At 40.3% G+C, this 72,089-nt stretch overlaps 2 protein-coding genes and 1 long non-coding RNA gene across 4 annotated transcripts; 2 read left to right on the top strand and 1 right to left on the bottom strand.

Moving 5' to 3' along the window:
• Nucleotides 1-16,053: 16,053 nt before the first annotated feature.
• sgta (small glutamine rich tetratricopeptide repeat co-chaperone alpha) lies at nt 16,054-41,721 on the top strand. Of its 2 annotated transcripts, none has more exons than XM_056252655.1 (11): nt 16,054-16,199; nt 16,293-16,396; nt 16,497-16,584; nt 16,661-16,760; nt 17,191-17,295; nt 19,858-19,999; nt 20,091-20,153; nt 23,514-23,551; nt 34,758-34,922; nt 40,978-41,100; nt 41,194-41,721. In XM_056252655.1, the coding sequence occupies exons 1-10, from the start codon at nt 16,100-16,102 to the stop codon at nt 41,087-41,089; spliced, it is 1,017 nt and encodes a 338-aa protein (XP_056108630.1). In that variant the 5' UTR covers nt 16,054-16,099; the 3' UTR covers nt 41,090-41,100; nt 41,194-41,721. The 2 variants fall into 2 exon arrangements, with proteins under 2 accessions (XP_056108630.1, XP_056108629.1); XM_056252654.1 differs by having other exon boundaries at nt 16,494-16,584.
• A 232-nt stretch (nt 41,722-41,953) lies between these two features.
• Nucleotides 41,954-44,334, top strand: LOC130086588 (zinc transporter ZIP3-like). The gene is made up of 3 exons (XM_056252657.1): nt 41,954-42,052; nt 42,540-42,870; nt 43,443-44,334. The coding sequence occupies exons 2-3, from the start codon at nt 42,664-42,666 to the stop codon at nt 44,187-44,189; spliced, it is 954 nt and encodes a 317-aa protein (XP_056108632.1). The 5' UTR covers nt 41,954-42,052; nt 42,540-42,663; the 3' UTR covers nt 44,190-44,334.
• Nucleotides 44,335-56,953: 12,619 nt separating this feature from the next.
• On the bottom strand, nt 56,954-57,253 carry LOC130086592 (uncharacterized). Its single transcript, XR_008807234.1, has 2 exons — nt 57,106-57,253; nt 56,954-57,021 (listed from the first exon to the last, which is right to left on the bottom strand). It is a non-coding gene; the product is annotated as an uncharacterized LOC130086592 (long non-coding RNA).
• Between the last annotated feature and the right edge of the window lie 14,836 nt (nt 57,254-72,089).

Here is a 72,089-nt window from a genome sequence, read left to right as displayed (position 1 = left end):
AACTTTCAATGCATAAACTCACTCGTTTATTTCCGGAACCCACACAAACAACAGCGCACCTACGGTGGCCTCACAGTGTCAGAATGTGCAACGTAAAACAGGCATCCTGAATAGCAGAACTAGAACTGTATATATGTATACTGTATGTTTTACGTGAACACAACATTTCCCCCCCCCCCTCTGAATGTTCAAACGTGAAAGGTAGCAACAAAGTCTTCGAAGTGCCCAGGGCGCGTACGAACCCTGACAGGCCGGGGCTCAGGAACAAGGGGGCCCGGCAGCGGGGCTGAAGCAGGAGCGGTGCCCTGAGCGGCCGGAACAGCTTGGGCGAGAGGTGCCGCCACGGGATCCGGCACATGAGGGGCCGACTCAGTTGCTGGGTTGCTCTGCTCCACCCCTGCCAGGTGAGGTTGGTGAAAAGGGGAGGGCACTCTGCGCAGGCAGCTAGCGTGCCACCGGGAACCATCAGTCAGCTGAAATGAAGCTGGGCCGAGCTGCCGACTGACCTGGTACGGAGCCGACCAGAATGATGACAGCTTGTTAGCTCTGTGGGGCCGGCGGGCTCTGACCCAGTCTGACACTCTGATAGCAGGCCACTTAGCCTTGTGCTTCTCATCGAACCTCCGCTTCATGGAACTCTGTTGTCTTTTGACGTGAGCCTTTACTGCTGCTGGGCATGGCCGTGGGCCCGCGGCCATTGGTGGACGGAGTCTTGACAGGGGAAGCACAAGCTCCCTTTTCAGCATGAGTGCGGCAGGGGAGACCCCTGTTGTAGAGTGGGCAGTTGCTCTGTAGTGAAGGAGGGTCTGTGACAGTGCGGCCATCAGGGAGTATCCCTCAGACATGTGAGCACGCAGTCCATTTTTCAGGGATTGGTTGAATCGTTCCACCCCTCCGTTGGCTTGGGGGTGATAGACGGAGGTTCGGATATGGGTGACACCCTTGTTGGCAAGGAAGGTGGTGAACTCCAAGGACAGGAACTGAGGACCATTGTCCGTGGTAATTGCACGAGGCAAGCCCCAGCGGGAAAACAGCTGGTCGAGAAAGTTGACCACAGCAGCAGAGGTAACCGTACCCATGGGAGCCACCTCAGGCCACTTAGAGTGCAGGTCATAGACCACCACGAGGAACCTCTGATGGTGTGGCACGTTGTACAGCTCACCACAGATATCAAGCTGCAAGTGGTCCCATGGTGCAGACGGCCAGTCTGGGCCGTTTTTTTTGTAAAAATAGGCTAACGATTGCATCATAACCACAGGACTCTCTCAAAAGTGGATTTTGAGGGGTATATCTCCATAGACCTCCATTCATTCTGCACTCGTCCTGTGAGCGCCCTCATATGGAACCAGAGTGGAACTGCAGCCAGTTCAGAACCCGGAAGTTTACTGAGAGTGGAAGTTCTCCCCATGGACTTCCAGCGAAGATGGCGAACTGAGCACACGGTAACCCAGAGCTCCGTTTGTTTGTCCCCAAAACTCTAGGACTAGTCCTTCTTTTGATAATAAAAAAATACACCAACACAACTACGTGGATACGTGACCCATTTGACTTACTCAGCGCGAGTTCCACACTCTGAAATGCCGCTATCTAACAAGATGAAGAAAGCTAATCCAGCAACAGCATTTCTCCCTCATGATTACTGCGCTGATGCCGATGGTAACAACATGGAAACCTCCTCCACGAAGGTGAGCCGTCCTCTTCCCAACTCCCCTACTAAAATACCTGTCTCATTTAAGAAATCTAAAAACGAAGCAGAGGTATCCAATGCTACAATAGTCGAAGCTGTTAACAACCTCTCTACCATGTTACAAGAACTCAATGTGCAACTGAAAAAAACAACAGTGCCATGATTGCACAAGTGGCCAAAAGCTTAATGCCAAAGAAATAAAAGACTGCCAATCCAAAACTCAAACTTTGGAAAAGGAGACGAAAAGGATCGGGACAGAGAACGTCGCTTTACAAGAAAGAGTGCTTGAACTAGAGCGTTACAAACGGTGCTGGAATCTGAAACTGCGTGGGATGAAAGAGCAAGAAAATGAAAACACGAGAGAGAGGGTGTTACAGATCCTACTTAAAATCGCTCCGCATTGGGCTGACAAGATGGACAGTGTAGTCGACTCCGTGCACCGCCTGGGCAAAAGAGAGTAAGCTAAACATCGCCAAGTGATAATGCAGTTCACCATGAGGCACTACCGAGATGAGCTCTGGCGTCTGACCAAGAGATCTGCAGTGTGCAAGGAGCTTAATGTAAGTTTCGCCGAGCACATCCTACCAGCCGACCGGGAGGCGAGAGCAGCAGTGTGGCCTCAGATTAAGCAGGCCAGAGAAGCAGGTCAGCGGGCCTACTTCAGGGGCCCAACTGGACATATAAATGGGAAAATAATTGTGGTTCCTTAACCACTCTCTCACATCGGTTCACCTACATCTCACTGTCTAACGTGAAGGAATTTGTTTACATTTCTATGAAGGACATCTAAGTTGACTGTTCTTAAGGGGACGTTGCCTTATGTTCACATTCCAAAGCAGTTTTCTCCTGCTGATATACCTCGGGTTGTTTTTCTTAATTGGTAAGTTACTGTTTTATGTTCAATGTTGATTCTAATTTCTGTTTCATTTCATTCAATGCAAGGGGCCTTAGAGACAGCATCAAACGAAAGGCAATTTTCCTTTTCTGTAAAAGCAAGAAACCACACTGTGTCCTGCTGCAAAAGACTCACTCGACTGATACGGATGAAAAATTTTGGTCCAATCAGTGGGGTGATAAAATCTTATTTTGTCACGGAACTAATCGTTCTGCAGGTACTGCTGTGCTTCTGAACAACTTTCCTGGGAAAATTGTGACATCCAAAAAGAGCACAGATGGTCACTGGATCTTATGCGTTCTTTCAATCAAAGACTCTTTTATTATCCTGGGAAATGTCTATGGTTATTATAACAACATAAACCAAAACAAAAATCTACTCTCTGAAATTGATGATCTAGTTAAAACTTTGAAATTACGTTATCCAACAACTAATATTATCTTTGGAAGAGAATTCAATATGGTTTTTAATGAATGGTTAGACCGCTCACCCACCAAGTTTTATAACCATCACTATAACCCTCATTTAGTCAGTTTCTGTAGCACTCATAATCTGTCTGACCCATGGCGCTTTACACACCCCAACTTAAAAAACTTTTCTTGGTTTAAGCAGGATGGTTCAATCAAATCAAGGATTGACTTTTGGTAAATCTCTGACAGTGTAAAAGACTTAGTATCTGACTGCTCTATATCTTCTGCTCCCCTATCTGACCACTGCTATATTAATCTCACCCTGAAACCCAGTTGTTACGTTGATAAAAATAACGACTAGTTTCAACTTTCAATGCATAAACTCACTCGTTTATTTCCGGAACCCACACAAACAACAGCGCACCTACGGTGGCCTCACAGTGTCAGAATGTGCAACGTAAAACAGGCATCCTGAATAGCAGAACTAGAACTGTATATATGTATACTGTATGTTTTACGTGAACACAACATTTCCCCCCCCCCCTCTGAATGTTCAAACGTGAAAGGTAGCAACAAAGTCTTCGAAGTGCCCAGGGCGCGTACGAACCCTGACAGGCCGGGGCTCAGGAACAAGGGGGCCCGGCAGCGGGGCTGAAGCAGGAGCGGTGCCCTGAGCGGCCGGAACAGCTTGGGCGAGAGGTGCCGCCACGGGATCCGGCACATGAGGGGCCGACTCAGTTGCTGGGTTGCTCTGCTCCACCCCTGCCAGGTGAGGTTGGTGAAAAGGGGAGGGCACTCTGCGCAGGCAGCTAGCGTGCCACCGGGAACCATCAGTCAGCTGAAATGAAGCTGGGCCGAGCTGCCGACTGACCTGGTACGGAGCCGACCAGAATGATGACAGCTTGTTAGCTCTGTGGGGCCGGCGGGCTCTGACCCAGTCTGACACTCTGATAGCAGGCCACTTAGCCTTGTGCTTCTCATCGAACCTCCGCTTCATGGAACTCTGTTGTCTTTTGACGTGAGCCTTTACTGCTGCTGGGCATGGCCGTGGGCCCGCGGCCATTGGTGGACGGAGTCTTGACAGGGGAAGCACAAGCTCCCTTTTCAGCATGAGTGCGGCAGGGGAGACCCCTGTTGTAGAGTGGGCAGTTGCTCTGTAGTGAAGGAGGGTCTGTGACAGTGCGGCCATCAGGGAGTATCCCTCAGACATGTGAGCACGCAGTCCATTTTTCAGGGATTGGTTGAATCGTTCCACCCCTCCGTTGGCTTGGGGGTGATAGACGGAGGTTCGGATATGGGTGACACCCTTGTTGGCAAGGAAGGTGGTGAACTCCAAGGACAGGAACTGAGGACCATTGTCCGTGGTAATTGCACGAGGCAAGCCCCAGCGGGAAAACAGCTGGTCGAGAAAGTTGACCACAGCAGCAGAGGTAACCGTACCCATGGGAGCCACCTCAGGCCACTTAGAGTGCAGGTCATAGACCACCACGAGGAACCTCTGATGGTGTGGCACGTTGTACAGCTCACCACAGATATCAAGCTGCAAGTGGTCCCATGGTGCAGACGGCCAGTCTACTGGCTGTAATGGAGTTGAAGAGGGTGGCCCAGTCTTCCCACTGGTGAGGCACGCTGCACAGGAGCGGATAAATCCCTCCAGGTCACGGTCCATGGCGGGCCACCACACGACGTCACGGCACCGTTGTTTGGCTTTGACAATGCCGAGGTGTCCCTGATGTGCCATTTGCAAGACACACCCTCTGAGGGCCACTGGGATGACAGCACAGAGGCCACGAGCGATGCAGGCCTCACCCCAGCATGACAGTTCATGCTTCACTCGATAGTATGGCTCCAGTTCTGGTGGGACGCGGACAGGCCAACCATGTCTGATATAGTCACGAAGCATGTTGAAGACTGGCTCGGCTGCTGAGGCGGACTCCAGGTCGCGGAGGGAGACCGTGTCCTTCAGTGGTGAGTGGACCAGGTGTACTACCTCCTCCTCATCCTCTGGAGAGACAGCAGAGCACTGGATGGCGGCAGGGCGGGACAGAAAATCTGCTACAACATTAGTCTTGCCAGGCGTGAATTGTAACTGAAAGTCATATTGCTGCAGGCGGTCTGACCATCTGTAGAGGCGAAGGGGCCTGTGTCCTCCGCCCGAAGTGGACATCAGGGCTGTTAGGGCCTGGTGGTCCGTCCGTAGGGTAAAAGACCGTCCATACAGGTACAAATGCCACCTTTCACACGCCCAAATGCAGGCGAGGGCCTCCCTCTCGCCCACTGAGTATTTCTGCTCAGTGGGGGTGAGCGCCCGGGAGGCGAAGGCTACGGGCCTCTCCGTGCCGTCATGGAGCTGTGACAGAACGGCGCCCAGAGCCACAGCAGACGCATCACAGGTCACGAATGTGGGGCAGTCCAGCTGGAAGTGTGCCAGGATCGGAGATGTGGTGAGGAGACGCTTCAGTTCGTCAAACCCTGCCTGGCATTCAGAAGTCCAGGTCCAGGGAGCATCCTGCTTGAGCAGCAACCTCAGCGGGGCCGTGACAGAGGAGTACTGCGGCAGGAAACGCATGTAGTAGGCTGTCATCCTCAAGAACGAAGCCAGCTGCGAGGCTGTCGTGGGGTTGGGGACTGCGCTGATGGCTGCCACATTCGACTGGAGAGGGGAGATGCCATCTGCCGACACACGGAACCCGACAAAATCAATGGCTGGAGCGGAGAACGTACACTTCTCCATGTTCAAGGTGACATGATGGTGGCTGAGGGAGTCAAAGACCTGTTCCAGGCAGGCGTTGTGTGTGTCAACATCTGGCCCGTGTACCACAATGTCGTCCAAATAGGCCACGGTGCCGGGACAGCTGGCGAGGATTGTGGACATGATCTTCTGGAAACAGCTTGGTGCTGAACTGAGCCCAAAAGGCATCCTCGTATAGCGGTACAGGCCAGTATGGGTGATAAAAGCCGTCAGGTTCCGACTCTCCGGGTGCAGAGGAATTTGTAAGTAGCCCTGACGTAAGTCCAACTTAGAAAAGACCCGGGAGCCGTAGAAGTGGGTTGTCAGTTCTTCTGTCGTCGGAAGAGGGTACTTATCAGGCACCACTGCCTTGTTGACCTGACGAAGGTCGACGCAGACTCTCAGTCCACCTGACTTCTTCCTGGCGATGACGAGGTTGGACACCCACGGAGAGGCATCAATGGGTTCTATGATGCCATCAGCCTGGAGGCGTTGGAGCTCCTGTGTAACGCCGTCCCGCAGAGCCAGGGGAACACGCCGAAGGGGCTGGACCACGGGAGGCACACTGTGGTCCAGGAGTGGTTTGTGTGTGAATGAGGTGAGACACCCAAGGCCATTGAACAGTTCAGGCCGGCTTTGTTGCCAAGGGGAACCCACTTGTAGTATTCGTGTTCCGTTGTTGTCCTGTAGGGTAAAACCAAGGCTGAGAAAGAGGTCAAGGCCCATGATGTTCTCACCGTGGCGTGTGATGTGGAATGGGAAGCGGTCCACTGTTGTAGAGGTGTAGCGAACTGGGAGGTAAAGTAAGCCAACAACGTTGATTTTGCTGCGGCCGTAGCCACAGAGAGCAGTGGATGGGGGCTGCATCTGTCTGTTTGGGAAGAGTAGATTACAGGTATCAACATTCAGCAGTGACACCTTGGCCCCAGTGTCGAGAAGAAGAGGGACACAGCGGCCATCCAGGTATACGGGGCACCTGGAAAAGGTCCCTGGGTGGGGCCTATGGTGCGCACTGGCACCACCGGGTCATGTGACTGTTCAGAGTAGTCAGCCGGAGCAGACCGGCACCATTTAGCAAAGTGGTTAGGTTTCTGACAGCGTCTGCATGTTTGGCCCCTAGCAGGGCAGTCCTGAGCCCTTGTGGCATGACGGGTGGAGCCACAATTCCCACAGCGTCTCTGCTGGTGTGTTTGCTGGGGCCGCGCGACCTGTATAGCAGCAGGGTCAGCCAGGTTGTCTGAGCTTGATAGCTGTTGCACTGGCTGTTCAATAACGGCAGTATGAGACTTGTTTTCTGCTATTTTAGCAGCACATTGAGTTGCCGCCTCCACTTGTAAGGCGAGTGTTAATGCATCCTCAAGTGACAGTGTTGCATCTTTGAGTAACAACTCCTCCTGGACTCTGGGATTAGACGTTTTTTCAATGAGCTGGTCTCGAATAAGTTCATCCCTCATGACGCCGAAATTACAGCACTGTGCTAAGGCTTTTAAATCTGCTACAAACTGCCTAGCAGACTCACCAGGGCGTTGACATCTTTGTCTGAACTCCAGCCGCTTAAAGAGGATGTTCTGTGACTTCACAAAATGTCCTGTCAAAGCCGTGATTACAGCATCGTAAGTGTCCAGAGTACCATCGAGCGTGTTGAAAATCCTGTTCCCCTCCGCTCCCAGCAAGTGCAGTAGGATAGCGCGCTTCCTCGCGCTAGTAGCGGTATCCAATCCAATGGCTAAAAGGTACAGTTCAAAAGACGTTCTCCACTGATTCCAAGGAACGACAGGTTCGCCAGGGAGGGGCAGAAAATAGTCCGGAGGTGGCAGAGAAAAAACCGGTGCATCAGCCATCCTTGTCGCCAATGTTACGTTGATAAAAATAACGACTAGTTTCAACTTTCAATGCATAAACTCACTCGTTTATTTCCGGAACCCACACAAACAACAGCGCACCTACGGTGGCCTCACAGTGTCAGAATGTGCAACGTGAAGCAGGCATCCTGAATAGCAGAACTAGAACTGTATATATGTATACTGTATGTTTTACGTGAACACAACACCAGTAATAATCACAAACGAAACAAGGGTTATTGGAAACTCAATGCCAGCCTGTTACAATCCGAAACGTATAGCCAAGGGGTTAAAGACATCATTTATGAAATTACTCAAGACTCCAACTTATAGCTCCAAATGGGAATTTTTAAAATTCAGAATAAGAAACTTTTCAATCTCTTTCAGTAAACAATTGCAACAATCTGCCCTTTTAGAGGTGACCAATTTGGCAAGAGAGATAAGTTTCTGTTGTAATAAACCCACGCTTACGGATGCTGTCAAAAGAAAACTACTTACACTACAAACCAAATTAGATAATATTTATACAATAAAAGCAAATGGAGCCTTCATCAGATCCAGAGCAAAATGGATCGAAGAAGGAGAAAGAAACTCTTCTTATTTCTGTAGATTAGAAAAAACTCGCCAGGAAAGAAATAACATAGGAACTCTGGTCATTAATGAAAATGAATGCTCTTATCCTAAAACTATAATTAATGAAGTTTATTCCTTTTACAGCAACTTATATTCTTCTAGTTTCTCAGCTGATGCAACAGAGGCCTTCTTTAATAAAATCAGAGGTTTTATTCCCCAAATAAATGAGGACTTCCAAATGTGAGGCAGAAATTACGTATAATGAGCTTGAAAAGGCGTTGCAATGTCTGACTTCTGACCGCTCCCCTGGCCCAGATGGCCTCACAGCCAACTTTTATAAACATTTCTGGGAGCATATCAAAGCACTTTTATTTGAAACACTTAAAGAAGCTTTAAACAACCAATCTCTTCCACAGACGTTGAGGCAAGGTGTAATTGTTCTCATTCCAAAACCAAACAAAGATCCCAAAATTTTGGACAATTGGAGACCGATAACTATTAAACAATGATTATAAATTGCTAACACACATATTTTCAAATCGTCAATAACGTTCAAATACACAATAACGTTCGCCTTGTCCTTGATTTACTTGAATATAATGAGCATATAAAGGACGATGGCTTTATTCTCTTTTTGGATTTTTATAAGGCGTTTGACATGCTAGAACACCCCTTTAGCTTTAAGGCTCTGGAACTCTATGGTTTTGGGGAAAAATTTAGAAACACTATAAAATGTTTTTATAACGACACCAACAGCTCAATATCTCTCTTAGGTGGCACTACGCCCCGCTTCACCATCAACAGATGTATAAAACAAGGCTGTCCCATCTCATCCTCACTTTTCATTATTGCAGCTGAAATGTTATCAATCCTTGTCAAAAATTCAGATATTGAACAGTTAATGTCTATAACCAAATAGTTATAAGTCAGCTGGCTGATGACACCACTCTATTTCCTAAAAATGTTGAGCAGGTCCCAAAGGCTACTGAAACTATAGACTCATTCTCAAAAGCATCTCGGTTACAACAGAACCTGAAAAAAATGTGAGTTGTTATCTATGACTGCCACCTTGAGGCAGCATATGGTATCCCTATTAAAACTGCAGTTAAATACTTAGGTATACATATAACCAAAGATACTAATTTGAGTGAAACATTAAATGTATGGAACAAAATGGATGAATGTAAATCAAGATTAGACAGATGGTTAAATAGAGACCTTTCTCTGTTTGGTCGCATCTACAGGTCCTTCTCAAAAAATTAGCATATTGTGATAAAGTTCATTATTTTCCATAATGTAATGATACAAATTAAACTTTCATATATTTTAGATTCATTGCACACCAACTGAAATATTTCAGGTCTTTTATTGTTTTAATACTGATGATTTTGGCATACAGCTCATGAAAACCCAAAATTCCTGTCTCAAAAAATTAGCATATCATGAAAAGGGTCTCTAAACGAGCTATTGACCTAATCATCTGAATCAACTAATTAACTCTAAACACCTGCAAAAGATTCCTGAGGCTTTTAAAAACTCCCAGCCTGTTTCATTACTCAAAACCGCAATCATGGGTAAGACTGCCGACCTGACTGCTGTCCAGAAGGCCATCATTGACACCCTCAAGCAAGAGGGTAAGACAGAAAGAAATTTCTGAACAAATAGGCTGTTCCCAGAGTGCTGTATCAAGGCACCTCAGTGGGAAGTCTGTGGGAAGGAAAAAGTGTGGCAAAAAACGCTGCACAACGAGAAGAGGTGACCGGACCCTGAGGAAGATTGTGGAGAAGGACCGATTCCAGACCTTGGGGGACCTGCGGAAGCAGTGGACTGAGTCTGGAGTAGAAACATCCAGAGCCACCGTGCACAGGCGTGTGCAGGAAATGGGCTACAGGTGCCGCATTCCCCAGGTCAAGCCACTTTTGAACCAGAAACAGCGGCAGAAGCGCCTGACCTGGGCTACAGAGAAGCAGCACTGGACTGTTGCTCAGTTTTGCATGTCATTCGGAAATCAAGGTGCCAGAGTCTGGAGGAAGACTGGGGAGAAGGAAATGCCAAAATGCCTGAAGTCCAGTGTCAAGTACCCACAGTCAGTGATGGTCTGGGGTGCCATGTCAGCTGCTGGTGTTGGTCCACTGTGTTTTATCAAGGGCAGGGTCAATGCAGCTAGCTATCAGGAGATTTTGGAGCACTTCATGCTTCCATCTGCTGAAAAGCTTTATGGAGATGAAGATTTCATTTTTCAGCACGACCTGGCACCTGCTCACAGTGCCAAAACCACTGGTAAATGGTTTACTGACCATGGTATTACTGTGCTCAATTGGCCTGCCAGCTCTCCTGACCTGAACCCCATAGAGAATCTGTGGGATATTGTGAAGAGAAAGTTGAGAGACGCAAGACCCAACACTCTGGATGAGCTTAAGGCCGCTATCGAAGCATCCTGGGCCTCCATAACACCTCAGCAGTGCCACAGGCTGATTGCCTCCATGCCACGCCGCATTGAAGCAGTCATTTCTGCAAAAGGATTCCCGACCAAGTATTGACTATTGAGTGCATAACTGAACATAATTATTTGAAGGTTGACTTTTTTTTTGTATTAAAAACACTTCTTTTATTGGTCGGATGAAATATGCTAATTTTTTGAGACAGGAATTTGGGGTTTTCATGAGCTGTATGCCAAAATCATCAGTATTAAAACAATAAAAGACCTGAAATATTTCAGTTGGTGTGCAATGAATCTAAAATATATGAAAGTTTAATTTTTATCATTACATTATGGAAAATAATGAACTTTATCACAATATGCTAATTTTTTGAGAAGGACCTGTATATAACCAAAATGGAAAGCCTTTCAAGGTGCATTTACCCAGCCTTTTCTTTATCTATCCCCAAAAAAGCGGCTAAAACCATCAATACTTTAAACTTTGATTACATCTGGAAAAGAAAACCCAATTGCCTGAAAAAAGCCACTATAGTGAAAGACTAGATGGTGGGCTACAAGCCATAGACTTTGATTGTATAAATGGAACCTTAAAGACTAAATGGTTAAGATGCTTTCTAGCAAACAGTAGTAGTTTCTGGTATTGTGTTTCTAGGGAACTGTTTAAAAAAATGGAGGTATTGATTTTCTTTTACACTGTGATTTTGAGGTTCCAACACTTTCTGTAAAACTGTCTGCATTTCATTCACAAGTTCTGTTATATTGGAAACTACTGTACAAACACAATTTTACTCCCCATGATGTACCCATCTGGAATTGCAGATTCATTCTCTTTAGAAATAAGTCCCTGTATTTCAGTGAATGGATGGATAACAACATTTGGTCTGTCACACATTTACTGGACAATTATGGCAATGTTTTATTATTTGAAGATTTTGGTGCAAAATGTAATTTTCAGTGCAATCGTAAACATTATAATATGGTTATCCAAAGCATCCCTTCTGCCTTCCTTTTGATGGCAAAAAATGCACTACCTCATTTGTTCAACCCCCCTCTTCTCCCTTCATTGATGATTGCTGGTCACCAGTTCTGTAGTAAGACTTTGTAGAACAAATTGTTCCGTGATCTCTTTATGACTTTATACCCAATACAATACAGCCGAAATGCGGCTTCTCTTATCTTCAATCATTCTTCTCTGAAGAAACTACGCACAGATTTCTTAAAGCTATTATCACCTAGCCTCGTGAGACCATCCTGATCTCGCAAGCTTTCAAGGTTTCACTCGCAGATCAGTCTGGATACTTTCCGTTAAAGAAAATTTGGGAGCAGTTCACCAAACGAACGTCCAATCAGCGTTGGCTTTGAGGCGGGTTGAGGTGTGACGCAACGAGAAGCGCGTCAGTTCAGTCTAAAGAACATGTCGGCTTCAGCGGATGAAACTAGCATCAGCGTGGCTATCGAGCAAGTTTTATCGGAATTACAGAGTATTTCTTCACTGAAAGAAGAGCAAAACACTGCTCTGGAGGCTTTTCTCAGAGGAAAAGATACGCTCTGTTAGTACGTCATATGCTTCGTTGATCTGATTGGTTGATTTGGCCCGTCTATCACCAACATAGGCCAATCAGCTAACCAGTATTTTCGCCCCTTACCAAAACTACTTCAACGGAAGGTTTCCAGATGGATATGCGGAGCAAATCCATCTGGCGGAGTCAGGTTAATTATCACCAAAAGCTAAAGAGCTCCATTTCAAAATATTTAATGATATATATCCTTCAAGAGACCTCCTCTCACTTAGATTTAACTGCTACTAACTGTATATTCTGTGATGAGGACATAGAGACCACGGATCATTTGTTTTTCTTCTGCCCGTACAGCAACACATTCTGGTGTGACATGTATGATTGGCTGGAGCCTTATCTCCAGTCTCTCTCCAGTTTCACTAGAGATAACATCACATTTGGAATTATAATGAAAGACAAAAACTATGAAATGCTTTTAAACACTTTAATTATCTTGGGTAAATTTTTCATCCACAAATGTAAATGTATAAAAACACAGCCTCTATTTACTGTCTTCAAGACAGAATTTGCATTGTACTAGAAGTCCCTGTAGTTCATGAAGAAGAAAACAGCAAAAAACTTCTAAATTTTATTGATGCCTTAAAATTAATTGAAGCCCCTTAACTATTGTTTCATAACTGTTTCTTTATCTTCTGTTTTTTTTATTTTTTTATTATTATTATTATTTTTATTATTATTATTTTACTTTAATTTACTCTTCTTTTCCTAAAGTTGTTTGTAATTTTACGTGCTCCGTTTCCTGTTAGCACTGATATTCTTGTGAATTCTGACTAAGCCAGACATTGTTGTAAATTTTACACTTCAATAAAAATAAATAAACAAATTAATTAATTTAAAAAAGTTCTCCCCATATTAGACATTCTCTGGTTGAACGATAACTTAACCCTTAAGAACCCGCTGTGACGTGGGTGTAACAAACACTGGTGATCATCTGGAAAGGTTTTTTTAAAGCATTAAACCTCACTTTCAACCCAGGAAGTCCCTAAGGGACATTTAAGGAACACCCAGGTTCAGTCATGTGACAATGTGTGCATTTTTGTTGCCATGGTAACATTTCCAAAATGGTGGCCTGTCTGGTGCAAGGGGGTAATCCATCGACCGGAAGTTGAAGCCGGACGGGTGCCGCCATGTTGTAGCAGAACTTCACTTGCGTTAGCATTTCCATTGACTCCCATTCATTTTTGCGTCACTTTGACAGCGAATAACTTTACATCTGAGGCGTTTAAAGACTCCATTTGTCCATTATTTATTTCTAAAGAAACACGACAATGTATAAAGGGCTCCATTACCTTCTATGTTACACTATGGCCCCGTAGAAACAGATTTAGTAAAAATAGGCTAACGATTGCGTCATAACCACTCGACTCTCTGTCGCGCTGTACAGAAATGACCGTACAGACAGGAGGAGAAGCTCGCAGGCAATCGGGGTAACGTCCCGTCAAGGGAGAAGCCCATAGATAATGAGTCCATAAAAGCAACGGAATTCTTACTCCTGCTCACTCACGCCAAAGAACTCTTTGCTCAAGTTCCCCGTCTCTGCAAGATTAACGTTGGCAGTTTTCACGCACAGCTACTAGAAGATTAACGTCTGTCAGACAGGTTGCTCACGTCATCAAGCTTAGTTTGAGTCGGTCTGAGTCTGCGCGTCAGGAACGGAAGTTCTCAAAAATCGCTAAAAGTGGGCTTCAACTGTCTCAACTGAGTTCCAATGAGATCGCTCTGTCCATTTCTTTTACTGTCTATGGTCTGGTGTGCACATGTTGCAGTGTCAGCAATTTTTAAAAACACTTGTTTTTGTTTTTAAATGTATGTTTCAACCCATGCAACAATTCTAATGTTTTAATAACATATCCTAGATTACACTTGACCTGATTTTAAAACATGTCTTGTACAAATTGATATAGACATATGTGTCACATCGGGCTTTTAACCTTAAAACAGTAGGTAGAATTTTGATGTGACGTATGTGTCACATTAAGAAAAATGGTAATGAGCTGCTCAAATAATTTAGCTGATTCAATTATTTTAGTGTTATATATATTTTGCTGCTCAATTCAAAGCATATTTTAACATATGTAAACAAAAAAATGTCAAATTAATAACATTGTTAAAGGGTAACTAAACCCCTGGTCAGAGCCTGACTCCACCCACTGGCAATATTTGAAAAATGCTGTAAAAGTGGGCAGAGGCCAGCGCAGCGGAGGGGGGTCGTGCACCTGAGACAGGTCTCTCTGTAGGCAGGGGTGTGGTTAGCTTGTGCCTGCTTACATTACAGGGCACCACAACGTCCAATAGGAACATTCAACTGCAGTAGCCCACAGTTCAACCTGAAGAGGGCAGCACTCAGATGTTTTTACACCAAATATTGTAGAATTAAAACACTTTATACCCAAATGTCAAAAAAATTACTTGAATCAATGAACAGCAATAATAAAGACCCAGTCTTACAGATCATAAACTAAAAAAAGTTGGTTTAGAGTTTACCCTTTAATGAAATGTATTTTGAAATTATTTTGCATAACTGTAACTAAAACAGGTATGCAACATATGGTATAAAACACCATATTTATTTTTATTCAGTTTGCACATTTTTGAGTTGTGAAAAAATAATCCAAAAATGTATTTCTGGTTAAACCGTATACCTGAAAAGGTAGAATTTTGCAATGTTATTGCACTACATGCATGTTCAACATGTTGACCTCCAGTGTGAGGTAGTTATTTATTTTTATTCAGTTTGCACATTTTCGAGTTGTGAAAAAATAATCTAAAAATGTATTTCTGATTAAACCGTATACCTGAAAAGGTCACAGTTATGGTCACAGTTATGTGGTTTTGAAATATGTGGCAAAGCAAATAAAATGCTAAAACTATTACTTCTGAAAAAGTTTTTTTTTTTTATCTTCCCAGAAAAGTTATAATTTTGAAAATGTTGTGGAAAAGAAAATAAACAGAAAAAACTGTTATTTAGCAAGAAAATTGACAACATTTTTTTTTTTTTTCCAAATGAGAACTAAAAGCCCAATGTGACATATATGTAACATAAAAAAATTATCATAAACGCCCAATGTGACATATATGTAACATTACAGATCTTTGACAAGGAGTGGTTGTATTTAAAAAACAAGGGCAGAAACATGTTTTAAGTGGTCCATTTAGTCTGTTTTATATGCCCCATAATTTTCCTATAAGGGAAAATTGGTCCGGGTTCTTAAGGGTTAAGGCGACGTCACGAGCGTTACGGAAGCCTTGCGGGCTCACACACATGAATCGTCACTACTGGGTCTAGCTAGCTAGAGATCCTTGAGAAGAGACAACTGGTGAGTTTGAGTTATAGACGCATTCAAAATAATGCACAAACAAAAAATATCTTTAAAAACAGTAGAGTAAAACTCACAGGCATCTAGCTTGCTTTCAATCCTCATTAAATCCTCTCTTGTTTTGATTTTAAATCACATGAGCGAACTGAAGCTAATGCTAACAGAATTAGCACACACGTTGTAAACCTATATAAACTGTTAGCATGAGCTAATAGCTATTGTGTGCTAGAATATTCCGTCAATAACTTTGTTTTGATTCAGTGAGCATATCCAATGTTTAGCACGTTCACATCAATGGTTACAGATCTGAAGCTATTTAGTTTGTAAGTGTCTTACATTGGCTACTATTTATCATTTGAATCAAGTGTACAGAGTTGATAACTGAGGACGTTTAGTCAAAGGATTAAACCTAGAAAATGAAATTTTAACTTGAAAACTTGAATATATATCTTGCAACATTAGAATGATCTCACAATCAACTAAACCTCCATCATTCTTGTCAAACTGATTTGCAAACAATAGTCATACTTTCTGTCTATAATGTTGTATTCAGTAATTATAACACTTAACTTTGTCTCTTAGGTTTGCTTCACAAATTTATTTGGTGAGGTTCAAGCCTCAAGACAGAATGGCAGACACAAAGCGTCTTGCGTTTTCCATTATCCAATTTCTCCATGATCAGCTGTCCTCTGGGGGACTGTCATCAGATGCTCAAGAAAGCTTAGAAGGTAAAACCTTAGTGCTAGAATCAGCGCTGGACTGTGGACACTGTTATGTTATTGCTTCATAATTAACAGGTCCTAATTTGCCCGTTTATCTAGTTGCCATCCAGTGCCTGGAGACAGCATTTGGCATCTCTGTAGAGGACCAGAGCTTAGCAGTCAGTCAGTCTCTGCCAGAGGTATTTGCCTCAGCAACTAAACAGGTAAAAGGCAAGCTGTTCTTGGATGTCATCTAAACCATGTTGTTTTGAAATGTTTATGTATAGTGCTGAATGCACTCTCGTTAATTGTTGTATATAGCAGACTGGTGCAACACCAGATAAGACCAGTTCATCCACTGATTCACCTTCAGAGGAGCAGTTAACAGAGGCAGAGCATCTTAAAACAGACGGTAAGAACATCACACCTTTACCATTTCAGGGTGCTTCAGGTCTTCACACTCAAAGTGTGCATGTATGTTCCTTCAGGCAACAATCAGATGAAGGTAGAGAACTTCAGTGCAGCCATTGAGTTCTATTCTAAAGCCATCCAGCTTAATCCTCAAAATGCTGTCTACTATTGCAACAGGTACTTGCACAATTTCATTAAACAAATTTTTTTTTTATGCTGTAGTATTTTGATTATTTTATAGGGGTGTAACGAGACACGTCATGATTTGTTTGTTCATTTGTTTGTTCATTACACAATACTGATCTCACAATACAGTACTCTCACAATACTGTAAAAATATTTGAAAATTATTAATTTAAATTATTACTTCTAAAACGTGATAAATGGTTTAGCAGGAAACATAGAATTGTTAGAAACATGCTTGCATATTACTACATACAGTACTTTTAAAAAGTTTTAAATATTGGTTTTATTAAATTAATTTAATTTTATATTTTTAAAAAACATGGAAATTCAAATTTATGGAAATTCAGTTTACCGGATTTGCTGCTAAATTAACATTTGATAGTATTTATAACTTTTTTGATTGATTTTTATGATTTTCTAGAGCTGCGGCTTATAGCAAACTGGGGAACTATGCTGGAGCTGTTCAAGACTGTGAACGTGCCATTGGAATCGATCCAAACTACAGTAAAGCATATGGACGGATGGGGTAATTTAAAAACAAAATCCTGTTAAAATGTACAGCACAGTTTTTACACTTTCAGAGAAATTATTTAAGGCCAATTGATTTAGTTTTTTATTAAGGTTTAAGGTCATAAAAAGTCTAAAATATGTTAAATGGTATAAGAACAGTAATCATGATATGGTCTAATGTGATTATTAAACTTCAGAAGCTTATGGTTTAATTAAATGTGAACCCTGCACATTTTGAAGTCACCATGATATCAAAATTGAAAATTCTTATTTTTTTTATTGGAATATTGCAGTATTATAAATGATTTATCCATGCACATTATTATTTTTTTCTAATTCATGTCCCCTTGTAATATTTAATCAAACTATTTTGATTCAATATTTTTAGAGTGCATATTTTATCTCTTTGAATCAGCACTATTTCAGGCTAGTTTACAACTAAAACATTCTGCATAAAATATTTTTCTCGTTATAATTGGTATTTTGGTTACAAAACTAACTGTATCTACATACTGTATCTTCGGGCCACACCGTCACAGGATGGAAAGACTAAAAACATTATTAAATACATTCTGTTAATTTAATACTCTTGGCGCAATAGTATGTCATTGCCTTTCTATAAATACATCATTATTAGGGGTGTAACGATACACAAACCTGACGGTTCGGTTCGTCCCACGGTTTTGAGGTCTCGGTTCGGTTCATTTCGGTGGGGTGGGGGTTTAGAAAGCTAAAATTGCTTTTATTTTTTATTAAACAGTGCTTTAATGAACAAATTGTGTCCTTGTCTTTAAATTAATTCAATTACAAGTAAACATTTCTCAAGGATAACAAAATTATCTGCTAATGCTGTAAACTACAGCCCTTACTTGCACATTAGGCTACTATAACATTAAAGCTTAACAACAGAGCCTACTTTTAGCCTAAATGATATAATAATAATCAACACTCAAATAACAAATTGTATGAAAACATGTAAACTGCACATAAGGCAATTTTTGCATTAACATGTTTTTACTCTAATTTGTTATTGTTATATAATAATTTACACAGTTGCTGTTATTTTCATGACAACTATTTTAAACATACATTAAATAATCAAGATATCATAAACAGGTTAAGTAAAATATAATATATAGGCTAATATATAGCATTTATTTAGTGAAAGAGTTAACCAGCAAGCTGTGGACACTGAATGACTTGCCTGAGGTAACGTTAAATATAAAGCTATGTGGAAAACTAAGCGTTTTATTGACGTATTTCCGCGGTTGAAACACTGATTGAGTGTTTACACGAGTTATGATGCCTTTCAGTAATATACTGTATCTTTCAACATACCTTCGGGTGTCCATTCATGTTTATTCTGTAACTGAGGAAGAGATGATCGCGCTCCGCGCTGCCGCATGCATACAGTGATATCTGTCACGCCACATCTAAGAGCGCCAAAACGGCATTTATTGTTTGCATTTCGTGATCAAATAGACATAATTTGAAATATTACACCTTGCTTATTATCAAAAGTAACAAAACACTGAGCTTATTGCGATTATATGTGGTTAATGGTGGTTAGGCAACAGCCCTGTATTCGTTGTGTACACATAACACGAGGTGCAATGAGCCGGTTCTGGGCGGGGCAGCAGGGGGCGGGGCGTGTTCGGTTCGCCATGAGAGTATCGCGATACGTATCATGGGTGGTGTATCGCGGTTTTTCGGTTTGGTTCAAATATCGTTACACCCCTAATCATTATTGTATCAGTGAAATCTAATATCGCTCAAACTCTAATTCGGATGTATTAAAGCTGCCGTCGGCAACATTTTTTTGATCATATTCAGTGAAATCGACACTATAATCCGACAGAACAACATAAATAAAGTGGTTTTAGAAAAAAACCCGAGCTTCTAACTCCACCTGGAGCGTGTTATTTGTTTTGCAAAAATCCACAGCTCCCGGTTCATCATGTCCAATCAGCGCAGGGGGGTGTGAGATCTGACTGTCAATCACAGATCGGGCACACGCCACCCCTCACGCACGTTACAATCACATGCACACGCCGGAAGTTCGCGCAGTAACGAAGAGTGATGGCGGAAAATCAAGTAAGCTCATTTAGAGTATGACGTTAGCAATTGTAATCTATTGGTAGATTAGCCAGGACAGCATACCTCCAAATACTCCATGGTGTTGAAGGATGCTGATGAGACGGGCGCGTTCACTGAAAATCTGGTGCACACGCACTGACGAGCACGAACTCGGTCACGGTGGGAGGGTATTAGTTGATAGTGGGGGAGGGCCATGAGAGTTGTAAACATTCAAAATTGTGTAAATCCACTCAATCTGCCAGACTTGCCGACTTCAGCTTTAATATACCAATTTTAATACATATTGTATAAAACGTGTCTTGAGGGTATTTAAAACTTGTAGTTTGTGATTGAATTGGTTTGTTCTGAATGATATTAATTTTATGTGTGCAGGTTTTAAAAAAGATATTAAAAAGCCTTAAATAATAAAAAAAAACTAAAGATACCCTGATTTAAATTACTCCGCCTTTTATTTTTATTTTATGTTTTGCCTAAAAACAAGGCTTGCTCTTGCAAGTTTGAACAAATACTCTGACGCTGTGTGCTACTACAAGAAAGCACTGGAGCTGGACCCTGACAATGACACCTACAAAGTCAACCTGCAAATAGCAGAACAGAAGATGAAGGAAACGCAGTCCAGCCCAGTGAGTCCACAGAACCCCCCCAGATAACAGGCAGTTTTTGTCACTTTGTGTAATATAGAGAATCTTACGGTCATGTGTTTATCTTTGATAGGCAGGGGGTTTGGGTGGAGTCGACCTGGCTGGTTTGCTGAGTAACCCTGGCTTCATGAACATGGTGAGTAGAAATACAGTGAGGAAAATAAGTATTTGAACACCCTGCTATTTTGCAAGTTCTCCCACTTGGAAATCATGGAGGGGTCTGAAATTGTCATCGTAGGTGCATGTCCACTGTGAGAAACATAATCAAAAAAAAAAAAAAATCCAGAAATCACAATGTATGATTTTTTTTAACTATTTATTTGTATGATACAGCTGCAAATAAGTATTTGAACACCTGAGAAAATCAATGTTAATATTTGGTACAGTAGCCTTTGTTTGCAATTACAGAGGTCAAACGTTTCCTGTAGTTTTTCACCAGGTTTGCACACACTGCAGGAGGGATTTTGGCCCACTCCTCCACACAGATCTTCTCTAGATCAGTCAGGTTTCTGGGCTGTCGCTGAGAAACACGGAGTTTGAGCTCCCTCCAAAGATTCTCTATTGGGTTTAGGTCTGGAGACTGGCTACTAGGCCACGCCAGAACCTTGATATGCTTCTTACAGAGTAGTGTTGTTTTTGGCGGCCTGTTTTAATTTTAGTTTTAGTCTAGTGTTTGTCAAGCTGTCATTTTAGTTTTTATTAGTTTTAGTCACGTTCATACTCTTTTTAGTCTAGTCTAGTTTTAGTCATTGAAAACTGATGACATTTGAGTCTAGTTTTAGTCGACGAAAGCTGATGACATTTTAGTCTAGTTTTAGTCGACGAAAGCTGATGACATTTTAGTCTAGTTTTAGTCAAAGAAAGTTTTATTTTAGTCTCTTTTTAGTAATCCAATTCTATTTAACCCAGTCAATATAGTATATGTACCTAGTAGTATAGACGAAACCAAAATTTTCTTTTAGCCAAACCCATTTCAAACAATCTTATCTTCTTATAGTTCTTATTATATTATTGTTACCTTATAGACTCAAGAATACATCCATTCCAGACACGGAAGACGCTCTGATTTGAATTTACAACATATTTAATTTACCAACCAAACATGTTAGAAGTAGCCTATACACATGATGAAATGAAAGTTTTTCCAAATGTCATTTCTTCTTTTTCTCCCAAAGACGAATCCCTTTCTCTGTGTCAGACTTAACTTTGTTTGTTGTCGTTTATGGTAACGCCTGTTTCACACATACTCCGTTTGCAGTGCGTATGTGGTGTGTATTTTTCCCGCACCCATGTTAACAGGTTAGAGCCTATGGTTAGAGCGCTCACACCGCACGCGGATGCGGTCCGGCAATGCGCTCCAGGAGCGGAGCGTTAATAACAGCAGAGCAGAGATCTACACAGTACCTCAACAACGCGACATAATGGATGTAGGCTAAAAATATTGATTTAATAAAAAATAGAGAATAAATGTTGTGATTGTGGTACAGCCGTAGATCAGTTGCGCACTGCAAACGCAGCACATGTGAAAGCACAATATAGCGCGTGCTGCTCCTGCATACACACCGCAACACGCACCGCATACGCACTACACACGGAGTATGTGCGTAACTCACGCAGCTGCATCTTCTAATCTAAATAATGCCGCGAGTGGTGCTTGAGGATGTGAAGTCGCCTGCGTCTGCGCAGTGCGATCTGATGCAGCCCCTGAAGTGACACAGGTAAACGAGACGAAATAACGTATAACATTTCGTCTCGTCTCGTTTTGGTCAACAAAAATAAAGAGACATTTTAGCATAGTTTTTATTTTGTAAACCACATTTAGTCTCGTTTTTATTCGTCAACAATATTGCATTATACATTTAATTATAGTCATCGTCACATGACCAGCATTTACGTTGCGTCTCGTTTTCGTCACGTGATAAAGGTTCGTTGACGACGATATTTAGTCATAATATTTGTTGACGAAAGCAACACTATTACAGAGCCACTCCTTGGTTATCCTGGCTGTGTGCTTCGGGTCATTGTCATGTTGGAAGACTCAGCCTCAACCCATCTTCAATGCTCTAACTGAGGGAAGGAGGTTGTTCCCCAAAATCTCGCAATACATGGCATCCTCTCCTTAATACAGTGCAGTCGCCCTGTCCCATGTGCAGAAAAACACTCCCAAAGCATGATGCTACCACCCCCATGCTTCACAGTAGGGATGGTGTTGTTGGGATGGTACTCATCATTCTACTTCCTCCAAACACGGCGAGTGGAATTATGACCAAAAAGTTCTATTTTGGTCTCATCTGACCACATGACTTTCTCCCATGACTCCTCTGGATCATCCAAATGGTCATTGGCAAGCTTAAGACGGGACTTGACATGTGCTGGTTTAAGCAGGGGAACCTTCCGTGCCATGCATGATTTCAAACCATGACGTCTTAGTGTATTACCAACAGTAACCTTGGAAACGGTAGTCCCAGCTCTTTTCAGGTCATTGTCCAGCTCCTCCCGTGTAGTTCTGGGCTGATTTCTCACCTTTCTTAGGATCATTGAGACCCCACGAGGTGAGATCTTGCATGGAGCCCCAGTCCGAGGGAGATTGACAGTCATGTTTAGCTTCTTCCATTTTCTAATGATTGCTCCAACAGTGGACCTTTTTTCACCAAGCTGCTTGGCAATTTCCCCGTAGCCCTTTCCAGCCTTGTGGAGGTGTACAATTTTGTCTCTAGTGTCTTTGGACAGCTCTTTGGTCTTGGCCATGTTAGTAGTTGGATTCTTACTGATTGTATGGGGTGGACAGGTGTCTTTATGCAGTTAACGACCTCAAACAGGTGCATCTAATTTAGGATAATAAATGGAGTGGAGGTGGACATTTTAAAGGCAGACGAAGGCCAGATTCACATATAGCGCCTAAAAACGCATAGAAAACTCTGGGCGCGCCGCATTCTCCTTTTTCCAAAGCGCTAGGGCGGTTGCGCTCCGGTTGGTTCTTGTCACATGACCTACTGTGCGCTTATGGTGCGCTTGCGGCATTCTGAAAAGTTGAGATGTTTTTATCTCGATGCGGCGCGGACGCGCATGGAAAAAACGAGCACGTCGCACCGCGACCGCGTCGCTTCCATTATGAGCGCGCATACCGCGCGCCTACATTTGAAATAACGAACTTGAGCGCGCAAAAGACGCGATATGTGAGCGTACCCTAACAGGTCTTTGAGGGTCAGAATTCTAGCTGATAGACAGGTGTTCAAATACTTATTTGCAGCTGTATCATACAAATAAATAGTTAAAAAATCATATATTGTGATTTCTGGATTTTTTTTTTTAGATTATGTCTCTCACAGTGGACATGCACCTACGATGACAATTTCAGACCCCTCCATGATTTCCAAGTGGGAGAACTTGCAAAATAGCAGGGTGTTCAAATACTTATTTTCCTCACTGTATATCTAAAATGTTCATCATTAATGCTTACTTGTGCTCATCACTAACTCACTGTCACTCTCTTTAGGCATCTAATTTAATGAACAACCCACAAGTGCAACAATTGTGAGTAGACAACTTAAAGCACATCATTTATTATCACTGATGGGCAGTAACGCGTTCGAAGTAACGCGTTACTGTAATCCAATTACTTTTTTCAAGTAACGAGTAAAGTAAGGGATTACAATTGCAAAAACAGTAATTAGATTAGTTACTTCCCCGTAAGCAGGCTGCGTTACTGCGTTAGTTAACCGTCATTTTGTTTCGTGAGACTGTCTCGTGCCATGAGTCGTGCGTGAGTGACAATGACGTATGAGCGCCGCGACGTCAGTGGTAAACACCGAAATGTGTAGTGTTGAACAAGAGACAACATGGAGCGCGGGAGAGAGACACGCATTTGATTGGTCTCACACGCCACACCCCGATTTCTCAAGCTGAAGTGTCAACCCGGTCGGTCAAATGCCTGAAAGATGAGTTTATCTATAGATCTACCTGTTGAGCCACTCGTGATCGACTAGTTATACCGAAAATTAGTTAAAATCTCCCGGAATCTAGAGCGAGCGTGCATGCGAGACAGAGACCACGTAGTGCCGGCACCCGCAGAGAGGGAGAGCGAGCGAGAGACCTTGCGTGTGCAGAGAGCATCCTGATCTAGAAACAGGACCCCCCTTTAGAGAATGTCAAAATTCTACCTCAAATCTGAGCAAGCACCTGCAAGCCGGCACAGGAATGTGAAACTTACTGAAAAAAACCCTGAACCCCCAACTGACATGACATGGCTGTTTTGGTAAACTAATTTTTACTCCTCTCTGCACTTTACTGTTAAAAGACGTAAGTGTTAATAATTTGGAATACAGTCAGGAGAGACTTTCATTTTAATTATTTTATTGCTGTATTTTATTTATATCTATTCGAATGAAGGATTTTACAAAAAATGTATTTATTTTATATGCTGGAATATGCAGAAATATAAGTTAACAGAAGAAGGACTTTCTTTATTTCATTAAAATATGGTGGAATGTGCAGAAAATAGGTTTAAATGTTCATCAAAAGTCTGAGACTGTTGCATTTAATTAAATTTTTGCTTGATGCAATGTGCATAAAGTTAAAATATTGAAACTAATAAAACAAGTTTAAAAAATGAGTGTTTCATTTGATTAAATTTTAGATGATGGAATATGCAGAAAGAATAGAATTAGGCTGAAAGGTCTATTGCTTTATAGCGTATTCAGGTCGTGCATCATGTTTTTGAAAAGTAACTTAGTAAAGTAACTAGTAAAGTAACTAATTACTTTTTAAAATAAGTAATCAGTAAAGTAACTGGATTACTTTCTTGGAGAAGTAATCAGTAATCGGAAATAGTAATTAGTTACTAAGTAACTTGACCAACACTGTTTATTATACATCTAAGTGTAACTACACACTGCAGCCATGTCATCTGCTGCTTTAAATGCTAGAGCTCTTTAAAGTTCAGGTGGATTCTGATTTGACTGTAAGTGATTTTATCTGGAAGAAACGTTCTGAAAGTGATTCTAATTATATCGCCTGTCATTATCTTTATAGTTGTGTTATGGGCTTCCCTATTCTCATATAATTAAAACTAGGGCTGGGCGATAAAACAATCTCGATAAAACAAGAACGAGTTCTATATATTGTTTAAGCAATTCAGTGATGAACACAAATGTCTCTTGATTTAAAGGTCCCGTTCTTCATGTTTTTTTGAAGCTTTGATTGTGTTTACAGTGTGCAATATAACATGTTCATGTTTCGCGTGTAAAAAAAAAACACAGTATTTTTCACACAATTTACTTATCTGTATACCGCTGTTTTCACTGTCCAAAAAACGGCCGGATGACTTCCTTGTTCTATGAAGTCCCTACTTCAGAAATACGTAACGAGTTCTGATTGTGCCAGCGGTTCCTGTGTTGTGATTCGACAGCAGCTTATCGCACGTTGCCCGGAAAGGTCACGCCTCTTACCATAAATTGGAGATGCATGCGCTGCTGAAGTGCTGCTTCTCCGTGGGAGCGCAACAAGACCACGCCCCCTTTTTTTGTGTATTCCTGTGGGCGGAGATTAGTCAAAAAACTGTTCTAGTTACGTCATTAAAAAAGGAAGTAGAGGGATGTAGTCCAAACCGGCCTTTCGCTGTATGCTTTGAAAGGGGACTTCTGTTAAATAAAATATCTCTCTAGGCATTAAACTTTGAGCTTTATAATTTTACAGGTATTATTCTAGTTACGTCATTAAAAAAGGAAGTAGAGGGATGTAGTCCAAACCGGCCGTTCGCTGTATGCTTTGAAAGGGGACTTCTGTTAAATAAAATATCTCGCTAGGCATTGAACTTTGAGCTTTATAATTTTACAGGTATTATTTATGCTCTAACAGCAACATTACACACTAACTAAAGTTTGAAAAATGGAATCGTGAAGAACGGGGCCTTTAAACTAGTTTAAAGCCAGATAACAGTGCTGACAAACAGGAGAAACACTGCCTCATTTATCAATCTGACATAGAATCATGATCGTATGTTGATAAATGTGGTGGCTGAAATCCTGAAAACAATCGTCATTTAAAATTTCACACCCCTAAAAATTCATGTTTTAGAAGCCTTGGAATTTACGACATTGAGAAACGTAACCGGCCAAGAAGAGGAATTAATCTCATGAAAGAGAAATTGATCTTACTCCAAAAACACCTGTTAACCTTGTAATTGCAAACAATTACATTAATTTATATGTATATTAAATGGCGGTATATAAAACGAAACATTTACAAACATTTAGGGCTGGTCCGAATACCATTTTTTGAGCTTCGAAGCTTCGGAATCTCTATATGTCTGTCTGTCCGTTTGCATTTTGATTATTTCGAGAACCGTTCATCCAAACGACTTCACAAGGGAGTGCAGTGTCGTATTTGGTGCAATATAGATAGACAGGCGAGACGCGACCCGTTCAGAATTAATAAACTACAGACCAGTTCAGAATTAATAAACTTTTAATAAACTACAGAACAGCGCGAGCGTGAAGCGGCGCGCCTCACGCAAGCATGCTTATATGCTTCGAGAACGGACACTGCACTAGCGATATAAAACACACACAGGTCTGTTAACTTAAGCAATATTTTTAATAAGGTAGTCTAATATTTTTCTTACTAACAAATTACTGAAAAAGTAGGGTAGATTTAAATAAAGCGGTGCGCCTCACGCGAGCAGGGCTTAGGCTATATGCTCCGAGAATGGACACTGCACTAGTGATATAAAACACACACACACACACAGGTCTTTTAACGTAAGCAATATTTTTAATAAGGTATAGTCTTATAATATTTTTCTCACTGACAAAGTAGGGTATATTTAAATAAATAAAAACGAAATTTAAATAAATTAAAAATATAAAAACGAAATTTAAATAAATAAAAACGAAATTTAAATCAATTAAAATTAAATTTAAATATAGAGAAACGAAATTTAAATAAAAACGCAGTAGATTAATTTAGATTGATAATAATGGGTAAAAAGGATAATACATTTTGTTTCTATTTTCCACAGTGTCAAAGCAACGCAGCTTAACCCAAAATACAAGCTCAGGCGTGCACTTCTGTCCATACAAACTCCGCTGTTCTGTGCTCCAGAGAATACTCCCGTTGCAGGAACACTTCACACTTTTAGTAGTCCAAGAAGAAGCAAATATATTTATTAAGTAGCTATAACGAAGTTATATGTTAAGTATTATATTTCACCAGATTGTATAGTGTAAAACAACTTCAACCGCGAAAATAACCGTTTCGAGGGGGATGCCAGGTGTGCAAAAGAAAAAGAAAAAAACCCGAATATTCGAATGTGACATTTTCAAATCGAATACCAACCCACTGAACGAATATTCGAATATTCGGGTCCAGCCCTACATTATAAACATTAAAGGTGCCCTAGAATGGGGTTATTTTATTATTTTATAATGTTTCCTGGGTTGCCCTTATAATGTTAGTATGCTTTTTAGATCAAAAATAGTCATAATTTAGAAATAAAAGGCATTTTTCCTAGCCTGATTTTAGCCTCTGATTTGAACGCTCTGTTTAAGGGGCGTGTCTGCTGTGGGATTCAGTGTAGCCAGCCACTGCTGTGATTGGCTGACATGCTTGCATATGAAATAGATATTACATGTGAAACTCTAGAATACTTTTACTACAGCTATTTTACGTTTTTACTATTACAGCTGTCGCGATTAACGAATCGTGAGAAGTTTTTAGATCTATTCCCATCACATAAAATGTTGCCGCGATAAGCATTGAGCAAGCAGATGACAGTCGGTTGATCGCGAGACTGAAGATCTTATCATTGCAACGCAGTTTCTGCACTCTCTCTAATGCTTTCACCAATGCAAACACGATGATGTACATACAGTAAGAGCTTCGTTGTGCAGTGTAACGTGCGTCATTGATTTCATAACGAGTTGTCCATAAACTCGCGCTGTGTGGAAAGATTGTTCTTTGATCGCTTTCTGTATATAATTTATTCACAATTTAAATAAGGTTTTTTTCATCCTACTAAAAGAAACGATGTGAAGTTGATATTTTAGTCACTGGCTTGACTTATGCATAAACAGTATTGAACGATTTTGAGAGAAAGATTACCTGTCTGAACTTGAACAATTACACATCAGAAATTGTTGCTTGGTGGCTCGATCGATTTATCATCAGACGTTCATCGAGGCCAGCTCTGTACTGGCCCAAGTTGAGGAAACAGTCGTCGGTGAAATGTTTGGACCATACACAACTTTGGGAAGTTGTGTCGGTGCATTTCCAGAGAAAATAAAATTAAGCCATTGTTTCTTCAGAGGCTCGGATGAAGGAACTAAAGAATACTTTTGTGTTCATGTGTACATCCAAACACTGAGCAACTGCTATATGATTCGGCTGCGTAGTTCCGCCTGGCATTGAACATGGGCTGGCATATGCAAATGTTTGGAGGCATACATATTAATGATCCCGACTGTTGCGTCACAGTCGGTGTTATGTGGAGATTCGCCTATTTTTCAGGGGTGTTTTTCAAAAACGAGATTTAAATAAGGAGAAAACAATGGTGTTTGAGACTCACTGTATGTCATGTCCATGTACTGAACTCTTGTTATTTAACTATGCCAAGATAAATTCAATTTCACATTCTAGGGCACCTTTAAAGCCTAGGCTATAACATTATAAACATTATAGCCTAGGCTATTTTAGTTAACCTCACTCCACAAGAAATCCTTTAAATTAAACGGTACCAAACAGAACAAGAATGAGAAATAAGTTGATATAAAATTATATATTAAACTATAAAATTAAACACAAATTAGGCTATAGCGGCATTCATTATAAACAACATAAAAAACGTCAAGCCAAAATTAATTTATTTAAAGTGAAACTGAAACGGCAATGGGCTCACCTCTCTCATTCGTTTTTCATATTTGCCATGTAACATTTGGTTGCTAAACTAGTATTCATTATAGGGCTGGATGATTAATCGAAAAGTAATCGAAACCGAAATTCAGAGCCTATAACCGACGTAATTCTACCATGTCGTTATTTCGTTTTTTTAATCCTATTAATATTTCCGCCCACTGTGTGTTAATGTACTTTCCCCTTAAAACATATTACCGCGTGTGTAGTCACGTGACTCCGCCCCGTCCAGTCTGCAACATGGGGGGGAACTCAAACACAGTCAACTCAGCAACAGGAGCCGCTTGTACCAAAGAAATACGCAGTGTCCGTCGTTTGGACCTATTTTTTTACAGTCTATGGTTTGGACACATTTTGGTTCAATAAAGACAACACCGAACAAACTCAAGTCAAATGCAAACACTGCAGAAAAACTGTTATAGCGACCAAAGGTAATACCAGCAATCTGTTTTAACGCTTGGAGCGCAATCACATTACCAAATATGAACAGTGCATGGCTCAAAAAAAGAGAGAGACTGACAAACGCCCAGGTGTCGATGACACAAGCATTTACAAATGCTACACAATATGAAAAGGATTCAAGAAGATGGAAAGAAATAACTGACGCCATTTGTTACTACATCGCGAAGGACATGGCTCCCATAGCTACAGTGGAGCACAGTGGGTTTAAACACTCGTTAGAACACTCGACAGAAGATACACTGTGCCATCGCGACAATTTACAATACTTTATTTTGTTTACAAGAGATACAAGTTATATTTTACTTTTAGGATGGCAATATTTACAATTTCTTTTGTTTACAAAAATAACTATTTTTAAAAAGTTCTTTATTTTCTACATTTTTAGGAAACTTTCTTTTTACATTAAAACTTAAATTACTTTTTTAGAAGATGTTTTTATTTCAAGCATTGTATGCTTTGTTTGATCCAATTGTTTGAAATATTTAACAAATAAGCATTAATAGCTATCTGTGTGTTTCCTTATTTTAGAATCACAAAGATAGGATTATGCACTCTTTCAACTGTCAATTGTTTGACAGTTGGTGACATATACAGTAGGCCTATATCCTTGGGAAAACTAACGCCAGCGCATTGCCATTGCGACTTACCTATGATGACTTGACAGCTGAGCGCAGGCATTTCACTCAAGTTGGATAGGCTATGCGTCAATATCACATTTGCACAGTCTGTAGGCTACTATTTGAATTTATGATTGGTTGACTGGCAAATTAAAATATATAACAGAATGATAAAATAACGTTATTAACTGGTTAATGGCCATTTCAAATAAGCATGTCTGTTCAGAACGATTACATTTGAATTTGTTTCCGTTTCTGGTTATGTTCCTGTCAATTTCGTTCGTTTGTTTTCGTTCATTGAACAGGTTCGGAGCCTATATCGTGATATATACCGTTATCAGGTTATGAGATGACTTGTATCGTGATATGAGATTTTGGTCATATCGCCCATCCCTAATAGGAAGTGTTCCCGGTTCTGGCTGACCTAATTTACTCTTCCTAACAGACAGTTAGATGATTATTAGGCTGTGTCAATGTTAGGAAGACTGTTCCAGAGTTTAGGTTCTAAATAGGAAAAGGATCTACCGCCAGCAGTGGATTTTGATATTCTAGGTATTATCAACTGGCCAGAGTTTTGAGATTGCAATAGACGTGAAGGACTATAATGCGTTAAGAGCTCGCTCAAGTACTGGGGAGCTAAACCATTTAGTACTTTAAGTAATCAGCAATATTTTAAAATTTATACGATGTTTAATAGCATATGTGCATTTATACTAAATGTATTTAGGCTACTGTTTTTCATACAAATACCATAGAAACCATATAGTTATATTTTACCATGATATTGAGATGTTATTTGCGTGGTTTTAACTGTGGTTATCATGATCTAAATGTATGCTACTATGGAAGATCAATGGTTAATTTTAATAAAACTAAAAGATAAATTTAACCTCATAAAAATAATGTGGTTACTTTTTTTAAAAGATGTTTTTAATGAACATAAATTTACATCTGCATCCTAACTCAAGCTACTGTCAAATGTGCATTTCTAAGAGACAAAACATGTAATATTATTAATACTGTTGAATATACGTGTCATCAAAGTCAGGCAAGGCAAACCTGTTTCATGATTTGAAACAATATCACTCATTAGAACATGCAGAAACTAAGAAATACATTTTTCTATCAAGATATTTATTTTAAGAAAAAAATTACTAGAAAAGTTTAAGAATTTAAAACCGTGATGTTTGTCATGTTCTGTCTAAAGAGTTTAAAACCACAATTGACGGTCTGGTTTCTACAACTTTCACTTAAGAGCTAAAATCTGCCTTTAAACTGGACAGAAATAAAGATTTTGCATGTAACGTGATAATTATTGATATCGGCTGATATGAAATTGTATCGTGATAATTCTTTTGGTCATATCGCCCAGCCCAAATGAACTACTTGCACTGAGCTTCGTGATATATTTCCATTTTGAAATAGCACATCTTACTACTTTCTGGTTATGTATATTTTCAATGTACTGTAGTCATAGAGTTGACTAAACGCCACCCTAAAATGAGTGTCCGCAAGAAGATTTTCATAGAGAAGAGATATTCTGATGATTATCTCTGGAAAATTCTTTACACAGAGAAATTCTGTACACAAGCTCAACGGAATATGAAGTTTTACTTTTAAAGCTGCAGTAGGGAGTTTTGAGAAAACATTGACTTAGCCTGAAAATTTGAACAAGCACAACTTACAGGTCCCACCCCCTTGCTTTCTGGTGCGCTACAGCTCCTCCTCCACAGCGGAGCCTGCCGTGAACGCGCAGGCTAGTAAGCAGGGCCACCGATGACGGTGGATTTATGGCACATTCACTAGTAGGGACGAAACATCAACAATATGCTTTACATTGGGCAGGCCTTAGTCATACTTTGACTACAAACTTGGTCCTCAAATCATTACGTATTTTGCAATACATGTAATGTAACTTTATAAGGTTGCACCCTTTCTATAAGTTATAAATAGTTATAATATAACGGTAACTAACGTAACTGTATGCAAGTAATTATTCTAGCGAAATGTAGGCCTAATGCTAGATCAGGTTTGCTAGTACATTTGTAATGGGGTTCAGTTGTTATGGGAAGAAGGAGGCGGGAACCGGCGAACGTTCAACAAGTTTAATAATAAATAAACAAATACTAAATGAAAGTATAAGCCAGCAGCCCCTCACGGACGACTGCTGGCACACAAATCAGAACATAAAATCACAACGTAAAATCAGGCCTGTTCCTCTCTCGATCTTCACTGTCGTCGCTTCTCCTTTATGCTTCCGCTCCTCTGTGAGAGATGCGAGACCGGTGCGTCTCACAGGTGTTGTTCATTATCACTCACGCCACCGGCCTCGCGCCGCTCTCACGTCCCTCGGCCTCGTCCTGCTCGCCACAACATTATTTCAGCAACATGACAAGCCAGTGAATTAGCAGGTTTTAATTGTTGCTTTGCACAGTGCGTGACATTTTATCTACATGTTACGTGGCTAGAGTTTTGACATCGAGTCAATGGGCTCTAATTCTTTCTTTTTCGCTTGTTTATCGTCATCGGTCTTTTTCCTTTTGCCTCTTTGTTTTATGAGCAGGTGCCACTCGAGAAATTGGCAGTTTAGGTTGTTTCTCCGCCATTAGCACAGCTGCGGCACACCGGCAATCTTGAGTTTGAACGGTATGCGCTGTGCAAGAGTGCCAATCAGAGCCAGGAGGAATGTCTTAGCAGTGTCAATCACGCTCGTGTGTTCAGCGCGTACACGAGCGTGATTGACACTGCTAAGACATTCCTCCTGGCTCTGATTAGTTGTTTCTGACCGGGAGCGTTGTATTTCTGCAAATGGCAATAGGACCACTGGGAGGAGCCAGAGGAGCTTGATTTTTTTTTTTTTTTCACAGATTATCTGTCTCATATTCTACTGTCAGGACATAATGACAGTTTTAACAAATATGTAAATTATTTCTCGTCTAAACTAGTGACTGCGATGCTGAAATGTGTGAGACCTGATGAATAAGATCAGAACGAACATTTATGTATTTGAATTAGGGATGCACGATATAGGATTTTGGCCGATATTCGATATGCCGATATTTTCAGACTAATTTTGCCCGATACCGATACCGATATATTTGTGTGTTTTTTTTAAGTGCAAAAAAAGCTTATTAAAGTTCTCAGTCAAGAGCAGTGAGTGATTTCCTCTTTGTGTTTTGTTGTTTTATTAACATTAACGAGATAGTTCTCCCCAAAATTTAAATTGTCATCATTTACTCTCTCAAGTTTCTTTCTTCTGTTGAAATTATAAAAGTTATTTGGAAGAATGTGGCTAACCAAACAGTTGCTGTACTTCAGTGACTTCCATAGTATATTTAAGCACAAGAAAGAAATGAATACAGGTTTGGAACAACATTAGAGTGAGTAAATAATGACAGAATTTTTATTTCTGGGTGCAGTATCTCTTTAAGGACAAGCGGCAGCATATTATACTGTCTCTTTAAGAACTGCACGCGAGGGACGCGACGCGTCTAATATACACGCATTTGACAAGCAGATTTTCTCTGTTTGCTTTCACTTTAGACATAACCAACTTTGTTTATGTAAACCGTGTATGTATTTGACAGTATCAGCGCAATAAGATTTAAAAGATAAGTCCAGTATGCAGACTCTGTGACAGGCTTTTAGTTCCTGTGAGCGTCGGGTGTAACGCGCTCAGAAAAGCGGATGTTAGAACAGCGCATCAGCACGTGAATGATATGTTTACCTAGCAAGACTTTGACGCACATGCAAATAATGAACTTTTGTGAATTGCGGTGTCCCGTGACCGTGAGTGTAACTACCTCTGCGTTTACATGTGATGTGATGTGAATGTACGTCGCGTTGTACAGTATGTTGAGATGAAGGCGCCAGAATTGAACTGATAGAATGCACGATACTATGATTTTTCTTCAAAAGCAGATCGTGGAGACATTTTAATCGTCCACGATCAAAAACCGTGTGAGGCGCACACCCCTAGTTGGAAGTTTAAGTTGCTGGCGCTCATGCTTCGTTCGCGTCACGTGCGCATAGGAAACACGCCACCCTATCGGCAAGGCTCATCGGCAGAAATATTCATATCGGCCGATGCCGATGATGGTCATTTTAAGCTTTTATCGGCCGATACCGATGTTGTCCCGATATCATCGTGCATCCCTAATTTGAATTAAATATTTTAATCACTATTCTGTAATTTTTCATTGTCAATTATTTTACTGTATGTAATTTACATTTTTATGCCCAAAATCAATCCTTAATATTCAAAGTAGTTGACTGTCATTCTCCTCTACGCTGTGTGCGTTACGGTTTAAGATAAATTCAATATTTAACATCGTTACATTTATTTAAGGCATGTACTGCGCATTCAGCCTACTATCTACTTCAACTATTTTAAAAGAATGGAATAAAAGTACCAGCGCACACAATAAATCCTTTTTATTAGTCAAATTGCTGCAGGTCCTTTACCCCTTGAATAAATGTGATTGTGTATCTTGATCATTATTTTGAGTTTTTAACTATAATATATATATTTTTTTGCCTTTTAATTGGACCACTTGACTTTTGTCGACTTTGATTTGGAGGGAAAACTTTTTCCAGATATTAATAAAGAGTGTATATGTCAAGCAATTTAACAAGCTTTTCTTTTTAAGAATGGCATTTTTCTTCTTCATAATGTCTGGACAGTTGTACCAACCTAACATTGACAGTAATTTGTCATTAGCAGCAATTTATCAGCTGTTTCTTTGCCTGTGTAGGATGTCAGGTATGATGTCTGGGGCTTACAGTCCAATGGGTGGTGCCACCTCGCCAGGAGCAGCAGCAGCAGCAGCAGCAGCAGCTGCAACAACAACAGCAACAACAACAGCAACAACAACAGCAACAACTGGAGGTGGTGGTGACCTCTCCAGCCTCATACAGGCGTAAGTTTTAACATCACTATCTTGCTATTTTCATAGTAGAGCTGCACGATTAATCGTTAAAAGATTGCAATCTCAATTCAAACACTCATGCAATCTTATTCCTAAATGACAGCGATTTGGCTGTCTATCGATCAAAGGGAACATTCAAATCTGTGTTAGCGCTGCCGTTCACTCCGAGAGAGTAGTTGTCAATGTATAGGTATGAGACAGCTTCACAAACAGTCTTTTCAATCATACGGTATCATTGTTTCTGTTACAATAATTCAAATGATCACAGAAATACTGGGATAAAAGTTTAAAGTTCACATATAAACACTGATGTCTAAAATAGCGATCAAACTCACCTTTTGAAAGAAACTTGAGGCTTCAAATAAAGATTGTTTCATTACATCTTAACGCCAGTAGGTGATGACAAGTGACTGTTAAAAAATGTGTTTGTCATTGAATCATTCATTCAGAAGATTTGTTCAAAAACACTGATTCATCCAGTACTGGAATAAGTGAAGTCTTTATAAATCAGTCATTGAATAATTCATTAAAATTGATATATATAAAATTTAATAAACTTATAAAACTATAAAATTAATTATATAATATAAAATTGTATATAAACTATGAAATTATTAATTTGAATATATATATATATATATATATATATATATATATTAGGGCTGTCAGTTAAACGTGTTATTAATGGTGTTAACGCAAACCCATTTTAACGGTGTCAATTTTTTTATCGTGCGATTAATGTTCTTTTTGGCCTAGCAAACTTTGTAGTTTTTTTTCACATGCTTTTGCGACAGGACGCGGCATGCGTGGCGCTGCGCTATGAAACCCATTCATTTCAATGGCTTGCACCGCGCGAGGATGTTTTGTTGCTTTGTCGACCAAAGCGCAAGCGGATCTAGCTAGACCGGAAACAAAACAACAGGCACGACGCCGCACACACTTGTTTGGGCTTGCGAGCCGTTACGTTTTGAGTGGATGACGAGTGCGAAACGCCGAAATGGATGCCAATAAGATTCTAAATGGAAAGTTTACTTTTAAAAAGTTGCCAAATGGTTCCATTGACAACACCAAAGTGATCTGTGTGTTTTGTCGTTGTGAACTGAGCTATCATCACAGCACGTCCAGTCTGAAATACCACTCCGCCCCCTCGTCAATATCAGGACCTCGTCAGTATTTCTTTCACCCTTTTATTGATGGACAGTGTTACATTGTGTGAGAGATTATTTGCTCCAAGTGAGAATGTTAGTGTGAAATTTAACACAGTATATGCCAAAAAAACATTTGCACAAAGCAAGCCGATCCACTTTTTCATGTTGATAAGAGCATTACCCCTTACTAGTCGGCCCCAATTTTGGCAAGTGATGCATTCATGACATACCCAAAATAAAAAGGTTGCTGCTCATAAGTCATTCTGAATAGACACATAACCAACATATATTTAGAAAGCCAACCCTTGAGTTTACATTTCAAGACTCAAAATTAATCAGACTGTTATTAATATTGAGATATATAAGCTGAAACATAAAAACAAAAACAACAAATATTAAGAACATATATATTAAATGTATAAAAATATTATGTGAATTTAGGATAGCAACTTGAAACCACAACTAAAGTGTAGCCACAATTGTGGTCATGCTTCATTTAAAATCTGAGGATGATATCTCTAAAATTATGCATTTTATTAAGCCTATTGTGAGACCATGTCAGGGGAGACTTTAGAGAAGTTTTATGCTAATGTAAGATTCTCATCAAATATTTTATTGCCCTGTAAACACCCATTTACAGTCTCTGACTAATGTCTGGCGAGGAGAACTGGCCCCATTCATGTTCTTTTCATTTAATCGACCAACCTTTCACACCTCTGCTGGTATGAGACTTAATCTTCATAATTCTTTTATCCTTATTCTTTTGTTTGAATTCAGCCATTATAGCCTGTATTGGCCATCTAAACCTCTCTGATCCCACCCTACATGATCAATCCACCTATTATATTAAGTCTTGTTAGAAAACAAACAATTCTTGGAACTTTAAATGCGAATTATTTTTTTTAAATGATTGTATGAAATGGAATAGCTTCTGCAAGCAGGTGCATTAGCACAAGTAGCCTCAAGCTACATGACACAATTTAATTTATTAATATTACACTTTTATTCAAAGTTCACTTTAAAACAACATCGAGTATTTGTATCATATTCCGGTTGCGGATTAAAATGGTTTCAACTCATGAAAAGATTTTGAAATATGTTATATTTAGCATTTTAGATGAAGCTATGGGCTACCCTTACCTAGCATATGCATTCTGTAAACATTCTTTATTCATATGAAAACCCCAAATCGCACGAAAATCACACACAAAACACATAATATTTCAATCGTGCATTTATTAGTTCCTTGTTTCAGGTGAAGAGATGTCAGTTTCGCTTTATCACGGATGTCCAGTATGAGGAAGTGTACACATGACGCGTCATGCAGAAGAGGTCACGCTGGACCACGTCAGATGGTTGACAGCTGTACAGCGAATTATATAGCTTTGAGGTCAAATATGACGCGAACCAGGAAGAGGAGACACACATCTCGCTCCGTTCGCTGTTTGAGCTCTTTAGATCGCATATTTCAGTGGTAAATGAATAGAAATGTTATTCTGTATGACGAAATATTTTACTAGCATGTGATAATTATTAATCATTTCTCCAAATATGCGCACCATTGGACTAATAGCCCTGGCGGATGCTGTATATTGTATGTATTTGAACACAAATAAACCGGAGAAGTAGCCTGGTTAAAACCAGACCATTCTCAGTTGTAACTGAGTTAGGGTCTGGCAAAGCTTCATAGACAAATCATTTCCAAAGGGGCGTCACCAACGGACGTATGCCTCTTGGAGCAATTGGATAGACCTAAAACCAATCAGAGCGATGAAGATGACGTGTGCAGAGCGACGTTCATCTGTTATAGAACAACTTAGTTTGAATAAACGAGCAGACACTGATCAGCTACTTGCTCTACGTTTATTTAAAATTAACAGCAACACAACTGGAAGTGAATGTGCTTTCCATTAAATAAATCACACACAGTAAACAAAACCTTAAAGTCCCTGTAAAGTAAAAATTAAGTATGTGTTCTGAGTTTGTCACACCACAGAAAAATGTGTTATTAGCCACCCAGACAAATTTGAATGATAAAAGCCGGCAAGAACATAAAATAAGCTATCAAAATCTTGAAAAAATGAGCAGTATTCTCTGCTCTCAAACGCTGGGGGCGTGTCCGCTGGCTGCGCTGAAACCACGCCCACTCGCGGGAAAGCAGCCGACGGTGATATTTGTGATACTGCTTTCGGGACGGGGAGATGAAGGCCGAGGCGGGAGATAGTCGGTTCGGCCCCATTCACCAGTAACAGCGGATTATCAGTGAATCCCAGTTGTCTCCGACGAAAGTTTATAAAACTATCCCGTGTAAAATGATCGCTACAGAGGCGGGTGTTGGCGGTGATCTTCAGCTCTCAATCAAGGTTGGCTCTTCACAAAATTAATCCACCTCTTCTTGATGTGATCGTTTTTAGGAAATTTAAATAAAGACACCGATCTGTTTTGTACATGATCGCATCCAGGTAGTTGCCTACGCATTTCCGTGTCGAAGGCATAGCTAGCTAGCAAACTGTAGGCTGTAGTAACTAATAGTACTGACAGTAAGTCGCGATTGAGTGGCCTCAGTGCGTCATCAAGTAGGGGCGTGTCCAGGAGCTCAGGGGCTCCAGTGCGTCATCGAGCCCCGTTTTAGCCCCGCCCAAAAAATCCGGAAAATAGCAATGGTGAAAAACTGTTTAACGGTCTAACTCCACAATTCAGTAATTCACAGTTCACAGTCTTTGTAATATGTTTTAGCAATACATTTCTAACATTTATAATGGGTTTAGAATTTTTTTTTAGAATTGCCTTTACAGGGACTTTAACAAAAAAAACTTTGCAATTTAGACGCGCAAACTGGGTGCCGGTGGTGTGAGACGAACGGCTCGGGCAGATTCAGCTTGAAGTCGTTCATCCTCGGATGCGGCGCCGCGCTTGCTGTTACAAAATACCCGTGCACACAGGCAAGCGAAATGGGGTCTTGCCGGTCTTGCGCACCGAACGCGTGATTTTTGCCCCGCGCACCTTCGCGCTCGTGCGGACGCGTCGAGTATAAACAAGGCTTTACTCCGTGTCAGCGCGCGCTCTGATCGGTAAAGGGGCACAGACCTCTCCCGAATCATCTCCAGCAGTAGCAGCCTCCGATCCAGTGGCGTAGCGTCTGGGCATGCAGGGTATGCACGTGCAAATGGGCCCGGGCCGATAGGGGGCCCGCCCATGGGGAACTTTTAATTAAAACGAGTTAATTCATTTTTAAACTGTAGCCACAATAAATATATTTTTTGTATGCATGTCATGTGTAATAATTTCTTGTTTCTCCATAATGTCTAATTTCTCCGCCATTTCTTGTGTGCATTTATTATGCGTTTATTAATTTTTTTGCACCCCGCGGCTGCTGTAGAACTGTACCGTCATTTTTTACGGCATCGCCGCGTCAAATTAAAAAAAGAAAACACAGTGTGAGAGAGGTTACTAGACGCTAGCTAATTGCTCGTGGATGAATTTGCCGAAAGAAAGGCCCGGAGAATGCAACTAAATGAGTAAGTAGTTTTATGTTTTTTACATTTTGGGCCGCGGTGCCAAGATCAGTAGTTTATTATTGACATTGGCTGAGCCTTGGTTGGTTTAGACTCGTTTTTGTTCCGTTCTGGTTGTGAAAAGTTGTTGGGTAGAGTGTTTTTTATGGTATTGTTTGGTATGGTATTTTCTTGATACACTACAGTGAACGTCTAACATGACATCATGACTTTGCGTAAACATACACGCCACTTTCAAGTCAAGTAGGGGGTTATCTATACGCATTTTGAGCTATCCGCGTGTGTCCACGCCGAAATTAACCGTCATCTTTTGCGTGTATGTCTACGCCGTTAAACGTCCGAGTGATTCCGCGTACGTGTACGCCGTTAAATGATACACTACACCGGAGAAATTTGTGAAAACAAATATTTTAATAACATGGTTTTGGCGGTTATAGAGTTCTAATGACGGTGTTCAACTATAACCGTCACACATAGTTCCACAGCGGCATCCATCTTTGTAAATGTAAAAAATCTGCTTCACCGTCGCTGTGCTGTCGTCATCGTGTAAAGCCCGCCCCAACGTTTCTGATTGGTGCCGCGATTTCGACGGATTGGAAATGGACTTCAATGAGCTCTTTGCCAGACCTACTTACAGAGCAAATCTAAATTTGCCGGATGTGGTCTGGGTTTTCCCAGGCTACCGGAGAAGACGAGAATGAATGTTTTATGAGTGATGATTTCTATTCAAAATAACTAACGTTACAGATGAATTATTTTGCACTCCTGGCATAAATTAAAAAATGAATATCACTGCAAACCAGTTTAATCATAAACAGTGGTCAAACATCGAAGCTGTAGACTAGTTAAACCTTTCTTATGATGCCGAGCTTGTCCAGATCAAGTAAGAGTGTGATGGTTTGACGAGTAATGAATTTTGAACAATAATCCGGGATCACCAGTGATCCCTGCCGAGAAAGAATAATGGGACAAAAAGAAATCAAGAGACATTTAGAATAGATAAAAATGTGCGATTAATCGTGAGTTGACTATGACATTAATGCGATTAATCGTGATTAAATATTTTAATCGTTTGACAGCACTAATATATATATATATATATATATATATATATATATACACACATTCAAATTAATATTTTTTTAAACAGACTGTAGCATTTTGTCAGAACCTCTAGTAAATTACATGTTATTGTGTTTCTTTGCCTATTCAGAATTGTGAGCACCATTTAAAAAAAAATTTAAAAAAAGAAGAAAAAATCGCAATCCTCGATTTATCCAGAATCGTGCAGCTCCATTTCATAGTTTACCGTTATACTTCCTAACTAAAAGTTCACGGTTATATTCAGTGGGGCTGACCTAGTGATTTTCTGTCATGTGATAGTGGTCAGCAATTTGCACAGCAAATGCAGCAGCAGAACCCTGAGCTTATCGAGCAGCTGAGGAGTCAAATGCGCAGTCGACCTCCCAGTGGTGCTGGAAATGATGAACCCTGACACACTCCATGGTACCACACATCACTTAATATTCAAACAACAGCTTATTATATACAGTATATCTGTTCAGAACTTAACATCACTTCTCCTTTTATTTTGCGCAGAATTCAACTCTTGACCTGGTGGACCTGTGGAAGATAGGCTACTACTTTTATTTTTTAAGATATACCTTGTTCCTACAACTCCAGGGACAAGACCAAGTTTATTCATCTATAAATACTGCATGTGTTCCCACTGCCCCACATTGCCCTACCTGTTGGAAGCGGTCATCAGTGCACAATATTCTCATCGTATTTGGGCACTGGACTCAAAAAAAATGTCTGATCAAATGAAATATCACACTGGGTTAACACTATATTCCCAAGTAATAATCCTTTTTGTGATTGTAATGAATTGCTGCTACATGGACATTATGCAGTTTTGCTGTGTAACACCTCAGTGATTCATCTGTCCTATGACAAGTCTCTGTCTGAACTGAAAGGGGTTGGCAAGGAACATGTGCAATTTCAACATGGACAATTAAATGTCAGATTAAATAAGACTTGTTTTTGCAGCTGAGAAGCTTTGTTTCAAAACTGCTTGTCATTTTTGCAACCAATGAGATTTGTCAAAATTACCATTACTTAACTTAACATATACATGCTAATTTGTTCTGGTCTGTTTTGAATTAAAGAGAAATTAATGTTTTTGTCCATTTTGAAGAACTTAGATATGTATGATGGTGTATTTAGCGAGCTGCATATATAGACAGCTGTTTGTGCCTTTGTAAAAACGTTTAGAATGTTCAAGCAGTCTTTGCACCTTTAGCGGTAGCAAAATATTTATAATTCGCATTTAAAAAGGGGGCGTTTTGCCTTGCAACGCGTACGAGCCTGGCACTAGGCAGTTCAAAAGGTGTTGAGACGCAGCCTCTGAACAGGCGCTTTCAGCGTTCAGCAGCAGGAAGTATCGGAACAAAAACGGGTAAAAACGTTTCGTTTCATGCATACGTGAAGTATTGTTTGCTTGCTTTTCACTGTTCGATGAAGGCGCTTTTAATCTAGTAATACAGAATAAATAAATATGCGTGCAGTGTTTAACTTGCACTACGCATTTGAACTAAAACTGCTTTAAACGGACCCAGTTTATTGATATAAATTCGTAAAACAAAAGGCTGGCACATATTACTGTAATGTGGTACTTTGTCGTTAACATGTAAATGCATGCATCCCTCGTATAAAGGGCTTGTTTTTCTACTTCGATAGCTAGTAGCTCATACGAGTTAGCATGCTAATGTACACTAACATCGTCAGTCACCTTATAAACAATAGCAATGGTTGTCAGGTGTAAATTAATCTACTATACATGCCTGATAACTGTTGTCGCACTAATACTGTTTTGAAATAGCTTCAATCCCATTAATTAAGATATTTGTGAAACTATGGACTGACGTTTGTAAAATTTCTTTTAGGGATGTTGTCCATAACCTGACCTCAGGGTGCCTAGAAAGAAGAGTGGATTTGGGTTCTTCGCGGTTCTTCTGTGTTTATTTTAGGTACACTTGCTGTAGTGGGATCGCAGTCCACCTCCTTAGCATGGAGTTAGCTGTAGCTAAAATCCTCTGCCTGCTTGGGGTGTTTGCCCTCATGTTGGGGGGCATCCTTATTCCTGTGAGGGTGATGCAGATGGACTATGATAAAATCACGAGGTACAGAAGAGTAGTTGCTTTAAGCAACTCTTTTGGAGGAGGGGTTTTTCTGGCCACCTGCTTCAATGCCCTTCTACCAGCAGTTAGAGAAAAGGTATGTTATCGAGCGTGATTTTAGTTCTTAAAGTAAAAGTCAACTCTGACTGTTAATAAAATAAAAAAATAAAATGAATCACCCTCAGGTTGTTTTCAAAGACGTTTTAGTTGTTTTCAGTGGAGCACAAAGGAAGCAATTTCAAGAATGCACTGGTCGCTCGTTTCCATGTTTTTACAATTTATAGGGCTTCAAGTTTGAAAGGATGCAAAAGTGCCATAAAAGCAGTTTATATGACAATAACATGTGTGAGAACTCATTACACTTCTATGGTGCCTTTGCAAAAAGCTTGTAAGCTTCAGTCCCCATTAATTGTAAATGAGCAGATACATTTTAACAATTTTCCTTTCATGTTCCACAGAAGAAATTAAATAATGGGTTTGAAACAACATGAGGGTGAGTAAATTATGACAGAATTGTATGTTTTTGGGCAAACTATCTCTTCAAGACCCAAGGATTGTATTTATCTGTTATATTACCAAAGTTAATTATAAAAACAGAATTATCATCACTGGGATATAAGGAATCAAATTACTGTTTGTGCATGTTACTTTTCTTTTTTTTTCTTTTAGGTTGAGGACATTTTGAAAGAGAAAGAGGTAAAGTCCACCAGTCAGTACCCGTTGGCAGAGACCATGATGATTCTTGGATTTCTCCTCACAGTATTTGTGGAACAGACTGTGCTTACTTTCCGCAAGGAGAAGCCCTCGTTTATCGACCTGGAGACATTTAATGCTGGTGGCTCGGAAGTGGGGAGCGACTCAGAGTATGATGCTCCATTCATTGCTCCCACTCGGGTTGTGGCCAGAACCCAGCAGCACCATTCCCATCACCATGGACACTTCAACCCTTCTGAGCTGAAACGTGCTGGGCCGTTGAGATTAGCTAGCCTGGTGCTAGCACTGTCCGCTCATTCTATCTTTGAGGGTCTTGCTTTGGGTCTTCAGGAAAATGGGGCTAAGCTTGGAAGCCTCTTCATTGGTGTGGCCATCCACGAGACGCTAGCATCTGTGGCACTGGGGGTTAGTGTAGCCAAGGCAGGAGTCCCCTTACGAGATGCCTGTAAACTGGGCATAACAGTAAGCCTAATGATTCCTCTGGGCATCGGGATTGGCATGGGTATTGAGACAGTCCAGCACTTAGCAGAAAGTATTATATCTGTAGTGCTCCAGGGCCTGGCAGCCGGCACATTCCTCTTCATTACGTTCTTTGAGATCCTCTCACAAGAGCTGGCAGATAAACACGACAGGCTACTGAAGGTGCTGTTTCTTACCCTGGGCTATGTTGTACTAGCAGGGCTTGTCTTTATCAAATGGTAAAGGTGATTGTGAACTGCTCTTCTTTAGCACTGATAAACATCATAACAAACAGTTTTCCGTAATCTACTGTAAAAAATTATATTCTATAGAGCAAGGGTTTGCAACATTTTTGATGCCAACGACACCAAAATTGGATGATTCCTTTGTGAGGGACAACCCTTCCTAACATATAAAGACACCTATAATAGCTGCTATATTTACTGTGTGATAAAATATTATGTGTAATATTATAATGTTATTTCCAAAAATTAAATAATTTGCTTTAATATTGTCACTTTACTTAGGCCAAAATAAATTATTGAAATAATGTCAGGAGAATATTTACTTTGTATCTGAATTTGTAAGTTAACAGCATGTTTTTTGTTAGACGTATAAACCTTTCAAATAAAAGCTGCCAATTATTCAGCTGCCAATGGAATAGAATAATTGATTGATCTCATAGATTACATTTACAGCAAAAGTACAACATAATATTTGGTAAATATTCTTACATTAAAATGACAACTTTCAAAACCTTAAAAAACGCGGCGGCGGGCAGGCGGGTTAGGACCCACACAGACCACAGGGTGAGCACCCACTACTGGCCTCACTTACACCTCTCCCAGCAGCACCCATGTTTTCCCAGGAGGTCTCCCATCCAGGTACTGACCAGGCTCAACCCTGCTTAGCTTCAGTGGGTAACCAGTCTTGGGCTACAGGGTGATAAAGCTGCTGGCGTTTAATTCAGTTCAGTTGGTTCATTAAGGCTATATTTGATTTAGGGTATTTTTATTTATTTTTTTGCCTGAGTATTTTGCCTAATAATGAGCATCATGCTAAGCCTCAAGTAAATGCAGAGAATTGTTGAATTTATGAATTATGTTTATAAGCTTATGTGGAAAATGGAAATTGGGTATTGATATTGTCCAGAGTGAGCCTAAGGAAATTTAAAATACCTTTTTTGTGTTTGAGCCATCTTTATTTTGTACTGTATATCTTTATTTTACTTTCACATTTTATGTCCTTTGACAGCTACAGTTGTGTTCAAAATAATAGCAGTGTGTTTAAAAAAAAGTGAGTAAAGCTCAAAATCCTTATAATAACTTGTATTTCAATACACACAAATTCATTGGGAACACTGCACATTCTATTGAAATCAAAACATGAAGAAAAATTTATCAAATTTGTTATAGAAAGTGAAGAAAAATGAATATTAGGCTGTTCAAAAAAATAACTGCATTTTTCTTTACAAAGTCAAACATTTACTGTATAAACCAAAAAAATGCTTGAAGATTTAGCTTGTGAATCACTGAACTAATATTTAGTTTTATAACCACGGTTTCTGAGAACTGCTACACATCTGTGTTGCATGGAGTCGACCAATTTCTGGCACCTGTGAACAGGTATTCCAGCCCAGGACGATTGCACTACATACCACAATTCTTCTGCATTTCTTGGTTTTGCCTCAAAAATAGCATTGGGCTATTGCTCGCTTACTGGTGTGTTTGGGGTCGTTCTTGTTGCCCATTTCAAGGGCATTTCCTCTTTAAGTATTTTGATGTACTCAAACTGATCCATGATCCGTGGTATACGATAAATAGGCCCAACACCATAGTATGAGAAACATCCCCATATCATGATGCTTGTGCCACCATGCTTCACTGTCCTCACAGTGTACTGTGGCTTGAATTCAGTGTTTGGGGGTCGTCTGACAAACTGACCCCTAGACCCAAAAATAACTTTCTTTCTTGCTTTCATCAGTCCACAAAATATTGCGCCATTTCTCTATAGGCTAGTCAATGTGTTCTTTGGCAAATTGTACCCTCTTTAGCACGTCATTTTTTCAACAATGGGACTTTGCGGGGGCTTCTTGCCGATAGCTTGGCTTCACATAGGCATCTTCTAATTGTTACTGTACTCACAGTTAACTTTGATCTTCTTTTATCACCCTGGAACATTCATTGGCTGAGTCTTAGCCATTTTGGCTATTCTTCGATCCATTCGAATGGTAGTTTTCCGTTTCTTCCACGTCTTTCTGGTTTTGATTGCCATTTTAAAGCATTTGATATAATTTTAGCTGAGCAGCCTATCATTTTCTGCACTTCTTTATACGTTTTCCCCTCTCCAATCAACTTTTTAATCAAAGTATGCTGTTCTTCTGAACAATGTCTGGAACGGCCCATTTTATTCAGATTTTCAGAGAGAAATGCACTATAACCACCATGTACAGTACAGTACTGCCTTTGTCCTTAAATAAGGGCCACTTATTGACACTAGTTTTTTCACAGAATGAATAACCTCACTAATTGAACTCCACACTGCTATTATTTTGAACATGCCCCTTTCAATTAATGATTCAATTATACAGAATTAGCAGAATGCATGTCATGACTGTTGGGTCTGTTGTTTTTCTATTATTCTATTACTCTACTACACCTACTAGTAAATTATTTGCCATGTAGAAATTTAATTTCTACCAAAAACAGTGATTGATCTGGTTAGTGATGTTGGACTGCTGTTATTTTGAACACAACTGTATATTGAGTTCTCAATAGCCTTTTCAATGTTCAAGTATGTCTGGTCAGTTTCCATAAGTCAAGCAACAGATATACATCTGTTGCAAATCTGAGATACAACATTAAGAACATGCAGAAAATTGTCTGTAGCCTTTCCCTTTCTGTGCTCTTTTACAATTATCAATGATATTTAGTATTTCAGTGTTGCAAACTCTCCTTTTTGAAATACATACAGAATTGTATCAATTATTCATTTTTGATAAAAGAAAATGATTATCCTAGTTGTGTATTCATTTTTAAATCAAACTAATTTTTGATTCTCTTATTTACTGCCTGAGTAGTTGGGCCAGTGACAAATAAGGTTTTCAACTGATAAAAATTTCAAATAGGTTAAAACTGCACATCAAAGTAGTTATCTTTATGGGGATGTTTTTTACTTATTAATAAAATCTCAATTTTAAACAATGCATTTTAAGCGGTTTAACTGAGAATCATGTGACGACACCAGTCAAAATGTCATACGGGATAACGTTAATGCATTTTCTAAATATTATGATATTAAAACTTTTCAAATCAATAATACTTAATGAATATGTAAAGTGATGCAGTAAACAATATTTAGAGCTCAGAAAAAAAATGTGCACAACTATTTTTTCTCATTATATTGTGATTTCTTTAAACGTGACCCTACTTGTTCAAGTTCTTTACACACATTTTAACACTTGGATGTGATTTAAAATGCACAATGTCTGAAAAAGTTTTACAGGACTTGATATCATGTTATTATTGTTTCCTCAACTCCATTAAGTGAAATTATGCATTTCAATGGAAAAAAAAACAGCGTTATCCCGCCTGACTTAAATTGTTACTCGGTATGACACCATATGAGTTAACACATGAATTGTCATTTTTACAACACTTACACATAATAATGTTCATAACATAAATAATTAATGTTTATGTTATGCAATGTTTTTCCAAGGAAATTAATTAGGCTCTACTTTAAAGAAATACAGATGTGGTTTTCAGTGTTTAAACTGTTACACACAAACTCAGTGTGGTTTCTTCCCAGATTTGGCAAGTATACAAATACATTTAAACAATTTTTTCATGTTTATGAATATCAAAACAGCACAACTTTTTAACATTAGGTTTAATTTAGTTCTGAAAAGTACCTTGAACCATTTTATTGATCATAGTCACTCTACATCAATATTCATAAATATTGTAAAGGGTTAAAGTAGGCGACCTTCGCTGATTTCACTGAACATTATTTATTTGAACAACAAATTTACAAAAGCATGTAATTGAACAACATATTTATAAAGAAAAATCTTATTAATGGGTTGAAGTACATTGAATCACTAAATTTCATTAAATGAACACTACATTTATTATAGACATTGTCTAAAATAACATGAATATTATTATGAATTATATAATTAGCTAATATTCAACTAAACAATGTTAATGTTAATATCACAATATCATTTGAATGGAAATTATACAAATTAAAGCTGAAAACTTTAGAGACAGTGTAGAGAAAAGAAATCTCTGATGACCGAGGCACTCCTTAGTTAAAATGTCTTTATTGGAAAAATGACATGTCCTAAACGGACAATTTTAAAACACCCACGCGTAGCGGCATGGAGCCTTCTTCAGGGCATAGTGAAGCAGATAGAAAACTGATCTTATAATAACAAAGACACACTAGTAGAAACAAACACAGGTGCAAGTAATCATACAGGTGTTGAAGGTCTACACAGGTAATTACTAAGACACGCCTCTCACACGGTTCCCAGTACTAAAACTATAAATCACAGTAAAAAACAAAAACAAAAAACACAGGCACCAAATAGCATGCATATATATTCATGCATATATTGCTAGGGCACATCTCTCACATGGTTCTCAGCAACGAATCTATTGATCACAATAAAAAAACGAAAAATATACAAGCAACAAAAACAGCATGCATGTACACTCATGCATATATTGATAAGGCACACCTCTCACCCGATTCACAGCACTAAAGCTGTTGGTTGCATTGTAAATAAAACACAAGCAACAGGTAGCACGCATGAACTCATGCATACACATATACATATAAAATACATATGAGAAATAGGTAGTCACAAGAAAAACAATATTACAGAATCACAGAAAAGGTCTATAGTCTATCTCCTCATTTAATCCTGGATAATCCATTGCTTTAAAACTCCATATCCAAAAAGTTTCACGTTGCAATAACCGTTTTAAAATGTCACCTCCACGTAATGAAATTTTTTAATAATTTCAATGCCCTGAATTCTCAAAGATGATGGATCACTATGATGTACTTCTTTATAGTGTTTGGCCATAGGGTAATCTTCGTTGTTGACTCGGATTGCGTATTTGTGTTCATAAAACCGCTCTTTTAGTTTTCTTTTAGTTCTACCCACATAGAAACACCCACATGGGCATTGTAGGCGGTAGACGACATATTCAGAGTTACAGTTAATAAAACCATTCGTCTTGAATTCTCTCTGCGTTCTCAAATCACAAAAAATCTTACTCTGAATGACACCCTCACAATGGCTGCAAGAACCACACCTATATGTCCCCCACAATCCTTTTTCTAACCATGTTTTTTGTTTAGGACCTGGAAGGTAGCTTCTTACAAGTTTGTCCCTTATGGATGGTGCCTTCCTAAACACAGTCATAGGCGGCTCTGGAAAGACGTTTTTCAGAATCGGATCACTTCGAATTAACCCCCAATTGGACATAATTATTTGTTTCATTTCAAAAGCACTACTACTATATTGAGTAACAAAGACAGGTCTGGAGTTGTTTTTAACCATGTCTTCCTCCTCTTTTTCTTTTTTAGTAGTAGATCAGAGCGTGTTATGGAGCGTGCTTTTACTATTGCTTTCTCTATTGTCATTGGTGAGTAGCCCCTAGCCCTGAATCTTAATGACATATCTTGAGCCTGCATTTCGAAATCAGAATCTTTGTTACAGATGCGTCTAAGACGCTGAAATTGTCCAAATGGAATGTTATCTTTCAGGCTCCTTGGGTGGAAGCTGTCAGCCCTCAATAAAGTATTTCTATCTGTGCTTTTCCTATATATTGTTGTGTACAAGAAATGATCATCGTCTATGGAGATAGTCAAATCCAAAAAATGTATAGATATTTTTGAATGTTCAATTGATAATTTTATATTTGGGTTAGTTGTATTGATGTACTCATGAAACTGCAAAAGTTCTTCCTCATTCCCCGACCAAACAAAGAGAATATCATCGATAAAGCGTCCCCAAAATATTATCCTATCACAGAATTTGTTACTAGATCGATCATATATGTATTGCTCTTCCCAGTGACCTAAAAATAAATTGGCATAATTAGGAGCAAAACATGCACCCATCGCTGTGCCCTTAAGTTGTCTAAAAAAAAATTCTTGGAAGAGGAACACATTATTGTGTAAAATCCATTCTGTGAGAGAAAGTAAAAAATGGTTGGGGGGTGACGTTTCCGACCTATGTACCAAATAATGTTGTAAGGCTGATAGGCCTTCTTGATGTTCAATGTTGGTGTACAGAGAGGCTACATCTAAAGTCACCAAATAACAATTTTTTACATCTGTGATATTCATAAGTTTATTTAACACATCAGTAGTGTCTTCAATGAAAGAAGGGAGATCCCGCACTAAGGGTTTTATAAAAAAGTCCACAAATTGGGAGCAGGGCTCTGTCAAAGATCCATTGCCTGAGATAATGGGTCTACCCTCAGGTTGTTCTAAATTCTTATGGATCTTAGGTAACATGTAGAAACACGGCATTTGGGGATTCTCATTCATTAGAAACGCAAATTCATTGTCTGAGATCCATTTTTGGTCTCTACCATAAGATAAAATGTCCCTCAGTTCGTTTTTCATTTTCATAATTGGATTTCTCTGCAATTGTTCATAATAAATATTATTTCCTAGTTGTCTCTGAGCTTCAATAATATATGAACATTTATCCATCACTACAACAGCACCCCCTTTGTCAGCAGGTTTTATTATTATCTGCTCATTCTTTGTAAGAGAATTCAGTGCGTCTCTTTCACGTTTTGAGAGATTGTGTTTCATTCTGTTCTGTCTTTTGTCAAACATATTATCTATATCATGAGAAACCTTTTTGGTAAAAGCAATCAAAGTGGGATTAGAACTCATAGGCATAAAGTTTGACTTAGGCTTAAACTGTCTCCTAACATCATGAGTGGTGTCAAAATTCAATTCAGGTGTGCTATTCATGGATTTAATCGACTGATGGTACCACACTTTCAAATGAAGATTTCTATAGAACCTAAAGAGGTCCACCTTAGTTTTAAATGCATTAGTTTCACTTGTAGGAGAAAAAGTCAATCCTTTTGATAGCACATTCACAGAGTCTTGAGTTAATACATTTTTTGAGATGTTAATTACCGTGCATTCTTCCTTTGGTTCCGAAGATTCCAACGCGGTTTTTGAAGAGCTTGATCGACCTCTCCTTCTTCTGGTTTTTTTCTTCTTCCTCCCCCTTCCAAGTCGATTGTCGACCTCGAGCTGTTAAGTATGGTGGGTCCTCCAGAAAATCCTCAGACATGTGTGTAGCATCAGATTTTTAGGTCACTGGGAAGAGCAATACATATATGATCGATCTAGTAACAAATTCTGTGATAGGATAATATTTTGGGGACGCTTTATCGATGATATTCTCTTTGTTTGGTCGGGGAATGAGGAAGAACTTTTGCAGTTTCATGAGTACATCAATACAACTAACCCAAATATAAAATTATCAATTGAACATTCAAAAATATCTATACATTTTTTGGATTTGACTATCTCCATAGACGATGATCATTTCTTGTACACAACAATATATAGGAAAAGCACAGATAGAAATACTTTATTGAGGGCTGACAGCTTCCACCCAAGGAGCCTGAAAGATAACATTCCATTTGGACAATTTCAGCGTCTTAGACGCATCTGTAACAAAGATTCTGATTTCGAAATGCAGGCTCAAGATATGTCATTAAGATTCAGGGCTAGGGGCTACTCACCAATGACAATAGAGAAAGCAATAGTAAAAGCACGCTCCATAACACGCTCTGATCTACTACTAAAAAAGAAAAAGAGGAGGAAAGACATGGTTAAAAACAACTCCAGACCTGTCTTTGTTACTCAATATAGTAGTAGTGCTTTTGAAATGAAACAAATAATTATGTCCAATTGGGGGTTAATTCGAAGTGATCCGATTCTGAAAAACGTCTTTCCAGAGCCGCCTATGACTGTGTTTAGGAAGGCACCATCCATAAGGGACAAACTTGTAAGAAGCTACCTTCCAGGTCCTAAACAAAAAACATGGTTAGAAAAAGGATTGTGGGGGACATATAGGTGTGGTTCTTGCAGCCATTGTGAGGGTGTCATTCAGAGTAAGATTTTTTGTGATTTGAGAACGCAGAGAGAATTCAAGACGAATGGTTTTATTAACTGTAACTCTGAATATGTCGTCTACCGCCTACAATGCCCATGTGGGTGTTTCTATATGGGTAGAACTAAAAGAAAACTAAAAGAGTGGTTTTATGAACACAAATACGCAATCCGAGTCAACAACGAAGATTACCCTATGGCCAAACACTATAAAGAAGTACATCATAGTGATCCATCATCTTTGAGAATTCAGGGCATTGAAATTATTAAAAAATCAATACGTGGAGGTGACATTTTAAAACGGTTATTGCAACGTGAAACTTTTTGGATATGGAGTTTTAAAGCAATGGATTATCCAGGATTAAATGAGGAGATAGACTATAGACCTTTTCTGTGATTCTGTAATATTGTTTTTCTTGTGACTACCTATTTCTCATATGTATTTTATATGTATATGTGTATGCATGAGTTCATGCGTGCTACCTGTTGCTTGTGTTTTATTTACAATGCAACCAACAGCTTTAGTGCTGTGAATCAGGTGAGAGGTGTGCCTTATCAATATATGCATGAGTGTATATGCATGCTGTTTTTGTTGCTTGTATATTTTTCGTTTTTTTATTGTGATCAATAGATTCGTTGCTGAGAACCATGTGAGAGATGTGCCCTAGCAATATATGCATGAATATATATGCATGCTATTTGGTGCCTGTGTTTTTTGTTTTTTGTTTTTGTTTTTTACTGTGATTTATAGTTTTAGTACTGGGAACCGTGTGAGAGGCGTGTCTTAGTAATTACCTGTGTAGACCTTCAACACCTGTATGATTACTTGCACCTGTGTTTGTTTCTACTAGTGTGTCTTTGTTATTATAAGATCAGTTTTCTATCTGCTTCACTATGCCCTGAAGAAGGCTCCATGCTGCTACGCGTGGGTGTTTTAAAATTGTCCGTTTAGGACATGTCATTTTTCCAATAAAGACATTTTAACTAAGGAGTGCCTCGGTCATCAGAGATTTCTTTTCTCTACACTGTCTCTAAAGATGTTCTACCTTGGACCGAAGAGCACCCAAACTAAACCCAAAAGGAATTGAGCACGCCATTCATCCTGAATCTAATAAAGCTGAAAACTGTATAAGAATATATTGTCAAACACATGTCATCCAAGATAACGGATGACATTATGGGCTAACAACTGTTATCCTATATGACAAAATTGTTATACGGTATGACAAAAGTTTAAATCTTAATCAGGCAGTATTTTTGGCTACCTATAGAAATCTGCAACCTTTACCTTCAACTTCCAAATATGTAAATTCATGCTAAATAAACATATTTACATAAAATCCACATTATATATGTTATTTTAGCGTTATCCCATATGACACAGGATTTTACTACATAGTGTGCTAGTGAGGAAAAGGTAAGTTAAACACATTTTATGAAAGACATAAAAGACTTTCATCATTGTTTGGGGGTCCTTCAGGGTCTTCCTGATTGTGTAGCATGCTGTCTCACATCGTGTCAAAATAAAATTCACAATAAAATTGCTCTAGTTTGCTTGTTATCCCGGATGACATTGGCTGACAGCCAGTTTTGGGACAGAATGCTCCAAAGCATAACAATCAACTGGATGTCATATTCATTGTAATATTTAAATATATTGTTGTCAAGACTCATACAATAATGCCTGTGGCAGAGATGTTAGGGTTTATTAGATTTTTTACAGTTTGTTTGGCTTTTTTGTATGTCACTCTAAGGTCCGGACAGTTATCCGGTATGACATTATGTGACTATAATGTCTAATAATTCGTACACTTTGTAATACCCTCAATATATGTTCATATAATTTGATAAAGATTAATAGATTCAATAAATGTGCTTTTTATTAAACATTTCCTTATTTTGACTTCATAAAGGGGTTTGGACATCAAAATTGCACGTCACGTCATTGGGCCAGTTGCTTTGTTATTGCCTAGTTGAAAGTGTTCTTAGATCACTGTGTAACCAGTCAGTTCTTTTTTAAAGTCCCCGTGAACCGGAAGTTGCAAACGACTTTTCTCCAGTGTTGTGACGTATTTCCGAGAGAAACGGAATACTAAATGAGGAAAAAATAGTGGGCGTGGCTTTTTTTCCAACTAGCACCTGATTGGATCTAGAAAAGTAGGTGTTTTCATTCAGCCTGTCTACTGTCAGTTGGAGGGGCGTGGTTACGGATGTTAAGCAGACACCCAAACCGTCAACGTCATCAGGGAAGGTCCTCCAATGCAGAGGGGAGGGGAAATTTCAGATTTTGATTAAAGATTACGAAGCCAAAAAAATTTTTTGTGTGGATTGACTTGCATGGATTAATTGTTCACCACAAAACGATCAATTTAGGCAAACAAAGTAAGTATGGTCAATTTTGAATTCATGGGGACTTTAAAGGAACACGCCGACTTTTTGGGACTTTAGCTTATTCACCGTATCCCCCAGAGTTAGATAAGTCCATACATACCTTTTTCATCTCCATGCGTGCTGTAACTCTAGGCTTGTTTGAGATGAGCAAAATCTGCGAAGAACCGATCACCGGTGATCAGCGCGAGATGCATGCCGGTTAGAAATGTGTCTGAGTCATAGACAGTAAAAGAAATGGACACAGCGACCCCATAGACTTCAACGGAGAAAAGTGAAGTCAAATAGAAGCACTCACTTCCTGATTGCCAAGCGCACTGCGCATGCTCAAACTGAGCTTGAAGACGTAGTTGTGACGTGAGCAACCTGACTGACAGTTGTACGTCTTCTAGTAGCTGTGGCAAGAGGAATCTGAATCATTCCCTTCTGAATCTTGCAGAGCCGGAGATCGTGAGTATTAGCTGTTCATGAGCTCGCAGCAATAGCAAATTTATGACTCTCTATGGGCTTCTCCCTTGACTTTATGCCTCCACGTCCCCCGATTGCGCGTGAGCTTTTACATCTGTCTTTATGGTCATTTATCTTCTATGCGACAGAGAGTCGCGTGTTATGACGCAATCGTTAGCCTATTTTTACAAAAACTGCTTCTACCGGGCCACAACGTAAGATACAAGGTAATGGAGCATTTTATACATTGTCGTGTTTCTTTAGAAATAAATAATGGACAAATGGAGTCTTTAAACGTCTCAGATGTAAAGTTATTCGCTGTCAAAGTGACGCAAAAATGAATGGGAGTCAATGGAATGCTAACAGCAGGTGAAGGCTTGTTAGCCAATGGCGGCGCCCGGGGAGACTTCAGTTTTGGCTGGTGGATTACCCCCTTGGTCTGAGTGCGGTCCGCCTTGCTCTGATGTCATGCCGACGTATGTCAAAAAACTCTCGCAACCGCAAGGCGCACGTGTCGGATTCTGCAGTCGTGCGCAGTTGCTCTCCACCGACTGCGCTGATCAAAAGCACGATGGTAAACGACTTGCTGACGACACAGCTGAATGCTCATTGGTTTAAACAACCGTGATGTATAATTGTTCTCTTTTAAAATGTTTTATTTTAAAACTCTTATATGTTTTATGTGTATAAATTATGTGTGGATATTCCCAAACTCTCTGATAGTGCGATCTATGTGATGTAATTTTATTTTTATTTTTTTAATAAAAACACATGTCTGTATTAAAGAAAAAATGATTGATAAACACGTAGGCCTATTTAAAATGGAATTAAATACGTACTTTGTGTGTCTTGTTCATTATATTTATTTTCATATAAAAGCAACAAAACTTAAATTACATCCAGTTTATTAGCAACACCATGCACAAGCGTGAATCCCGCGATATCCACCTTTGATCTCACAGGTGTCTGATCCACTGCAAGAAGCGAGATCTGTCCGGCTTGCCTGCGCTTTTTTCACTCCTCCCCTCACTGCAGCCGCCTACTCTCGCATACATTTCAGGCGAGGCAAGGCGCATCTCAAACAAGCCTATTGTCTGAAGCCTAGCTTAGCACAAAGACTGGATGTAAATGGCTCCAGCTAGCATACTAATCCCAATAAGTGACAAAATAACGCAAACATTTTCCTATTTACATGTTGTGATTTGTATGGTCAGAGTGTACAAATAACAAGGTCACATGAGACACAGCCATCTTTTAACCGTATAAATATTGGGAATATTCTCAGAAGGCGAAGCACTGCTACTTGGGCGGAGTGATTACCGCAGCAGTTGGAGTAATAGAGTCAGCAATTAGATAGTAAAAGCATAGTTTACAATCATGGGTGTTCGCTGTATTGTAAAGAGCTGCGACAATAAACAGGGGAGACCAGGGGTGTATTCCAGAAAGCAGGTTATGTGACATACCCGGGTATGTTTAAGAGTAAGTAAGCGGATAACCTCAACTTTCGGTTCCAAAAACGGAGGTAACTTTCAGGGTATGTTAGTAGTCATAGCAACTCACTCTCTGAACTTAACCTGCTCCGGAGCAGGTTATGTTCCAGGGTTAGTTTGTTTCAGAGAGGTGACAGAGCATGGCGTCCCCTGACCATTTTAGTTACATATAGCACTACTTAATCTAACCCTACTTTATACAGTCACAATAATTTTAAATGTTTCTAATTATATAACTTTCAATTTCAGGGTTCCCAAATGTGATTGGGTGCATTGATGGAACCCACATTCACATGAAAGCTCCTTCCATCAATTAAGGAGACTATGTATATAGGAAGTCAATGCATAGCATCAATGTGCAGGTGACAATAGATTTTTTGGATGCTAAATGTTTGGGTGTTCAAACCATTAAATCACCCTCATCACTGGTCCCCACTAACTAGGTAATATGTGGCCAAGAGGAACCCCCAGTGAACCCAGTAGACCAAAGAGATGGCAGGGTGGTACAAGACATGATTTGCCAAAATCACTTTAATTAAAACCAGTTAACAGTCAAGTGTTGTTCATTGTTTCTTTATTTCCTGTAACAAAAGACATTTGTATTTATTGCTTTAGATTTCATTCAACAACAAATGACAGATTAATGTTCACATGCTGTTTCCCACCTTAAGCTGGTGCTCCAGCAATTCAATTTCAAGTCTGGCCTTTTTTAGGTTAAGCCTTTTCTCCTCCATTTGAAGCTGTATAAGGTCCATCTCCATGTCACTTTTTCTGATTTGCTTTTAAAGGTGGACCTTATACAGCTTTTTGGCAGGCAAATAGAAAGACTGAAAAAGTCTGTAATACAAACCAAATATTTAAATGAGGAAGGAGAACTGCAGAACATTTCTTACACTGCTAAGATTCTGTGTGGAGGTAGATGGACCCTCATCTGTATTAAAATCTCCTGCCATATTCTGTAAAATGACAATGACAATTTATTTATTCTCTTGTGTAAAAAAGGGGGAATGCATTCTATGCATCATACCTCTATGGGCCTCCCCACATTTTCTGTTTCTGTCACAGCAGAAGTGGTCTCTTCATCATCATCCTACAGTGAAAATAAGGAAGGATGCTTGGTCTAGCAAACAGAAAACTAAAGACAATAATCACTTACAACAGTGAGAGAGTGTGGTGTTGCAGGAGGATCCAATAATACAATGTGGCCATCAGCAACTGCAAGATAATTAAACCATGATAATCATGCATATTCAATTCTCAATGTATATTCTTAAGCAAATACAACTAATAAAGAAGGACATTAGGAGCATCTAAGTACTAGTAATAAGATTACAGTATACAGCATTTGCAGTCAAAGCAGCATGCACACTGCACAAGTGAATCAATGACTGTAAAATGAATTCAAAATGCCTTTTTAAAATGGTGACAGTGTTGATGATTTTATTTATTAAAACACTGACAAAAACAGTGTAAACATCAATAAATCATAAGTATTAATATGGTACACCTACATTTTACTAAGCCACTTGTCTTGGTAGCTGAGTCTGACGAACTGCCCCCTGGAATCCCATCGACCACAGGTCGCCCTTTATTAAGGGACAGTGCCAGCTCCTCAGCTCCCTTCTTTCTATTGGCTACATAGAAAACTAAATTACATTTAAAACTAAATTAGTATTAAATGTCAGTAACAAGTTTAGAAAGTTTAGAAAATATTACCTTGCTGGAGAATGTTTTTGTGTTTCATTTTGACTTGGCTCACACTTCTTCTGGCTCCAGAAGGATTACACCTGATAAAACTAGAAGCCAACATATAACTAGCCAATTATGTGCATTACTACTGTAATATTAAGAAATGTATGGAGGCCAACAAGTAAATACTTGTCTATTTTTACTACATGCCCCCAAAGAATTTTTGCGTCACAAATTATGAATGGGGTAGGCTATTTTCCCCTTTCATTCCCAGCAAACATTAGGACGTGTAATGACCGTTGAAAAGACGTCCGTCCGAGACGTCCCGTCATGGTTGAAAAATAGTTCCAAAATGAAAGTTGAACCGACGTCTTTTCTGGCCGTGAATTCCACGTCTTTTCTGGCCGTGAATTCCACGTCTCTTCAGCGCGTCCCTGGACGTCTAAATGAGTCATCATTTGTGTGTTTAAATGTGTTGCTGCATAATTTAAGTGTATATAAGCCTGCATTTAAAATAATCACACACATATTGTGTAACATCGTGAAAGGCAATCAAGTCTTAAGGTTTACACATCTTGACAAAGGTTCTAAAAAGGTCCAAAATTGGTCCAGTCAGACCTGACCGTCAATAAAACACGTGTACATCACAAACAAGAACACATGATTTGTGGACATAAGAAAAAAAGAAGCATGTTCTGATTTAGCAAATTTTATTGATCTTGAACAGCCAAAATGTCTCTTAATATTTTTTCAATGTTTAACATTTGTTAACCAAACTAAAATACCAATTACAAAATACTGAATTATTATATAAAGGGATAGTTCACCCAAAAATGAAAATTCTTTCATTTACTCACCCTCATGTTGCAAACCTGTATGAGTTTCTTTCTTCTTCTGAACACAAAAGAAGATATTTTGAAGAATGTTTGTAACCAAGCAAATAGAGCAACCATTGACTACCATTATTTGAGAAAGATTAATGGGAAGCGACATCTTGGTTACAAACATCTTTGTGTTTAGCATAACATAGTAATTTATTAGTAAATTATGACAATTTTCATTTTTGGGTGAACTATCCCTTTAAACACATTGTTTGGCTCAGTTTTTGTATCCACCAGCTGTTCCTGGAGCCTGTTTCAGGTGTTCTGCCATTGCTGCATCAGTTTCAGAGTCTGTAGCATTTGGGCTCCACCTCTTCACAGCATCTAAGGGAAGAGAATATATATATATATATATATATATATATATATATATATATATATATAATATATATATATATAAATATATATATATATATATATATATATATATATATATATATATATATATATAATATATATATATATAAATATATATAAATAAAATGATAAATTTGAGGTAAATGATATGCACTTATTTTCAAAATATTTTTGGTCTACAGCTAAATAAAAAGAACAAAACATGGAACAAGATGAATGAATCATGAATAAAACATTAGAAAAAGGTAATCAACATGCATTACATTTTATTTTATTGTATAAAATATGTTATGCTTTTATTTTTAAAGCAGTTACTGAAAACATACATGTTAAAATCCAGCTAAACATTTCATTCCATTTCAGATAATTTACTTTCTGAAAGAAACTCTCAAAAGGCTACATTAATAAGTTACAGTAATAACTTTGACTGTATCATTAAACAATATACTTGGTATAACGTTACTGTTGTTGTATACGTTCAAAGTTACTTTTAGCCTACTGGCTAATTTTAGCCAAACTCAGTAAATTTCAGTTGACAATGTGGGCATCATTTCTTTCTGTTCATTCATGTCACACAAGTAAACCTCAAGCACGTTAATCTAATACAAAATGTACTTACCAAACAGTAGATTTTTAATAATACTATCGACACAACTCCATCCTCTCCTCGTGGTTGTTCAAAGTTCTAGAATCTATGAGAACGCGTTAACATCTCGCGAGATAATCTATCCTATCGCGGGATGCAGTGGCTTTGCAATCACTTGACTATACTGGGCATTTTGTGATTATAATTTATAAAAACAAGATAAAGTAGATATATGTTCTTTGGTATATAAATTGTGTATTTCATAAAGATATAACAGGTTAAAATAATGACTAAAATGCAGTGGCTTTGCAATCACTTGACTATACTGGGCATTTTGTGATTATAATTTATAAAAACAAGATAAAGTAAATATTCATTTGTATATAAATCGTGTATTTTATAAAGAATTATAATTCCTGATAATTTGTTTCTGTCTTGCTAGACTAGACGTGCAAAAGACGTCAGTGGAGTATATTCACAGCCTGACTAGACGTGTAAAGGACGCCAGTGGACGTCTTCACAACCTGTTAAAAACTTCATGGGCAATTACATTAATTATTGCAGTATTAACCATGCGAGGATTAGCGTAGCTTTTGCATATTTAACAAGGATTTCATAGAGGGTCATGATGGACTATAAATGCACGTGGAAAAGACGTCGCCAGGTGACGTCCTCTCACCCGATACACTAAACATAACTACACGTAGCTATAAGTTAAAATAACAATTATACATGCCACTGTAGACATGTACAAATGTATCTGAATGCATTTTTAGGAAATGTTCTGTGTTACATATTTTTACCGATTTATGACGTCTGGCCGCAACTATTTTTGGCCAGGGACACGACGTTGCCGTCGGACCAATGTTTGCTGGGTAACTACACGAGCTAAAAGTTAAAATAACAATTATACATGCAACTGTAGACATGTACAAATGTATCTGAATGCATTTTTAGGAAATGTTCTGTGTTAAATTTTTTACCGATTTATGACGTCCTGGCCGCAACTATTTTTGGCCAGGGACACGACGTTGCCGTCGGACCAATGTTTGCTGGGTCTGGGTTACCAATAGGAGGTTGATTAAACTAACTCAACATAGGTGTTTTGGAACCGACATACCCAGAGTAAGCAAGTTTGGGGTTAACCAACCAAGAGTTTAAGGTTTATCAGACGGTAAGTTAACCTTGCTTTCTGGAATACACCCCAGGTAATACCATGATGTTTCATAGAATTCCAACCAAAAACACTGACCTGATGAATCAATGGCTAAGTTTCTTGCTCTGGATATAACGTTAGATCCAAACACACCTGAAGAGATCATCAAGGACCATCGTGTTTGCTCAGTACATTTCACTGAGGACGACTATTTAGAAAAAAAATGGAATTTGCCACACGGACCATGAAACGTGTGCTGAAGGATAAGGCCATCCCATCGATAGCACAGACAGGACAAAATGGATCACCTGCGGCTGCGGCAAGTGTTCCGTTATGTTTTTAGATGACTAGCCTACTGTAACAGTGCCATTGGCCAGATCTAATGTAACGTTAGTGACACTATTATATGAATAGGGTGGTCACTACTATTGCAGTTGTTCCCGGCGGTCTCCATGTATCCCCTATAGGCACCATTCACATAGCGCCTAAAAACGCGTAGAAAACGCTAGGCGCGCCGCGTTCTCCTTTTCCCAAAGCGCTAGGGTGGTTGCGCTCCGGTTGGTTCTTGTCACGTGACCTACGGTGCGCTTGCGGCATTCTGAAAAGTTGAGATGTTTTTATCTCGATGCGGCGCGGACTAACTAATGTTAGTATTGTTTTGTCACGAACGCGCTCTATCGCCCCAGTAACAAATGAGCGGAGAGGAGCTTCTTTTTTTTTTTAGAAACAGTGAACTTGTCCAGTATTAGTAGGCTGTCTGTGGGTTCATTGTGCAAAAACAATTTGCCTTGTGCTATTACTTTCCCCTTATTCTAGCCTATTGTAATGCAATTATCTAACATTACTGTATTATATGCTGTTGACATTTGGTTCAGCTGTAATAAATTGCATTTAAAATATATCGATTCCTGTAATAATAATTCTTTATTCGTGTTCTGTGATATTTATTAATCAGGATACGTTTTTGGTTGGAATTCTATGAAACATCATGGTATTACCTGGTCCCCTTATTCGCAGCTCTTTACAATACAGCAAACACCATGATTGTAAACTATGCTTTTACTATCTAGTAATTGCTGACTTTATTACTACAACTCTGAACGAACTCTCTGCTCCGCAGATGGGAGTTTTTACTTACTCAAACATGTTCTGAGGGCAGAAAGGAAAATGATTGGTTTACAGTTTCAACCAATGAAACTGAAGCAAAGGCGGGGTCAAGACGTTTGAACGTGCGGAGGGATTAGTCCGGCTCCGGGGAAACAGATGTTTGTGGGAGAAAGAATTGCAATTGCAAGGTAAGTGATTTTACTATATATTTTGTTCAAATTAATCATCCTCTAACGTTTATTAGGATAATCAGCGAACATTAAAATGCACAGAACTAATAATCATCGTCTACATATCGTATTCATGCATTTTGATTAGACTGTTTCATCAGTCGACCGCCACAAAACTGCTTATGGTGTAAATGGTGTAAAACGAATCGGTTACCTAACGTAACCTCGGTTCTCTCTAGATGAGGGAACGAGTATTGCGTAAGCTAGCTTACGCTACGGGAAAGATTCATCTTTTCTGAGAATTTGAAGCCAAAAAATTATCCTATAATTTTGTATCCATTGTCAACGCAGTTCAGCTGCAGCAGACCATGAGCGGGCTAGCTAGCAGCTCATTGGTTCGCTCACAGAGAACTGCTTAAGCCTATGAGGAGACGCGAATAAACTCTCGACCAATGAGAGTCTGACCTGCTCTCATTGCATCAGAGCCCGCCGAAACGGGCGTGGTCAGAGAGTATAAATTAGCGTCCCAGGCTGTAAACTCTGGTTTTCATAGAATGAAGCGAGAACGCTAGGGGCACAAGCACGGCCAGGAACACAATACTCGTTCCCTCATCTAGAGAGAACCGAGGTAACCGATTCGTTCTCTTACGAGAGGTTCTCTCGTATTGCGTAAGCTAGCTTACGCTACGGGAACACCTGGTCAACGCCGTGCGTGCTAAGCATCCACTATGAGTCCCAGGGGAGACCCCGGGGAACCCTTATGAGTGGGAATAATTATATGTACCTGTGACAAAGGCCAGCAGAGCGGGCCGGAGATTGTGTAGTACATAAGCACATCATAGAGAGGGACAGAGCGAAAACCGGTCTGTGTGAATGACTCCCCATAGTGCAGCTCAACCAGAAGAGCTGTAACATACTAGACTGCTAGTAGTTTAGCCTGCAAGGCGGGAACTTCCAGATTGTAAAATCTGACAAAGGTGGAGGGGGAAGCCCATCCCGCTGCCACACAAATGTCATGAATGGAAATTCCGCTGGACCCTGTCCACGATGAGGCCATGCCTCTAGTGGAATGAGCCCTGATGCCCAGAGGGCATGGCAGGTCTTTTGATGCGTATGCGGCTGCAATGGCATCAACTATCCATCTGGATAGAGTCTGTTTCGAGGCGGCCAACCCCTTGGTGCACCCACCGAACGAAACAAAAAGCTGCTCGGATCGTCTGACCGGAGCAGTGCGAGTAATGTATAATCTCAGGGCCCTGACCGGACACAGGAGATTAGAGTCAGATTCGCTATCGGATGCAGGCAGAGCCGATAGGGAAATAACTTGTGCCCTGAACGGGGTACCAATCGCTTTTGGGACATAACCATGTCTAGGTTTGAGAACGACTAAGGAGTCATTGGGCCCAAACTCGAGACAGGAAGCGCTAATGGACAGCGCGTGAAGGTCCCCCACACGTTTTACTGACGCGAGCGCGAGCAGAAAAACTGTTTTGAGCGAAAGGTATTTGAGGTCCACGGTGTTTAGCGGTTCGAATGGAGGGGCTTTCATAGCTTCGAGAACTATGGAAAGGTCCCAAATCGGCACCGAAGGGGGGCGTGGGGGGTTCATCCTTCTAGCTCCTCTGAGGAAGCGGATGACCAAGCCATCTTTGCCCAGTGACTGGCCGCGCCGGGGTTCAACGAACGCTGCGACGGCTGCCACATACACCTTGAGAGTGGACGGGGACCTGCCCTTGTCCAACATCTCTTGGAGAAAAACTAGCAAGGAAGGAACCTCGCATAACCGTGGGTCCAAGTTTCTGTCGGTGCACCATTTAGAGAACACAGACCATTTAGACGCATAGAGCCTTCTAGTAGAAGCCGCTCTAGCCTGCATGATCGTGTTTAACACTCCCTCTGGCAAAGCAACGGGTAGTTGTTGATCACCCACGCATGTAGCGCCCAGCGCTCTGGGTGGGGATGCCAGATCGTGCCGCGAGCTTGGGAGAGGAGATCTGCTCTGATTGGAATGGGCCACGGGGCTGTCTGTGACAGCTGAGTGAGCTCCGGAAACCAAGTCTGACCCTCCCAACGCGGGGCTATGAGGAGCACCGAGTGGCGTGTTTCCCTGATTCTCTGAAGCACCTGTGGTAGCAGAGAAACCGGAGGGAATGCATAAAGCGGGTGGCTGGGCCAGGTCTGGGCTAGCGCGTCCTCGCTCTTTGAGAAAAATATTGGGCAGTGGGTGTTCTCTTCTGAGGCGAAGAGGTCCACCTCTGCTCTGCCGAATATTCGCCACAGCTTTTGGACTGTAAGAGTGTGCAGGGACCATTCCCCGGGGGGAATGGGGTTCCTGGACAGACTGTCTGGACCGTCGTTCAGATGACCCGGCACGTACGTCGCTCTGAGCGAGAGCAGGTGACACTGAGACCAAACTAAGATGCGTTCTGTCAGCCGGAAGAGATTCCTGGATCTGACTCCGCCCTGGCGGTTTAGATAGGAGACCACGGCTATATTGTCCGGACGGATCAGCACGTGGTGACCATGAATGCGCGGAAGAAAGCGCGTGAGCGCGTTCTCGACCGCCAGCATCTCCAAACAGTTTATGTGGAGGAGGCTCTCCTGAGCTGACCAGGGGCCGAAGGCCGGTGAGCCCTCGCAGACCGCACCCCAACCCGTGTTGGATGTGTCTGTCGAGACGACTTTTCGGCGAGAAAGGGTCCCCATGGAAACGCCCCGCTGAAACCATTCTGCCACAGTCAAGTCACCTTTATTTATATAGCGCTTTTTACAATACAGATTGTATCAAAGCGCTTCACAGTGATAACATGAAAACATTATAACAAAAACAATATAACAATATAACAAAGTTTGTTTCTAAAAGAAAATTGCGTCAACGTCCACCTTAAGTAAGGCAGATCAATAATATTATTGAATATTAAATGTCCCCAACTAAGCAAGCCAAAAGCCAAGGCAACAGTGGCAAGGAACCAAAACTCCATCAGGTGACAGAATGGAGAAAAAAACCTTGGGAGAAACCAGACTCAGTCGGGGGGCCAGTTCTCCTCTGACCAACGAAGGAACAGTGCATGATTCGGGCAGCATTACAAGTCAGATTGGAATAGGAACATTTAGAGTATTTATCCATTTCCATCTTTTGGAAGTCCAAGTAATCATGCCGGTATTAAGACGAGTTGTTGAGGATCAGTGCCGTCCACCATAGAGAGTCCATATCGCCCGTGTTGAGTCGTCACTTCACAGGCTTTGTGATTGGGGCATCTGAAGTCTCCGTGAGAGGCTGGATACAAACTGGAGTTGACGAACGCCATTTTCTCGGGACTCGCGTCCCGAGATAACAGCAGAAAAGCAAAAAGGGAAAATAATTAGCGTAGCTGCTGTTCATAATGATGATTTCCATAACACAGGCGTAAATGATAAAACATGAAGACAGTGACTCGTGCGTCCCAAAATCACCCCCCTCCGTCCCCCACTCAACTCAGCCCAGCTTACTGACCTCTACGTCCCTCCTGCTGCTGAGACCTAACCACAATCTCACAATCTCTCCGCAACCTCTCCGCAACCCAACCATACGCGCCAACCCGTTGACTAAGGCTGTGGAGCCCCACTGGTGCGTGAATAGGCAGTTTCAGTGGACAACGGTTCCGTATGGCATACTACCTACCGCAACACAATATCTGCCCAACCACCCGTCATTCACGCAATACACAGGAACGTAATGACTGTAAATACTGTGCAACCTATACAAATAACTTACAGTCTCTTCAAGTTTTATAGTATTAAATGCATTTGATCTGATTCAGCAGTGGTATAAGAGGTAAGCATTATGTAAATGCTTGGCTAAAGAGATGCGTCTTTAATCTAGTTTTAAACTGGGACAGCGAGTCAGAGCCTCGAACAATATCAGGAAGGCTATTCCAGAGTTTTGGAGCTAAATGTGAGAACGCCCTCCCTCCTTTAGTGGACTTAGATATCCTAGGAATGACCAGAAGTCTCGAATTTAGTGATCTTAAAGAACGCGATGGATTGTAGGGCGATAGAAGGTCCATTAAATACACAGGAGCTAAACCGTTTAGGGCTTTATAGGTCAGTAATAGTACTTTATAATTGATACGGAACTTGATAGGTAACCAGTGTAGAGATGATAAAATTGGTGTTATATGATCATATTTTCTTGACCTAGTAAGAACTCTAGCGGCTGCATTTTGCACTAACTGTAGCTTGTTAATTGAGGATGCAGGACAACCAGCTAATAAGGCATTACAGTAATCTAGTCTCGAGGTCATGAATGCATGGACTAACTTTTCTGCATCAGAAACAGATAGCATGTTACGTAATTTAGCAATGTTTCTAAGGTGGAAAAAGGCTGTTCTTGTAACATATGAAATATGATTTTCGAAAGACAGGTTGCGGTCTAGTATAACTCCCAGGTCTTTTACCGTAGAGGATAAAGTAACAGGACATCCTTCTATATTAAGGTTGTATTGTAAGTGGTTTTGTGGGTAGTTTTTTGGACCAACAAGTAATACCTCCGTTTTATCTGGATTTAGTAGCAGGAAATTACGCGTCATCCAGCATTTTATATCTTTAAGACACTGTCAATTTTGTTGAGTTAGTGTTTTCATCTGGCTGTGATGAAATATATAATTGAGTGTCATAAGCATAACAGTGGAAATTAATTCCATGTTTTCTTATAATATTACCAAGTGGCAGCATATATATTGAGAATAGCAGAGGGCCTAACACCGATCCTTGCGGCACTCCATAGTCTACTGACGTTATCTTCGATTTTTCCCCATTTAAACAGACAAAATGGTAACGGTCCGATAAGTACGATCTGAACCAGCTTAATGCCTGTCCCTGAACACCAGTGTAGTTTTGTAATCGATCCAAGAGTATTTTATGATCGATAGTGTCAAACGCAGCACTAAGATCGAGTAGAACTAGTATTGAGATACAGCCTTGGTCAGAAGCTAAAAGTAAATCATTTGTAATTTTAACTAGCGCAGTTTCTGTGCTATGATGCGGCCTGAATCCTGACTGAAATTTTTCATATATCTCATTTTCTTGCAAGAAAGAGCACAATTGAGCGGACACAGTTTTTTCTAGTATTTTAGACATAAATGGAAGATTTGAAATGGGTCTGTAATTTGCTAAGTTATTTTGATCTAATTGCAGTTTCTTAATGAGAGGTTTTATTACTGCCAGCTTGAATATTTTTGGAACATGACCTAAAGATAAAGACGAGTTAATAATATTAAGGAGAGGCTCTTCCACTACAGGTAACACTTCTTTCAGAAATTTAGTTGGTATTGTATCTAATAAACATGTTGTTGGTTTAGATGCAATGATAAGTTTATTTAGCTCTTCCTGTCCTATATTTGTAAAGCGGTGTAGTTGTTCCAGAGGGGCCATAGTTGAGGCTAAATCATAAGACACCATAGAGGATTGTACATTTACAATTGTGTTTCTGATGCTTTCTATTTTCTCATTGAAGTAGTTCATAAAATCATTACTACTATACTGTAACGGAATATTTTGCTCTGGTGATGTCTGTTTATTTGTTAGTCTAGCCACGGTGTTAAATAAAAACCTTGGATTATTTTGGTTATTTTCTATTAGTTTGCGGAGATGCTCTGCCCTGGCTGCTTTTAGAGCCTTTTTATAACGTGACATACTGTCTTTCCACGCGATTCTAAAGACCTCTAAATTAGTTTGTTTCCATTTACGCTCTAAGTTACGAGTTTCTCTCTAGATAGCATGCGTAGCACTGTTGTACCATGGTGCTTTACTTTTCTCTCTAACCTTTTGTGGTCTAATTGGTGCAACAATATCTAATGTACTAGAGAAAATGGTGCTCAAACTGCTGGTCATTTTCTCTAGTTCATCTGTTTGTTTGGGTTCACTGAGCAGCTGAGATAGATCAGGTAAGCTATTTGAGAATCTATCTATAGTGGTCGGAAGGATTGATCTGCCTGGTCGATAACGTGGCGCAACATGACAAATTTCAGCAGTACGTATTATACAAGTTACCATGTGATGATCAGTGAGATCGTCACTTTGCGGTATAATATCTATATCGGTTAGATTGGTTCCATATGATATAATTAAGTCTAGTGTATGATTTAGACGATGAGTGGGACCACTGACGTTTTGCTTGACCCCAAAGGAGTTTAATAAATCTGTAAACGCAGTCCCTAACGCATCATTTGTGTTATCTACGTGTATGTTAAAATCTCCAACAATTATTGCTTTATCGGTATTGACCAATAGATCTGAGAGAAAGTCTGCAAACTCTTTAAGGAAATCAGCGTAAGGTCCTGGAGGTCTATATACAGTAGCCAAGGCTAGAGATAATAGGGATTTCTTTCTTACATCTAAGAGCGTAACGTTTAGCACAAGTACTTCAAACAAATTAAACCTGTGACCTGTTTCCTGAGTAACATTAAGAATATCTCTATAGATTGTTGCAACTCCGCCGCCACGACCGATCAGACGGGGCTCATGCTTATAACAGTATCCTGGCGGAGTGGACTCATTTAGACCGAAATACTCGTTTGGTTTAAGCCAGGTTTCAGTAAGGCAAAGTACATCGAAGCTATTATCTGTGACCATTTCATTTACAATAACCGCCTTAGGTGTGAGCGATCTAATGTTTAGAAGACCTAGTTTTAGAAATTGTTTTTGTTCACTGATATTTAGATTTTCAGGTTTAATTACAATAAGATTTTTCCTAGATCCTACAGTAGATTTATTACTTGGCCTCACTAAACGAGGAATAGACACAGTTTCTATATAATGTTCTACACTACTTATATCAATTAAATTGGCACAGCAAAGACTGTGATTTGGAATTAGATTTTCTAGTCATACGGTGTGTAACGTCTTGGAGATGTTGTCCGACAGAACAGCCGCTCCGATTCTGCTGGGGTGCAGGCCATCAGCACGGTAGAGCCTAGGTCGCTCCCAGAACAGATTCCAATTATTTACAAAGAGCAGTTTTTGTTCATTACACAATGACATTAACCATTCATTTAGTGCAAATAATCTACTGAACCTTTCCTGTCCTTGTCGGTACGTGGGAAGCGGTCCAGACACGATGATCGTTGCCTCAGGCGCTGTGCTGCGTACCGTCTCGATCAGGCTCCTGTAGTCCTTCTTCAGAACCTCCGTCTGCCGCAGCCTGATATCGTTCGTTCCCGCGTGCAGGACCACAGCTCCGACGCGCTCTTCACCGTTCAGGATCTCGGGAACCTGTGCGGCGACATCAAGAACACGAGCACCAGGAAAGCAGTGAGTGCGCACCTTACCCTTACCTGAGGTAGCACGGACATGACGGACCATGGAAGTGCCGATGATCATGGCTTCGTTGCGTTCCGACTCGCGAAGGGGGGAGAAGCGATTCCGGGTGGAGATCTCGAAGACCGGGAGGGGCGGAGAGGTTCTTGCTCTGGTCCTGGCTCGTGTCTTCCGCTGTGGGATCACCCAGGGTCCATGGTGTTGGGTCGGTGCCGGAGTGAATGATGCCAGAGATGATCGCGTCCTCCTGGGCAGAGAAACGCACGGAGTAGACGAAGTCGGAGTCAAAAAGTTACTAGCCACTGACTTATGTGCATCGGCGCGTGACGTTTCAAGCGCTGATCGCCGATCCCGCAGCTCGGCTTGTTTCTCCAGCAGACCACGGATCTGTTTCTCCACCGATTCCAGCTCCAATCGTACCGAAATCAGCTCGAATGTGTCCTCACCTGCACTCAGAGGTAACGTTAGACACACATCTGATATGTTCGCCATAACAGATGAACAGTAAATTAGTAGTGATACTACCAATATCACTACTAATTTAGGACTGAAATGCCGGATATAATCTGTATCCTTTTAGTGAACGGGTGTAAAATGAGACGGTCGGTAGGCGCGAGGCCACGCGTGAAATGCTAGCGGACTAAAGGCTAGTAGCCGAGATTCGCAAAGTTGGATCTAACTAGCAATATCAAAGCAATCCGATTGTTTTTTATAAGGAATAGTATCGAGGATAAGTTCCCATGATATAAAAATAGAAAGTGCTTGTTTATAAATGAGTGGTAAGGAAGAAAATCAAGGATTAATGAATCGATTCGACGGAGCTTCCAAACACAAACATAATTAAGAGAAAGAAACCTAAAGACAGCCCACAGTCCATGGCTGCAGAGCTGTGATACAGGTCTGCGTTACTTTTATCAGCTGGCGGCCCGTGGTCCACGCACGGTGAGACACACGGCTCTTCAACCAGAGCTGAAACGGGCGCATGCGCAGTAACCCCAGTTGGAGCACCGCGGAGGCTGAGGCCATGTAACCCAACGCCTTCTGAAAAGTTTTCAGAGGTGTGAGTCTGTTCATCTGAAAAGATGCGGCGAGACGCTGAACACGGCGCGCGCGCTGTGTTGACAGACGAGCCGTCATCGTGACCGAGTCTAGCTCTATACCCAAGAAGAAGATAGTCTGACTGGGTTGTAGTGCGCTCTTTGTCCAGTTGACAGAGAGGCCCAAAGCTTTCAGATGGTCGAGGAGAACTGTACGATGAGACAGTAGCTCTCTCTGTGATTGTGCCAAAATCAGCCAGTCGTCCAAATAGTTCTACCAGAAAGACTCGGGAGAATAAATACTGTAACAATAAATACATTTATTGATAGCCCAGCAAGCAATAAAGTTCTTTGGCGTAGGCCCCGTCCATAGCTCGCAATCCGAGGGTCCGGACTCTGCATTTCCTGCCTGAAGACGAAGGCAGGGGCGCAGCCGACCCCCTGTGAGGTATAGGAAGGGGCCATCCTGGTGGTGGTGGGGAGGATGGAGGGGAAGGGACCATCCTGGTGGTGGTGGGGAGGATGGAGGTGAATGAAAGCGTCAGCATCTGCGAACTCAAGTATTAGACACGATTGGATAGATGAGAAGGTAATAAGTGACATAGCAATTGAGTCTTCCTGGCAGAACTTAACGCTAAAGCTTCCATTTCAGTATTCGCAGCCCCTGACTCCGCAGGGGGGCGAGCGCCGCATCCATGCACTTCGTGAACGTGCGGGGTGCTAGGGATAGGCCGAACGGAAGGACGGTGTATTGATAAGCCTGGCCTTCGAAGGCGAAACGTAAGAATGGCCTGTGAAGGGGATTTATCTGAATCTGAAAGTAAGCATCTTTCAGATCTAGTGAAATGAACCAGTCCCCCTGGCGCACATGCGCGAGGAGTTTTCTGATAGTGAGCATTTTGAACGCTCTCTTCATGAGAACTTTGGTCTGAGGCCGCCGTCTTTCTTTGGAACCAGAAAATAACGGCCGTAAAACCCCGACTCGCTCATAGATAGAGGAACTCTCTCTATAGCCCTTTTGCACAATAGTTTTGCTATCTCTGAACGGAGCAGTGTCACTGCTTCTGGGTTCAGAATAGTTTCTAGCCGCGCTCGAAAACGTGGGGGGCGGCGGTAAAACTGTAAGCGATAGCCTAGCCTTATTGTGTTTAGCACCCACTGGGAAATTCCCGGAATAGCTTCCCACGCTTTGAAGCGTAACGCTAAGGGGTGAATGGCTACATGGTCCCCGTTGCTGCACATAGCGGGCTGCGCGGGCGCGCTCATAGTGTTTATGACAGCGGGACTTACACTCAGAGAGGAGTTTAAGGGCCGTGTAACAGAGTGAGCAGAGGTGGGACGCGCACACGGGCTCGTGGGCGCGCTTATGC

This window comes from Rhinichthys klamathensis, unplaced genomic scaffold, assembly GCF_029890125.1.
Source record: "Rhinichthys klamathensis goyatoka isolate OS25496 unplaced genomic scaffold, OSU_Roscu_1.1 h1tg000098l_1, whole genome shotgun sequence".
NCBI classification, from domain to species: Eukaryota; Metazoa; Chordata; class Actinopteri; order Cypriniformes; family Leuciscidae; genus Rhinichthys; species Rhinichthys klamathensis.
This window is presented reverse-complemented; position numbering and strand designations above follow the sequence as displayed.

Bases quoted from the DNA above. Each gene is read 5' to 3' on its own strand.
- sgta (XM_056252654.1), top strand. From the start codon at position 16,100: ATGGCAGACACAAAGCGTCTTGCGTTTTCCATTATCCAATTTCTCCAT. The intron at 20,154-23,513 runs GTGAGTAGAAAT...CACTCTCTTTAG, and splicing joins ACCCTGGCTTCATGAACATG to GCATCTAATTTAATGAACAA. The intron at 23,552-34,757 runs GTGAGTAGACAA...TTGCCTGTGTAG, and splicing joins AACCCACAAGTGCAACAATT to GATGTCAGGTATGATGTCTG.
- LOC130086588 (XM_056252657.1), top strand. From the start codon at position 42,664: ATGGAGTTAGCTGTAGCTAAAATCCTCTGCCTGCTTGGGGTGTTTGCC. The intron at 42,871-43,442 runs GTATGTTATCGA...TTTTTCTTTTAG, and splicing joins TACCAGCAGTTAGAGAAAAG to GTTGAGGACATTTTGAAAGA.